Here is a 72,089-nt window from a genome sequence, read left to right on the forward strand (position 1 = left end):
AGGCCGCATGTATCTTAAGCAACTGTTGCTGAGGGAAATCTATGCAGCACTAAACTTGACCCATTTTATCGCCACAATAAAAGCTCACGGTCGTGACCTTGTGGGAAGGCGGAGAACGTCTGGAAATCGCCCAGCTGTTGATACAAACGCTTTCATTCCGTCAATGCATAAAAACTCAAACCATCTCTAGAACTATTTATATATATATATATATACACAGTATATGTTTGGCTGAATTTCTTGCTGCAGCGGCAATGTAGAGAGAAGGACTGTAGAGATCTGAAGGATGGAGAAGAGAGAGAGAGAGAGAGAGGGATGAAGAGCCTCTTCACCGCCACATGTGGATATTAATGTGGTCAGTGTTTCCCGAGATGGAGAGCTCGCCTCTCTCTCTCTCTCTCCCTCTCACAGATGACATGACACCTGGCACTCCTCCTCGCCCATACGTACCCCTGTCATGCCTCACAATCAAACATATGGGCCCCCCGCACATATGTGTGACCCCTCTGGCCTCTCGCTCTCTCTCGCTTCCTCTGTGTGTGTATGTGTGTGTGTGTGTCGCCATGCTCCCAGTCGCCCCGCTCACACGGCCTAATGCACGAGCGGTCACACATTCCCCTCTTGTGTTTTTACCAGTGACCCCTTTCCAAAGCTCCCCTGCTGTTTATGACACGTGCTGCCCCCTGCACACACACACACACACACACACACACAGACACACACACACACACACACACACAGGAAGAGAGAGAGTGACAAGCAGACTGAGGTCACATGGGAAATGTGCATAAGTTTATGAGCCGGTGAGGTGGGCTGGAGTTATACGATGAAAGGGAATCGTAAAGCAACACACACACACACACCCACATACACACACACACACGTATATATAGTTTGAATTCTGCAGCCTGCATAAAAGTTCCTCTCAAATGGCAGTGAAGGAAATTAAACGGCCAAAACTGCAACGATTTCATTCTTGTGTATAACCAGCAGAATTACAATGTGTATCGCTCTCTCTCTCTCTCTCTCTCTATCTATCACTCTTCCTGTCTCTGCCACTGCCACTCTCTTGCTGTGTCTCTTTCCCCTCTCTCTTTCTGTCCGTCTCCCACATCCCTGCATTTGCCTGTCTGTCTGTCTCCCCCTCACTGTCTCTCTCTCCATCTCTGTGTGTTGCTCTCTTGTTCTCTCTCTCTCCCCCTCCTCCCTCCCTCCCTCCCTCCCTCCCTCCCTCCCTCTGCTGATTACAGAAAGTGATGCATGGCATTAGCCACAGGAAACTTGGAGTGGTGCTGAGAATAGTTCACTGAATATCTTCAGCTTCATATCGGGCCCTGAAGTTACACACACACACACACACACACACACACACACACACACACACACATACTGTGCATCTATTTTCGTCTCTCCTCTTCCCTCCACTCGCTTCTTTTTCTTTATTTAGCATTGTTCTTTTCGTAAACGCTACCTGCAACCACACATGCAAACAACCAACAAAGTTCAAGTTGAGGTGACGTGAATCTACTGTTACTCTCTCATCCCCTGCTCTCAAACACACACACACACACACACACACACACACACACACACTCACTCTTTAATCCTCTCTGTCCTGATCTCCTCCTCTCACATCTTTAGCTCAAATCTCCCCCTGGCCTCTCCTCCTCTTTGTCACCGCTGATCCCTCGCTCCCCTGCTTCCTCCATCACTGCTGACACATGACGCACGATTACGATAAGTACTTCCTGACGTTCCTGCATCCTACCATCCTTCCCTTCTTCCTTGTGCCCATCGACGTTTCTTTACTAGTACAATACAAAAACAACAATTGTTTAACTCCATATTTCACTTTAACATCGTGTCACCCTGAACTATTTTCTTACACATTTCCTTCGTGTAACATTTGCAGTCTTAATTGATTCTATTTGTTTATTTCCTCTTTTTAATATATTTCCTGTTGTTCCTGCTGTGTTTTCACTTTTGTGTCTTACATCCCTCTTCTCATATGTTCTCTTTATTTTACCGTTTTTACTTTTTTAAACTGTTACGCAACATTGAGGTCTAGAAGGGCAAATTTGTATTTTTATTTTTATTGTTGTTGTTGTTGTCTTAACCCATGTTGCAAACCTCAAAGATACACTGAAACAAACTCCTCTTTATGTTAAAAATATAATAATTAATAGTAAAATCTTTCTGTTGTCTCATTTTTCTATTCTAATTGCTCTAACCCTATGGGGGGAATCGAGCAATGAGGCCTTGACGGCAACCAGAACCAGATTGAAGAGGCGCGTTCTATTATTCAGCAGCGTGTTGGCTCTGCGCCGCGTGGAAACAGAACCCCGTTGAGCGGAGCCCATCCATTACGAGTTTGTTATCGCCGTCTTCTGTTCAGCCAAAGTGATGACATCCTGGTTTAAATCATTAATAGATTTCTGCCGGTGTCTTTCTCTGAATATCTTGTGATGTTGTCAAGGAAATCACTAGTAGCTGCTGGATACAGTGAACCTAGAGAGGCGCTCAATACTTCAGACCCGCCGCTTGTCAATGTGTGCGTTCAAAGAAGCTGCAGAATTTGATTTTACATTCTTTTCTCCTTTTTCTATTTGACAATATAGTTTCTTTGGACGTTTTCCACCACAAAAGCAAATACTCAGTGTCACCTATTGATACTGCATTTGCACTGTAAGAGTGAATCGTCCGGGCAACACACTTCAAAACACCCGTTACATCTAAATTCAATCAAATACAGCCAAAGTCATTATGACCCAGAGGTTCCGATGAGCTGCAGACTTAGGTTAGAGATTGTATAATAAGTATCTATCTGCTGATTCATGGCTCTGGTTTGCTATAAATCGCCTTATCGGACATCTATACCCACTTTCATCTCCCCTCAATGTTCGCCATCACCCGAGGGGTTTGGATCTAATTCCAAATGGCAGCTCGCGTCGCTTTACAATGCCAAAAAGAAAGGGCATCCTAATAAAGCTGGGAATATCGGAGTGTCCTTTGAAGGAGGCGATTTACGGCACCGGGGAGCAAAGCTTCTCTTAACTGTGGGCATGTCCTGTTTACCTCACGGAGGACTTGTTTAATGCATTTAAATCCTGGAGAATGATAATGATGATGGAAGCTTCATCCTGGCACTTCATCTTCACTTGAACCGGCGCCACTGCTGGCAGCGTAAATTAAGCAGGAGAGAGCGGAGAGAGGAACATATTTATTAGATAAGTAGCTTATTCATAATGTATTTTCCAAGATTTTGAGATAGTCGTGATTTGGCAATTTGGCAAGTGGCAAAAAAAAAGTGAGCGAGGTGTTCTTAATCACATTCAAGTAAAGCAGATTTGCTCCTAATGCAGTTTGAGGAGGAAAAACAAGACAGATGTGGAGAGAGGGGGGGATATGAGGAGGAGGAGGGGAAAGAGGAGCTGATCAGGAGGGAAACAGGGAGAGGAAGGGGGAAGCAGCGGGGGAGATGTTTGCATGCGACAAAAGATGGCGGGGGAACTGGTGGGAGAGAGAGAGAATGATGATGAATGACGCATGAGAGGAAGAGGAGTGAGTGAGGAGCAGATGCCGTACGTTTACTTTAGCGTCAGAGGAATGTTGAGGAACTCTGACTTGCTACTTTTGACTTCTACAACTACATGGATGCAAATACTTTTACAAAGGGAAAACTTGACGGGAAATGGGAAATTAGGTTATTCTTATCCTACTCGGCAGTTTTAGACATTTTTATATATTCCTTCCATCCATCCAGTTATTACTTTTCCTTATAATACTGAAGTCCATTTTACTGGTGTTCGTTCAACATAGGCTACGTCACAGAATGAAGTGAAACTGAAAATGTGCGCTGTTATTCCCATTTATATCCATCATTATAGATCATTTATGGATCCCTCCTACAAACCACCCCTCCTGTCCCCTTAAGTGAATGTGAGAGGAGGGAGAGAGAGAGAGAGAGAGAGAGAGAGAGAGAGAGAGAGAGAGAGAGAGAGAGAGAGAGATTTTTAGCTTTCTTCCCTCCCTGTGACCTTTAAAAATGGGCAGCGTGGCTGATAACTGCAGTCATCTTTCTCTGGCCCGGCTTATATTTTTTGATCAAAAAATGAAAAGACATCTCGCAAATCTGTCGCCGTTCCTTGTGGAATCTGAACACGAAACCTCCTCCTCCAGAAAAACACAAATCCCACTGCATCTGAAATGATTAAATAATCGAACCGCTCACAACAAGATTCATGTCTGTAAAAAAAAATATAAAACACTGATGCACACAGACACTTACACGCACACACACACACACACACACACACAGGCACACCCTTGCCGCACTGCTCTCTTTGCCCTCTGTGCAGTCTCCTCCTCATTGTGTTCCAGCATTGGAGTCTGTATTGTCACTCAATGCCTTTCAAGTCAGAAGGGAAAGACTGGGTATGGAGGTATTTCCTTTTGTCAGAGGCACAGCCGGGCGGAGCTCGCGGGGGCTTAGCTGGGAAACTGCAGCAATCAGCGACTCCACAACCCAGTGAGCATGTCTCTGGGTGCTGAATTATCATAGCTGGCTGGCTTTGACACGTCTGGGAATGAAGAGAGAGGGAGAGAGAGAGAAGGGGAGGAGAAGGAGGAAGGAGAGAGAGAGGAGGAAAGAGAGAGAGCCCCTTTCTTCTCCCAATGCGTGATTCAGGCGACAGGTATTGGTGCAGAAAATGGCAGCCCCCACAGGGCTCCACCTCAGGGTCTGTTGCAGATACACCTGGCACAGGTGTGTTGTGTGTGTGTGTGCGCCGTCACAATATATCACACATCCGTGTTTCTGCTCGCACGTGTGTTTGTACACACTCGCAGTTTGCTGTGTGTGTGTGTTGTGTGATATGACAGTAATACCCTGTGACAGAATGATCACACCCATCTCCCCACAGCTCGGAGGAGTCGCTCTGCTCCTCCCCTTCCTCCCCCTCTGCCTCCTCCGCCCCCAAAGGAGCTCCGACGCTTCCACATATGTCAAAGCCCTGTTTTCCCCGTGGGGCAGCAACACTCCACTCCAACATCTCCCCTCCCCTGTTTCTTCTCTCTCCTGGAGGGCCTTTCCCCAGCTAGTTGAGGATGATGAGCGGCGTAGGAGAATCGCGTTTGAGTCGGCGAAAACCACGACCGCAGCGCAACCACAGCGGCACTCTGTCCATCTGTAGCTGACGCTGCTTTGCCGCGTGACGAGAATGACATAAGACATAATTACATCTGTGTTTGTCACTGTTCAATGAGCTGAGATGAGTCTTTGGGCCCATAATGCTACAGGCTCGTCTCATTAGATTGGCTTGACCTTTTTTATGTATGCACGTTCAAAACTTTGATTATGATTAAGGTAATAAACTGAGTGTTTTCCGCATAAACCATAACACATTTAGAGGCAAAGATGTGAGAAGCAAGTAAATGTCATATTATGCAATGTCTCACGTACGTGGAAAAAGTTAAAGTAGTTAATTGCACGGGTTGAACTTTTTCCTTTATTGCAGTACGTGCAAATCATCAGATTATTGAGAAATATAAGAATAACACTACGACCCTAGCAAAGGTAATTGTAATGATTTTTGGACTGAAAATCCATTGGTCTTTAGGTTTGAATTATCTTCAGCCTCTAGGGTTCAGGACATTTATCTTTGCAAAAATGATGCAAAAGGAGTTGTTTTTTAAAAAATGTGTGTAGGCAAACGTTCCGCATACTAAAACATCTGCGAGTTGTTGTTAAAACTTGGGAAACAGGAAATGAGAGGCGCCATAAGACGAACTCCTGCAGGGCGACTCACATCCTCCAGTGATCATACTGCACATATCAATCTGAACAAGCAATTAAACGTCGCATTCAAGCTTGAAACCTGCTTTTTTTCCCCCCCCTCTCAGTTGTAAATTATGAGACGTGCCAGTGGGCTGATGATTTCTCTCATTTCGAGTCATTTTATCTTACTTGCAAGAGACCCAAAGAGACACACCGTTAACTTGCTAAAGATTCGATTGGTGATGTTAATCTCCTCTGTCCTCTTGTCCTACTCGTCCTCCTCGTCCCCCTCCTTCTCCATCAAGTCAGAATTGCGTGCGGTCGGTTGCCGCTCGGGTCATAAAGCATCTGACCCGCAGGAGTCCATTTCCAGTCAATTACTCCTCCTAAATCACAGCCTCCAATAAAGAGCGGGCCGATACTCCGAGCAGACGGACAGCGTCTGGAAGGCGCTGGCGCCGGCTCGGTGTCACGTCATAAATCTTCCCGTCTCTTTCGGGGTCTGTGAGAGGCGTCCTAATAAAGGTGGACGCTGCAAAAAGTTCCCTCGTCCTTGACTTCTGGATTGATAAGGTTTGAGAGGTGTCTCCTCGCATTTCGCAAGGAGTCACACATGAGAGAGGGAGACAGTGAGAGAGAGAGGGAGAAAGAGAGAGGGACAGAGAGAGAGAGAGGGAGAGATTCTACTTGTGTCTCTAATGTAATTGCCTGGACCACTTCATCATAAACGAAGCACTCGTGTGCAGCGTTGGCTTATCTACCTCGACCACCACTCACACTATCTCACCGAGCGGCTTAAGGACGAGCTTTAGGCCACATCAATAAACGCCAGCACAGATCAACCTGTCAGCAGGAGGAGCAGGAGAAGGAGGAGGAGGAGGCTCTGCTTCACGGCTTGAGCCAGACAGTAAATAAATCACAAAATGGGGCTTTCATAAGTTTTGAGTTTGTCACTGTGGAAAACAGCTTAAAGCCGATGGAGATGAAAGAAAAAGATGGAGGAAATCTGTTGTGCACACTCGAGCCACAAAGTCAATGTTTCAATGAATCAGTGGCGAGAGTCCAGCTAAAGTTATAACTGCTTATCATCAACTCTGGTAGATGAAGATGAATTGTCTTGAAAGAAGCTTTGATACTGTGAGCTGGTAGCTTCACTACTTCATGTGTCTAGCTGCTCCTCCACACTGTATAGAAGAAGGAAGTAGCACAAAGTGGAAAGACCAACACCTCAATGCCTATGAGCATCTGACGAAGAGAAAGGCTTGCTGTTCTGTTTGGAGAAGAGAAGCGAAGGCTGGGTACATCTATATTTACGCAGGTATTTGTGTGCCTGTGTGTCGATCTGTTCGTTCGAGAACAAAAGTGAAAGAATCATCCTTCTCTCCGATCATGAGAGGTGATCGATTTCCCTTTTGGCACCTGTTCCTGATTGCGGTGTGCATGCTGGGCCACGATCGATTTCTCCAATATCCTGTGCACCCCCCTCTGGCATTTATGTGGTACATGCCAAGTTAAAGTTGATCCATACACGAGTCGACCAACACCCCCCGACGCAACCCTTCTCCTCTTGTGATCTCCGTGTCCTTATTGATCCCTGATCTCGGTTTGCAAGGCCACGTAATTGCTCCTATCCATATTTCAGTGCACTGATGGAGAGAGCAGAGGCTGAAGAGAGACGAGGAAAAATCTGTTTGCCTCTGAAACGATGAAGCAGCAGATCATCAACAGCCAAAATACAGAGTGGAATCTGTGAGCAAAGCACAAACAAGAACATTTGTCTTGGCGGGCACTTTCCTCTCATCTACTCCACCTCCCTTTCAAAAACACAGTCTCATCTCCAAGCTCTTTTTTTCCTCCCCGGAGAAGGTAAGATTTTGAGGGATTAGAAAAAAAAGGGTGTGATTGTGCCGGACTGAGAAAAGGGAATGGTGTCAAAAACCAAAAGCAGAGAGGGATCTGACACAGGAGACGGATCATTCAGAGGCTCAGAACAGCAAACTGAATAGAGCTTTTAGGACAGATGAGATTGATCAATGAACTTGGAAGAACATAGAAGTAACACATGCAGTACTCGCACTCATCCACATTGCGTAACCAAGACCTGAAGACCGCAAAGCTTTCTACTGCGCCATGGAAGCATCTTACCGATTAGACTTCTCTGTCACTCTAAATATTAAACAGATGGTCACTTATGTCGCAAAAGAGATCCAAAAGTTGAGGGGAGAAACTACGACTCCGGGGCAGGCAACACTGACATGCAAACTATGTTGGAAACAGCAGCACACGATTGGCCACAAACGCACTACTATGACCTCCGTCTTTACCTTATTGTTACTGTTTATGAAGGTAAATACTCGATTTGACTAACAAGCAAATGCTAAAATCATTAAAAACCACATCAGGTACCAGAACGGAGATTTATGTAACCTGATTCATTCATTCTCATCTTATCACGGCTGATTGCTGTTACACCAATCGACCAGCTGATGTTGGCATCCAAAGATAGTAGGAAAGAACTCAACTCAAAAAACCTTATTTGTGTAATATAATCTTCTGTCCTCAGCCACTGCGTGTTAATTTAATGTGTACAAGCTGAGAAATGTTTAAGTTAGCAAAACCATCAAAGTGAGTGAAGCGGTATGCAGCAATGAGAAAGAATTAAAAGGAAAACATGACAAATTGCTGCCAGGGGTGTTTTATGCACCTGGAGGGTAATGCTGCGGAACATAATAGGAAACACAGAATGAGACTAGCTCGGTCCAGAATTCAGCTCTCAGTTCATTTAATCCTATTTGGAATGGGCTCAAATTTCTCTGTTGGGGAATGGAGGAAGTATGAGGGAGGGAGAAATGATTGTGGAAAAATAAAATGAATCAAACAAGGAAAACGTGGCGTCTACAGTGATGGATTACAGCTTCATACGGACTAATTCTGCCAAGGGTATGTTTAAGCTTGAAACAAAAAGGAGCCGCAAATGAAAAGTGCAGTGAAATGTGAGAAAGGGGAAGAAAAACTGAGATTCTGGAAGACTACTTTTAATATCTGTCAAAAATATATGTTCTTCACTTCTGGGAAACAACTGATGAATCTCTCTCTCTCTCTTTCTCTGTTTATATGTATGAATATGAGATAACAAGAACAGGGTTTGTTTTGTTCAGTTTACATGTAAAACTATCTCGTTATTTCTGGGAAAGCAGTTCCTACCAAATGATGTCACGCGTCCTCTGTTGGCCTTCTTGTTCTTCTTCTTCTTCTCCTTCATCTCACGTCTTGTACTTTTAAGATGGTCTCGCACTCGCACTTTGAATGTGACGGATAAAAGCCGCTTATCGTTTCTGCATCACTTCGTCTCTTTCTTTCGGGATTTTTCACTCGTCGTTGTCACGCTGAGCCACTTTATTTGCCATACGCACCGCATGTACTCATCCGGCCCTTTTGTCGGGGAAGAAGATGCAATTAGATGCCAGGCGCCTGACCGACAGCCTGGCTGATAATGCATTGTTACCGCCGTGGAAATAAAAACCCTTCTGTGCCTCATTACAAGCTGACCTCAGACAAACAGCATTTGTGTTTGGCACGTTTTCTGTTATTTAATCGTAAATGAAAATAAGGCAGCCTGGAAGTGTCTATTAAGAACGCTCTGCTCCGCGCTCTCTCTCTCTTTTCTTCCTGGAAGCTAATTGTGATTGGTTGATTAAAACAATTACGGAGATAACACAACCCAATCAACTACGGACGTTAGCGCCATGCAGATACGCGGGGCCACCTGGAATATCTGCCGGATGATTTAGAGTTGGTAGAAAAAACTCCTGCGGAGAAGATAAGGCTCGGAACACAGAAACAAAGCTCTGATCAATACCACCGTCTCTTTGAGTTGTGAGTGGAGGCGCTAAATGAAGAGATTCTGCCGTAACACAAGCGTGCCGCTCGCCTTTCAGAGAGCGTTGAGGGAAAATCGAGCACGTGCTACATTAATTACTGCAGCCGGAGATAAAGAGGCGCAGGAAATCTAATTTTATCTTTAGGTGCTAGAATAAATACACTTACCTCCCATACATCAGAGAGAAGAAAGAGTTTGGCCCATTTTGCCTTGATAATTCTCCATTTACACTCACACTCGGTTCCCTCCACTCACAACTGTCACAAGGAACTAGTGGAGTGCAGGGGCGACGACTCAGCAAATTAGGAGCCGTCTTACTTGCATGGGTCAAAAGGTCCAGATAAGGCAACATGAATAACTCCCTAAGGGCTCCTAGAGCATGAAAATCTGATAAAAGTTTATTTAATTTTTTTGTGAAAACCTGGCAACGAAAACAAAGCTACTGGCAGAGCAGAAAGAGTTCACTGCAGTACTGATCAATAATCGAAGTATTGAGTGTGTGTAATCATGCGGCGAGAGTTCCAACGCGGCCCTTCACACACACACACACACACACACACACACACACACACAACCACAGACACACACCGGAGCATGAGAAGAGGGAGGCAGAGGAGCTGCGCAGATGTTTGCTGAACTGGAAGCCTGTTTTTGGCAGCAGGTGCGAGTCCATCACAGAGGAACACAGATGGGAAGTAAACACATCAGCGTGCAGTTTAACACATCTTCTCCCCTCCTCCTCTCATTCGTCAGCGCCACTTCTTCCTCGGGGAAAACCAGAGGATGAAGCGATTTCTGATAACAAACAAACAAACACACACACACGCACACATGCACTCATGCACAGATGCGGCCTGCTCCGGGGCTCAACTTGCCTTGTGGAGTGAAAAGGTAGTTGATACGTGTTCAGATTGGCAGGATAATCTCCTTATCACATTCAGGCAAACGCACGTCGTCTTCCTGCCAGACGCCGCCAAGGCAAAGTGGTCGGCTCCTTTCTGCAGCAGCGACGGGAGAATGTAGATACTCTAATTTAGTCAAAAAAGCAAAACCAGAAAGTATAACTACTCCATTACCAGTAAGGTCTTTGTGTTAAGTTATAGATAATATAATAATATTTTGGTGTGTCTGCTTCAGGTGGAGGTAAGTTGTGACCCTTTAAAAACCCTCGTCCCCTCTTAGACCGTCACATTTGAATAATCAGGAGCTTTTCGAAATGCAAATATAGTGTAGTTATTTACCAAAAATATAGAAAAGGTACCAGGCTCCTACACTACAATACACAGTCCCTCTGAGGGGACCTGAACCCTAGGTTGGGAACCACTGATTTAGTGATTTAGTGAAGGAAATAAACTCTCCTCCTATACACTGCTGCTGCTCCTGAGAACATGAATTTCCTCTCTCCTGTGATAAATGAAGCAGTCTTGAGGCAGGAAGTGAAAGACCAAAACAGATGAGTCAATAACTTTACGGTGTTCAATCAGTGAGTTCTTCAACAATCTCTGTCTCTTTGTAATCCTCCTCTTCTTTAGATCAATAAGTTCTTACTCTCGTCAGATCAGATATACATTTTTGTATTTCAAGTGTTCTTAAAACTTTTCTGAGTAAATGTACTTTCCACCTCAATCACTGCCTCAAAAGCTACCAGCTCCTTCACTCTGAGGAGAATCTCTCTTAACGTTTCCCTCCGTTCCCCACCTGCAGGCTCCACTCAGCGGTCGCCTGTAAGCATTTCTCTCTCTGCCGTATTATTCCCTTCACAACAGGTAAATGTATTGTGAGGGAACAGTGGCTGAAGTGGGAGAGGGGGTGGGGTTGGGGGGTATTCTGGCAGGAGGGTGGAACCCATTTGGAGCACTTAGTGAGTCCCCAACAACAAAATTGAGATGAGGAAAATGGCCAGCAGGCACCGATCATAATGGACTTCCAAGCTCCTGCTTAAAATTGAAGTAAAATGTAACATAGAAGTAACAATCCAGAGTGTGTGTGGGTGTGTGTGTCTGCTTGGCTCTCCGTCAACCAGCTGTCTCCATTCATTTGCCGTTTGCTTTTTGTACCACAGCTGTGACAAATTCCCCGACGTTTGCGCCGCGATGATGACTTCTAACGCGTTTAAACTCTCAGTTAACTGACAAAAAATATCATACATCCATGTGAAATATGTTAATGTTCTCTGAAGATCGGCTTCAATTGACTCGTGCTGTCAGGAGGGGGAAAAAAACGTTGAATATTCTCTGCAGGGTTTGGCAGGAAACGCGGATGGAATTCAGAAATTCTTAGGATTACTTGTGAAGTTCTACACAGCCACACAAAAACCATCGTATAGGAGCATTTTAGGAAATTTACTCTGTTCCTTCCAATCCAATTTGTTCAAGAAAATGATCTTGAGAGACATCCAAAGTGCAATAAAAAAAAAGCATGGCTGGCTGACAAAAAATTAAGCCTTTGGAGAGCGACCCAGCTGCAGCGTTTCACACGGAGGGACTGGCAGCTACGATGACTCACCATCATTTCCAGCGTCGTATAACTGTGGAAAATGATAAGCTGTTGGGCTGAGATGATGAAGTCGATGCTGGCCAGTGAAGTGAAGGATGACAAAAACGTCCACACAGCCCGCGGTAGCTTTTAAGATGGATAATGACCGGAATCGCTCACCCTCTATTCCCCCCACTGCACTTTGGTGGACAGAATGAAACCATTCTTTTTTTTTTTTTTTTGGGGGGGCGGATGGAGTTTAATCCTGTCTGCCAGATGTCTTTCTGCCTGTCTTTCCCTCTCTCTGTATGTCCGTCTGTCACTAAGTCTGTCTCGTCAGTCTGCTTATCAGCCAGGAGGAAGTCCAGCATCACTGACATTACATCTCAAATGTCCGAACAGCGCTGGACAGGCTGCAGTTACTGTCAAGCCTGCAGAGCTGGTGACAGGCAGTGAGAGGGAGGGAGGGAGGGAGCGAGCGAGCGAGCGAGAGAGAGAAAGAAAGAGAGAGAGAGACCTCAACCCAGGATAGGGCATCGATCTCTGTATCCATGTGGTGGAACGTCTCAGAGTGATTTTCAATGGGCCAGTGTCATCTAGCAGTTTCCGTAGCTAATTGCAACACAACCATGCAAACCCAGTGACAATACACCTTTTCAAGTTTCAAGTCCACCCGACGGGCAAAACAAAGAGGGACACCGCGTAAACACTCCATTGGTAGACCTTGTACTGAAGCTGTATGAGAGCAGATGTGCAAGGCGGATCATTTAGATGTGTGTGAGGTAACGGCTGCTCTCCTTCTGGGCCACTGCCACACACTGCAGTAAAATAAATCGATCAATCCATCCACATCCAATCACTTATCCAGGCAGCATGCTAAGCTATGTGTCCCAGATGTCCCTGGCCTGATTAGACGCCGGTGCAAGAGCTCACGACCATCGGTGAAAGTTGGAAACTAGATGGACCGCTACATTCACCACGACTGTTGTCAATGCAATGTCGAAGCCACACCAATCCTCCGATTGATCTTCAAAACCCAGAGCAATCACAACCTATAGCTCTGCGATAAATACCTTCTTTGTTAGCTTTGATTGATTGTGAATTACAGATATGGATTCAATTTCATGGACATGGAATATTGATTCCATGTTCAATGCTCTTCTGTATAGTATTGGGAATATGTGTAGTACTTTTTTATTTATGGATTTATATTCATTATTAGCTATTTTGATCATTTTCAGTCTCCTAACAGTGTGTGTGTGTGTTTTTGTGTGTTTACAGCAAAAGAAGGATCACTGCCTCACTCATAGAACACCATTAGAAGTGATCAGAAGACGAATGAAACGCACTGGGTCTCCTGCCACTAAGAGGGAAAAGAAGCTCAACACACTGATTTATTAAGATTCATTAAAGGAAAGGGTGGAAACAAACAAACACATTTGTGCCTGAAAGAATCTCGAGCGCCTTCCATCATGCCTCTCCTCCTCCCTCGGGAAAATCTGCACGCCTATTGAGATTGTGGCGTTTCCCTTTAATTTGGTTTCCCATTTGTTACTAATTAATCTAAATTTCCCCGCTAACCTGATGATCAAAACCAAACAGATTGTGGAGATCAGATGGCTCACGTTTATCATCACTATCAGGCTGCAACATGATCTGACTGCAGAGTGTAAACAACGCCTCATAAAGCACAAACTGAAAGTCGAAAAAAGAGATCCTCTGGAACGCAAAACCGAAGCAGCGGTCAAAACTGATTGGCAGCGAATATCTACAAACTCATTTTGGAGACCTTCCGCGTATTACGGCTAATTCTTTTCCGAGATCTAACCCGAAATATCAAAGTGTTTCTGGAGCGCCTGCCAATTATCCGCTGCTTTTACTCCACTCAAATTCGAAGTGCGTCAGAATTGGACCCGTACGTATTGATATTTCCACAGATCTACCCGCTGACATTTCATTAAGATCGAAGCAAGTGCCTTAAACCCTGCAGCCTAATTGCTTTTCCTCCTGACTATTGCTTTTCTGTTCGGCATGTCACTTTTGTGCCATGGCAGCTCCTGTATGTGAATGTACAGGCGCGTCCCAGAACGCTCGTAACAATCCTGCTGAATGAAACGCAACAGTGAAGCTGATCCGGTCAGCCTGAAACATCCAAACCCTAGTCAACTGTCACGCCTATTATGCTCCTCGCAACAACAGACCGCATGACTGGCGGAATGACTTTTGCAATTAACTGGGGTGGACGTTGGGTTGGACACTGAGCCGCTCAAACAGGTTGTCGTAGACGGCGTTAGAAAGCAAAGTGGCACTGACTTAATTTTTTTCTGATAAAACCAGGGGGTAATTGCTGGGTTCTGAACGGTGTGCCTATAAATCTTTTACACACAAAGCTTTAGTGAATTACTTTGGACAGCTGCCCCTTTTTCCTGCTCACTTAACGTTACACAAAGGACATGAGAGACATTCTGCCAAATGGCTTCCATTTGTTCAGCATGACTCTCCTGCAAAGCAAAACTCAGTTTTACATTTACATTTCCTCCTGAGGCAAAAACAAGGAAACAGGGGGGAACACGCAAGCGGCACGCAGAAAGAATTTGAGCCAATGACCTTCCCACTATCAAGCAACGATGGCGCTGTGATTCACAATGTACTTTTGTACTTCAAGTCGCTGCTCGACACCTGGAGGAGTGTCACGTGACACGTAGGGGCAAGCCATCCCCTCTAGACATTTGCATACTGATCAACCAGCAGGAATCACAAATGGAGTGACAGGGACCAGATTCCATTTCAGACATTGGAGAAGTGATTTATCCTGTAAATTTAGTTCCAGTGAAAGGATCATGGAACACACAGAAGACAGACAGACAGGATAGACTCCTGGGCAGCTGTGTCGTCTCTTTGCTGGTCTCCCCCTGCAATACTTTTTAAATGCTCCAATTTAGGATGAAACGTTGCATACGGCACACACACATAAAAACCCCAGTGGTTTGGGATGCAGACAAATAGCCTTGAGATGAGAAAGTTGTAAATTGCTCCCACGGTGGAGGTAGCCGGAAGAGTTGGATGGATTTTTCCTCATACTTTGTTAAGAGAGTGTTTATAACATCGTTGTGAGGTTAAACGCGTATCAGCACTAAAAAATGGGACACTAGCCCCAAGGTAGACTGGGTGCTCGTGATTCAAGGTACAGCCGGCATACAAATGAAAGCAGAGTGTATGTATGAGTGAACGTCTCTCTGCATACCTTCGTATACCGTTTAAAGATCCCACAACGCAACAGGGTACGATACCATGCTGTGTTCATAAAGGGTTCAATTTGAATTCTAACATGTTATGATGTTGCTTTCAAGCTATTAAGCATTTCATGTGTTCTAATCTTTACTCCAGGAATGTAAATGTAAGAAAAATGTGGAAGGCAAATAAAAAGGTTTGAATGAAGGTAAGGTCTCTAAGTGTCATCAAACATAGGACTAAATGTCTCATGTTGTATGTGTGTCTGTGTGTGTTTTAAATACACACACCGCCCCCCTCCCAGCTCCTTCACAGGCACAGGCAATCAGAGAACTCTTAACATTCACTTATCAAAGAAGCAAATCTAGCTTTCACCTTTTCACAAAATCTGGCAACGCAATAGGTCGTTACTAATGCGACCCGTCAGTGTGATTCTTCCCCTCTCTCGGTTTCTTTTCCTTCCTCCCCTTTTTTGCTCCTTTTGACGTTTTCTCACAACAACATCGCAGCATCTTTGCAAGAACAGCACGACTCGGCCACTTTCCCAGAGACGCTGAAGTCAAAATGGAACATTTTACCCCCGGCTGCTGCCCTGCACTTAAGGAGATCCACAGACAGCAAGCTACTGACACGGAATGAACCGTCTGAGGACACAGTAGAGAAGTGAGGACCAGATAAAAAAACCTAATACAATTCCAGCCCATTTATATCCAGCATTTAAAGCTGATACACATCTGATTGATATAAGTGTGTGTGTTTGTTGTGTGTTTGCTTCACTCTCTCATTCTCTCTCTCTAACACCCTGTGGTGGCGGGGCAGTTCTTCTCCACAAGCCTGTTTTTCATTCTTGTTGACCTTCTGACGCATCCCAATTGACACGGCTCCCCTGTGTGGGTGTGTGTGTTTGGCTATGTTTACGCCCGTGTGCACTCGCGCTCGTGTCTGTTAGTGCGCGTCACGTTTACGCGCGCCGGGATCCGTGGTGATGGATTAGGGCTGGAACTAATGTGTTCGTCCACCTGTGAAATGAGAACCAGGAGAGGGAGGACAGGGAGAGGAGGACCCCATCACACTCACATCAGGCTTCCTATAGATGCAACCTGACACTTTATGATGGTTTGATGGCGCACACGCACGCGCGCAGGCACAGGCACACACACGCGCCTCAAACACACTCTACGACACCCCACATTCTCTCGTCTCTCTTTGCTTTCTCTTAGATACCGCCATAAAAAACAGACTCGACAGCGACGCAATTCTGCAGGCTGCTTGGAGTGCGAGACACGTCTGGCCAGCTCGCCGGTCAGGAATGAGGCGGACACACACACAAACTCACACACAGAGCCAGGCAAAGGAAAACACTGAAAGTCGCGATAACTTTGGAGAGTAAAGTACAATGAGACACTTTGATATCACAACAATATCGCTTACAGTGACACGAGGTTGGTTTCTTATTAATTTTTCTTCTTTGAGTTTTATCTTCCCAGTGAAGCATTGTTAGGATTGTTTGGTTTTGTGATGCCACTGTGTTTTGGGGACGAAGGGCGAGAGAAAAAAAATAAAGATTTACTGTGTGTTTGAGCCACAAAGCATCTCATAAAGTTTCACACAAGACCAGGTGTACATATTAGCTGTTTGCTTCTATAGATGAGCAGCGAAGGAGCACATGTGTCACGTCCTCCATGTTTGCCTTTAAACACGTATTCTAGACTATTTTTCTAAGAAACATATTCCTCCCCCACAACTTGCTTTGCTGTCTCGTATGTTGATCATTTATGCGTCTCACGTCGGGGGGTTGGATCCTCTGAAGCACGCGGCTGTAGATCACATATATCATAAAATGCCACCACGGCCCAACAAGGCTCTTCTGTACCATCCATCACAGGTAAATACATAACCTGAACTTGAACTAGCTAATATGAAAAAACACTTCGGGATGTAAATCATATCAAGTATGGATGCACATATGTCGCTTATCACAGGGGATTCTTATACCTGAAAATATGGGCCCCGTCAGGTTAATAGTCAGGCTTTACAACGAATGTGAATTAGATTAAAGCATGTGTGGTTCTGTTGTGTATGAGGATGGGTTGGACAAAGTGCCATAAACGCCTTATAGCCAGGGCGCCATATTGGATTGTCCCTCATAAAGTGGCCCCTGCATGCACACCACACTACCATAACAATCTATCTCCATGACTGAACACTTGTGTTTACTAGGAACTCACCAATTAGGCGTGCAAGCTTTTCATTTACCAATCACTATTTTCTAAGACTTCTCTGTTAAAGCAGAGCGGGAGGGATGAAACAGGTTGCATCCACTCCATCTGTTCGCTGTCAATGTACCTGAGCGTGCCGACTCCACAACAACGAATATGTACGCACCACCCCCCCCCCAGATGTCCAAGAGCTACTTAAGGGCGATAATTTCCCTCTGATTACTCTAACGCGCTACAGCGCCGCCGTCCTGTCTGCGATTTCCCCGTCACTTGTCAGGACCACACACACACACATCCTCCATATGCTCGCTGACTGTCTCGCGGAGAATGGATGCGGAGAGATGAAAAGGGAAATGAGCATGTGGGAATAGAGCAAGAAAATCATCTTCACTTTGTAATCTGTGCATATTTGATCGAATTCTCCCCAGACGCCGTCGATATTATTCACATGGCGTTGTCGCGTTTTCCGAATTACAGAATTGGGGGAGAGAAACAAAGTGCGGAAAACGACATCGGCGGGAAAGTTTTTGAAACAACTGGAGTCTGCAATGAGAATTAATAAATGATATTTGTTCATACATTAGTGAGGATGGGCGCCGATGAAGAGGAGGGGGAGGGCTGAGCTCGGCACCGCTGACAGATCTGCCACATTAATATTTAACCAGTGTAAACAGATCAACTACATCCCCCCTCACAGGATGCAGATACTTTGTTACGTGTGTCAGTTCTTGCAAGTACACGTTCAACAATGAGGGTTTTTTTAGTAACGGATTAAAGACTTTGAGAGGAAATCTATGACAGCAGAAGATTACGGCAGCTTTATGGTTTTCAGGTACGGCTGCAGTCCTTCTTTTTTTTTTTTACAACACCAAACAATTAAAAAAGCAGATGGTGCGTTTGAGAAGCAGACGGCTGCACTTCATACTTTGATTTTATCGCTGTACTCCTGTTAGAACGTAGATCTTCTGTGATATTGGTAAATGAAAGCCACAGAACACTCATACACACACACACACACACACACACACACACACACACACACACACACACACACACACACACACACACACTCTCTCTGAATTCTTAAACACACAGCTTCAGGCAGCAATCCTACCCTCAGAAAGTATCCCAGCATGCATCACTCTCCCCATCAGTTTTCTTAGCCTTATTGGAAACATTGGAATTGTTCAAAGAGTAGCTTCATAAGTAGCTTGTACCTTCAAAAGCTACTGTTTCAAAGTAGCTTCCCTAACACTACACATAAGCGTTAGCGTTCAGATTCAGAATGTTGTCGTTCTATTATCAAAACGGCACATTCTGCAGCGATTTAAGTCACATTTTCATTTCCCGTCCCTCTCTGTCCCCGCAAACCACCGCGTCGCCTCAAGGTCACAATGCGCTTAACACACACATCAAGCAGATGCGGTGTGACAGGTGTGTTTGTGTGCCTGTTACATCTCGTCATTGACCACACGGGAACACGTAAATGGGTGTCTCTCTCATTGGCGAGGTGTTAGGAAAATAAACGGCATTTCTGCTGGAGGGGGACAAATGAATAGATGTGTGCTGAGCTGGATATTAGCATAAGTGTATCATTTAGCCCGGGTGTCCAGATGCCAGGAACATTTTGGAATAGGCTGATGACTCCTCTCTATTCCTGTGGGCAAATGGTTTCATTGTACGACACACAGTTCCTGTCCACGCTGTCCATTTGCTTTGAATGTGACGCACTGCTTCAGGGCTAGTGTGTGTTCAAGGAGTGTGTCATTTTCTTTACACATGTCCCTGACTCAGAGTTGGCAAAGACTGTCTTTGTCTGTGTGTGTGTGTGTGTGTGTGTGTGTGTGTGTGTGTGTGTGTGTGTGTGTGAGAACGTGGCTTATCGGTGTGTTTTTTGAGAACACGCCTCAAGTTGGACGAATGAAAGGCCCGACAATGCCAGTTTTCTGTTGTTGTGACACATGAGTGGCGGAGTGCAATCGGCAAACAGGTCAATAAGTATTAAGGCTGGAGAGAAAGCAGTGAAAGTGCAGGTACAAAGCCCCTTTAAAAGTGGCTCGGGGGTGGAGAGGAGGCTGAACACTGAAGCTAAGACTCCACTTTGTTTTAAGATGTTCAAAAATAACTGTTCACCACAGAGTCGTTCACTCGGCTTTTCTCTTTTCTCAATTTCTCCACTTGTTAAATGCAACTCTGGGAGCCATCGTGTCTTATCATTGTGCTTGTTTCTTCGCGACACACACACAGAAACCTTGTCACACTCTTTTCTTTCCCCACTCACAATTGTTTGTATATCAAGCCGACGTCTCATATGTACAATGACTTTTACGGGGGGAGATATGCAGCTACGTTTTTCTTAAAGGGCTACACTTTGTGCCACGGTCCCTTACTGCAATAGATAGATTACAAAGCTGGAGCTAATGACACCAGTTCAGTGAGCATTCTCGTTAAATATACAAATAAAAACGCTGCCCGCGACAATAACGGCTGAGTTTTAGAAAGCGGCTCAAACTATAATACATGTTTGATTGCAGCTTTTAATGAGCACTGCTATTTGCCCCAGGAACAGGGCTAAAACGCACTTTCTCTTTGGATTTGATTGATCCTAGACAGTAGCAGGAAATGGGAAAAGTAGATTTCAAGCACCTCAACACTGTGTATAGCTGCTTCCCTTTCTGGTATCATTGTGTTTGTTCACTCCGCATCTCTGCAGCCTTCAAAGCTTTCTTCCTTCACTCCGTCTTTCTTCGACCTTGTGTATTAAATATTGATACGGTTTTCATGTTGCCCCCCCCTTCATTAATTCCAATATGAACACCGCTGTAGGCCTGACAAATCATTTACACTTCATCCTCGCAGCTCAAGCTCCAGTGTTGTTCTTGCCGTCTCTCTTCATAAAGCTTCTGTATCTGCGTCTCTCCCTCCAATCTGCCAGTCGCTCTTCATCTTCTCCTCTCTTGTTCTGCTTTTGTTTCCTTGTTTCCTGGCCTTTATAAACTTCACAGCAGCCCTCAGTTCTCTCTTTTGTGCCACGTATTGACATCACCCCCATCCATCCATACCATTATACTTGCAGTTACAGCAGTAAAAAGGAGAGGAAAAGACTTTAAAAAAAAAAAAAGGGCTTCTAGAATTATTATAAAATTACTTTTGGACGAGTGGTTGACAGTTTGGAAAATCCCCATTACTGGTGTCTTACTCAGCTAAAGCCTTATCTCCGCTCGTCCTTTCTTTCCCCCTCAGGCTTTGGCTCCCACAATATCAGAGAAAGCTCTGAAAGCTCGCCGACAAACCCCAAAAACCAGAATACCGCCAGCTCACAGCGAAAATCAAAAACCATTTCGGGATCAGCAGACGGAGCATTCGCAGCGTTTACCGAACATTTCCAGAAGGTGACACAACGTCTCCACGGACTGGAACCAAGTTTTCCAGGCAGCTGTTAGAGGAATATATGTATAATTACCCCTTTTTTTTTTATTTTTACTTTGCATTACCACATAGTAATGTGCGCATCGCCCGCTGTGACGGAATGGCAGCAATTATAAATCTCTTGTCTATTATTGTAAGTGGCAATAGGCTGCTGGGGAGGGGGGGTGGCATCCGCACTGCACTGCTCTGTAGACATCCCATAATATCAATTTTAGGTCAGGGTGAAGCGTGTTGCCGTTATGCAATTGAAGGTGCAGATTATGCGTTTAACCTGTCACAGCCCCTGCATTTAAATATATAGAACCGCTTGTTATTAGTTTAGTTATTAGTTATATTAGACGCTGCCTTTCAAGTTGCTAAAAATGATTCAAAATTATCTACGATTGACGTTTTTATAGTTCTCAGCCTCTCCCTTTATTATCTTCAACGCTTTTATACTGCACATAAAATCTGCAGAGTGCCACTGGACAAATTATTGGAATTTTCCGCAGTGAAATTATTGATGATGCTATTATACAAGTATTGGTAAAAAGGGAGTTATTAAATGATCATTAAATGGTCTTATTGCCAATTCCTTTCTTTTTTTGTCTTTGAATTAATAATTATTTAATATATTTTGGATGGATTGCCAGAAAGCTTTGCAATCACGTTTGTATCAATCATGTATCTTCTAATAATACTCAATCTAAGAGTTAGTTTCTCATCCACACCAATTATAGTTCGATATAAAGACATGTTAGGAGGAAAATGTCAGCCGCAATCAGCTTTAATGCCATCATTGGTGAGAATCCAACCTTTATTCATTAGGTTAGAGACGATTCTAACTGACAACAACATCAAATGATCAATTGATTATTGCTTATCAATGGAAAGGACGAAGACGACTCCGGTGAATCAGTCCTGACCTCATGAGAACCAGAGCCGCCGCCTTTTAGGAGTGCAGTAGTTTATTCATGAACTCGCCCTCGCATGTACTGCATCGCAAGCAAACACACACACACACACACACATTAACACACATATCCTACATTACGGTTTAATGGTAAGATGTTGAAAACATGGACGCAGGAGCTAAGGGGTCTATTATCATGAAAAGAAAAGAGGCATTATGGCCGGTGCTGCTGCTGACAGGGCGCTGGAATAATCCCTGCTAGTTAGGACAACAGTCAGATACTAAATACATCAAAGCCACTTCCCCGACTCACAGAGCAAAGGCAAACTAATGAACAAGGCGCCTTTGCATATTAACCATTATAATTGAAGTCAGGCCGAGACCATTTATTTTTATGAAGCGCCATAAAGCAGTGCGGTGCCGCGCCTGTGACCCGCCAAACAACAAAACGCAGCAGTGGAACCGACAACTGCACTGGCACAAGCATTAAGGTCCGCCTACACTTTTCTTTATTATACTTTGGACCCTTTCAATCCTAACAAGGCCGAGAACATTCATTCTCTCAGCTTGTTTAAGTGCAAAAGCATAAAAATAGTGCGAGAGGGGGGGGGGGGCTGCCTTATATATAGAACTGAGCAACAGAGAAAGAGAAAAAAAAAGGGGAGACTTAGAGAGGACGATAGCCAACGACAGGATAAAGGATGGATGTGAGTTAAGCTCCTTATCAAGCCCAGCGGTCTGTACTGCGAAGAGTAAGTGCCATTCTTCATCTCTCATATCTGCCCACTTGCGTCAATATAATTTGCAGGCGGTTCAATCCCACCTTGAGGGGTGGAGGGGTGGTGTGGGTTCTATTTGCAGAGAGGGAAAGGTTATTGAGAGATTCCCGCACTGACCTTCCATTCTGGCGACACGGGGGATCCCGCACCCGCAAGAGTGCCCGAGAGTTAAGCCGGGTCATATTGAGAGGCGACTGAAATGTGAGGTCTGGTGGCTAAATGTCAATATTGATAGGCCGGTTTGATGGATATATCAATATTGTCATTGGTAATTGGTGTGACCTGATAGACGGCATGTCTGTGTGGGTTTTACCTGTTAGCATTGGCCCGATAATGATGTGTGAGAGAAGAGGGATGGATGTTCATAAGAGATGTTCATTATCAGGCCTTTGCTAACACGTAAGGGAAAGGTTATTGAGAGAGAGCATGAAGTAGATTTGATCTTGTTCCCTTATTGGCTGACATTTAAGCCTCATCTTGTTGTTGATAGACAGATAAAACAGCACTACTACAAGGGATGAGAGACATGCAACTTTACCCCTCACATTACATTTGTAAGGGAAAGGAAAGGAAAGGAAAGAGAGCATGTAGGTGGTTTGTTCCTCCACTTTTCCTCCTCAGAAAAGAGGAGAAACAGAAAATCAAAGCAAACATCGGTTCAGAAAAGTAAAGATCAAACTTAACTAAAAGTAATGATGAATTCTGACACCTGTGTGTTGAACAGAGCGTCGTCTGTTGTCTCTTCTTCTCCTGCGGGTACTTGAAGAAACAAATTAGCTCGTTTACTTCTAACATATGTGAGCAGTTTATGTACGAGCCCGTAGATTTCTGGCAATAACATACATTTTGTGAAACAAGGGGGAAAAAGTACACCACCCACATTTTCACAATAGATATACATACACTATTTGCACACACACACACACACACACACACAAACACACACATATGGAGTTGTTCCTTTATAATGGCGATGTGTCAGCGTATAACAGATGTCTCCTAACAGTCCCATTTATTCCCATCTCCAGCTAGCCTATGCCTGTCCAAACAACAGCACGAAACAAAGGATGGAAAACAACAGAGGGAGACAAACACATCAATCTGGCACCAAAGCACACACACAAACACACACATCACACACACACGCATCAAACATGCTGATAGTTATAGAAAGCATAGGTGTTGCGTGTTGAAGATTTGATTGATTCGCATTGATAGTCATGGAAGATATGCAATAGTAGAGAGGACATGGAGACACAAACCTGTACTCTAGAATGCAAAACACACACACAGACACACAGACACCTGCCCTGTACTTAACTCTTCCCATTTTCAGTCTTTGTTGAGTGCAAGGAAAGAAGCTGGGGAGAATCTGGAGCAGAGATCAATCAGCTGTCAGGGTGTGGCGTCTCTGAGGTGGAGTGGGCCCTCAGAGATGAAGTCAGTCTGATAGGCAGAGAGGATCTTTGATTGAAGCCCGGGCTTAATGGGGCTCGGCGCTGAGAGCTGAGCGGCCCCGCAGCAGCGCCTCGGCTCCACGGAGCACTGCTGCTGTTTTATGCAAGTACGCTCACCTGCGTGTGTTTGGGAAAATGACAAGAGACGAGCATCGCCCCACACACACACACACACTGAAGCACACACACACACTTGACCAAAGCATTCCTCTGGTGCCGCAGCTGTAATGAGCACATTTTCTGCTGAATCTACAGAAACCCTTCCCTTTCATTCACGTTCCCTCAGTTTCTCCTTACACTCGCTATCGTCACACTGATCTGCTCCATGCCGACAAAATGCGGTGTACAAATATTGTAGCACAACCGTACCCAATTGTTCTATCGCCGCAGCAAGTGTTGCACAAACATCCTCGCTGTTGTCTTAGCAAACTGTTGCCTGCTGCAACCGAACAGCCTCAGCATAAACAGACAACGCTGGCTGTCAAACAAGACAAATTCACATTCTGAACTATTTCAACAAGCCGGCACTCCATCGCCAATGAGCTCGTGCGAAAAAAAGAAAACCCTGTGCGGTGCCAACGTGGCAGCCATTGATTAAAGGCCCTTGTTAGCATTGGGGCCCCTCATATGTTTCTGTCGTGTCATTGATAACAGCTTTGTATTCTCACTTCGCTGAAGGGAGCTGCTAATTAAAAAGCAGCCACAGCCAGACTGGAGGAACAAAGGCGACGGTCTCACTGTCACAGATTTGCACGAGTGTTAATTGTTGTTCCCTCGTCTCATCTTCAAGTTTGCACAGTAAAGATCACATAAGGGCTCTGAGGACCACTGCTGGGCTGCTGAAGACTATAGAACTTCAGACTACAGGAGAGCTACAGAAGTGCTTCCTCTACACGTCCTCAGTGTGTCGGGAGGATTTCTCATCTCATGATTCGCTTTATAAATGTGTGTGTGAATTAATTGTTGTGATTTATATTCTCAACATTTGATTGCATTTTCAAAAATGAATGATACTAATTAAAACCTCCAATTTCTTTCATATTGTGACAGTAGTTTGGTGATCTTTGGTTTCTTCGTACTTTCACTCTTTTCCAAGTCAATGAATAGTTTGATCATTTAATTGCTAAACTATTGTGAAACGATTAAATGTACATTTATTACTTTTGTGTTTTTTTTAACGCCTACCAAATTATATTAAATATGTCTTAATTATTATCAAGTTGCCACTTTTCAGTGTCATCAGTTGGTTGAAGTCGTCTCCAAATCACTGACGATCAACAACCTGAGGCAGATATTGTTTTTATTTTATTGGCAGTAAACGCTTTCCTTATGGCCCCGTTAAATAGTGAGCATTAAGGGACGTTAAAAATAATCTTGCGTTAAAAAGTCACCTGGTTTTAACCCGACAGAGCTGCAGAGGGATGCGTCGCGCTCGCCCGTCTAATTACAGCGTCTGCAGCAGAGTCCCTCAGTGTGCAGCGGAGGGCAAGCACAGAGGGACGCGTGCAGGTTAGAGAGGTGAGCTGAGCCAACTGGCCCCACCCCCACACACACACACATAAACACACACCTCCCACGGCCAAACAGGGAAGCCACTTATAAGAAGTTCCTGAGCTGTCAGCAGATTTGCGCGCTGCGGGCTCGCATTCTGTCGCAGCGGTCAAACACAATCACGATTTCGACGTTAGAGATTTTCATCTGCACCTGTAGGACACTGAGGACTCTGACAGCACGTGTGTCCCCGATCCAACAATCTCTCTTCGTCTGAGCTTTTCTGCTTTACGACTTCGAACCGCTCCCATTCAGATAGCAGCAGGTAGCATAAATAGATATATCACACACACACAAATGAGAAAGTACAGCACGGACTGCAATGGTAAGTGTGTGTACGACTGAATTGAACCATTAACTCAACCGTCCCAGTTGTCCCCGTCCATAGACCCTTAACCAGTCTCCATTTCTCCAAGTCCAAACACAGGAGTAGGTCAGACGTTCACCCCGTCCACCTTCTCTCTTCCGCCTCGCTGATACTACGACAGGCTTTGAGTTATGAGCGAAACATCTCCCGAGTGGCCCACAGTCGGAGCTGCTTAATCATGCACTCAGTGGGAATTACCCGGCACTGGGACTGATTTAGTGGCCCATAGCAGCGGGTGTTAGAGTTCAGCACCACATCATTACTTTTTTACATCTTACATTGATTTGTTTAGTGGAGAAACAGGCCTTGGGTTGTGCGAGGGGATAAAATAAACACGAGGAGGGAGCGGAATCAATTGCACTTCACGTGGACGTTGCACTTTGAGGTGAGTCAGACAGAACGAGCTACAGACTGACAAAGTGGAAAAGCAACGTCCACCAGGACCGGCTGTCACAGGAACAATATCTGGCTTAATATCACCTTCCTCTCCCGCTTCTCAACTTGTAAAGGCGCTGGGCAATGTTCTACGTGGGCGTCGCGTGGGAATAGGAGACGTCCTGCCATTTTTCTGATTCCAGGAATTTCAGCAAGTGATGGAAACTCTTCTCTTAGCCGGACAGGTGAGGACCTTTCAATGCCCCCGGCTCTGAATGTTGTGGAGGTCGAAAGTATTTGACAAGAATTCTGAGATTCTGAGAAAAAGTTCTCAGAGACGAAATACAACAATCAAACCTTTAATGGGGACTGATTTAAATGCTGCGTCGCACCACTAAAGTCATAACTATGCTCATTCCATCATCATTAGCGCACTGATTGTTCCTGAATTTCCACTAGAAGAATGAAAGTGATCTGATAACCGAAAGGAACTCATGTCAGAGGGAGCCAGACAGTAGATAGGAATCAATAATTAGTACAATAAACTCACTTCTGGAATGTAAAACACAATGTCAAAGCACAGAGAAGGAGAATCTCTGAGACTATTGGCTAGATTTCATTTCATCAGGAGTTTATTTCCCTTCTGCTTCAGTATTCCAGAGACTTGTCCGAAAGAAAGGTGTGTCCAATCATCCTAGAACAGCATGAAAAATGGACTGTGAGGAAATCGTGATGTTTGTGGTTGAGAATGGGAGGGTGTGTGTGTGTGTGTGTGTGTGTGTGTGTGTGTGTGTGTGTGTGTGACAGGAATACGCAGTGCTGCATGCAGGTTTGGTTCCCTGGATGACGGCAATCAATAAAGCATTAAAACGATCACAGGAAGGGGGGAACAAGATGTCGCAGCCATCTGGAACTGGTTATGGTATTAATCCATTTGGGAACGCCGGCTTTGCCAATATATCAACTACAAACACAACAGATACAACCCGACAAGATGGGCGTCTCGAGCCCCCCTCTGCCGAGGAAACAACACAAATGATATTGTTGCCGTTGTCTTCCTTTGGAGAGATCTATTCACTGCGAGCCAGCACAGGGCGGGGGGGAGATGTAGAGTAATGAAGTCTGAACGGGCCTGACGTACAATTATCTGAAGGTATAGATGCTTTTATAAGCCTGCAGGTGTGATGAGTGGACCGCATTAGGATCAGATCATCGTCCTGGCAGCCCTGCATGTTTACCATCGCGCTCAAGGTGCCTCCCAGATATGAAACAGCCCCGGATCAATAACTCCACCATGCACGTCCGCGGCGCTGTTCGATACTCTACCAAAGGCTACACGATGTACACAACCTGCATATTCTCGTAGGAGGACAGAATATATATGATAAACATCTCAGACCGGGTGGATTGTTGATAGGAGGACAACAAAGATGCATAACGCTTTAATACCAGAAATAAATAAATGTGTCGCAATATTTGACATATTTGGTACATACACACTATACATACTATAAAAGATGTCTGTATGTGCCATGTGTGACAGGAAATGTGTCACGGAAACGTTCCAATTTCAAATAGGGAGATGTATAGCCTGTCCCATGCATATAGAGTGTGTGTATAGACTGTGACGGCTTAAACTATGAAACAGGTTTACAGGGCCGCGACGGGAGCTCAGCGGGAGAGACGAAGACCAAAGACATACATCTTCTTTGTTGATGACCTTGTGTCAGCTTGTTGGCGTTCACTATCAAAATAGAAGCGCAGCAAAAAAGGTCAGGTTTACTTTATTCGTAGCGCAGAGATGCAAAGTTTCCCGCAGATTGAAGCTAGAGGCTCCTTTTAACCTTGAACGCAGCTCGTTAATCCTGTTAACTTCGGCGTCTGGAGGAACCATTGTGATGAGGGGAGACTGAGTGAAAGGATAATGACTTCCTCTTCTCTCCGGTAAAGTATGAAGTATTGTATGATGTAATAACAGGGTGGTCTCCATTTCTCTGAAACTGCCTTAGCATTTTCTCTCTGGTCTCTCCGCCTCCTTCTGTCTGCTCTCTGGCATTAATATTGCCGGCTGCGCTGCGAGGATGTGCTGGCCTGTAAATAAGCGAGCAGCCACTCCCGCCTGGATGGGGAGCACTCCATTATGGAGCCAAGTGCATTCTGTTTTTTCCACGCTGGATTCACAAATATAATAAAGCTCAGTGCAGCGGTTTAGGATACAGCTGCAGTCTGTAGCAAAACGGCGGAGATTGAAGATGTATGTGTCCGAGAATTGGGGGAGACAGACATCCCTCCTTACCAAATTACCCTCATCCTATACGCTCTGGGCCAACACTCTCTGTCTGAATATATACAGCTATACACACCGATGAACACATGAGACAAACACGCACATACATACAAATAGACTCACGCACGAGCACACACACGTACAGACACACCATCCACAAAAAAATCATTAAATGTCCTGTAGCGGATTTTATCAGCGGGCAATTTCGTGCTCTCTGATGTTATGTGGAACAAAAACGGCGGAAGATAAAAGCCAATATTGAACATATACAGTATGTGGATGGGGAAATCACGTAAAAATAATGTGGAGAGAAAGCTGGCTGGCTGGAGACCAAGAGACAGGAAGCAGGAGCACAAAAGACGCTGAAACGCTTTTAACGCAGTCATGGACAAAAGATCACCTGCTGCTTCACAGAGTATGATAATAAATCTATTATTTTATGATAAAACAAAACAAACAGCTATTTCAATAATCGAAGGTCTGTGAGTGTTTAAAGTTATTGGATAAAGGTCACCCACCCACCAAATAATATATGACTCAGGATTTACAGGAAACTACAGAATGCAGAGAAACTAACTAACGAGGAGGGAAGATGCGTGAGAAATACGGTTGGATTTGAACTCAACATTGGCGGTGATTAAGTGTGATTAAACTTTGTCTTCAACAACAAACGCAGCAAACTTTTACACCTGGTGGCACAAACAGGTGCAGTTGTTCTCCTGCAAAGATAAATCACTTCTCCCATGTACATTCCAAACAAACTACTGTCCAAAAAACCCGACGCATTAACATTAGCACACGGTTTCCACCTTCTCCGTCATTTGGTAGAGGGGCGGAACCTCACTTGAGCCCCCTTGGAAAATAATGAGAAGCTCTGTTCCACTTGTTTGCACCCAAAAACAGACGTGGGGTTTTAATAAATTGGGCCTTTGGAGTAATGAAAAGAGCCTTGGAATATTTTGAAATGAATCCTATCAAAATAAAATGTAAAAGCAGCCTTCCCAGTGTTCGCATCGGCCTATTAAGATTAGTTTACGCATACATTTCAAACTTCCCTAAGACGACTAGGAAGTTGCAATTTTGAAGTGTTGCAGTGTGTGTGTGTCTGTGTGTGTGTCAGTGGAAACAGCAGAGGAGGAGGTACTTGTAGCACGTACTTTAGTTCAACCTTACCACCTGTACTCATGCTTCACAACCCAACATCTACAGCTGTTTGTATGAGCGTGACGATGGAATCCACACCCACGCATCTGCACCCGCACAGGTTACATGCAGCGCTAGCCAACAGGTCAGGTTTACCTTCTTCCCCCTCTCATTTCTACACAATGTGTTGCACAGCTTTTTTCTCTTTTTGTAACTCTCCGTGTAATGACATATGTTCTAAACTTTATGTTGTATTTTCCATAAAGAGCTAAAGCATACAGGCAGCAGAGGAAGTGTTGCGGATAGCGGAGGCATATTCGGTTCTCCGTGTACTTCACTTGGTCATCTGCCTATAAGGACACATATGAGCAGCTTCAGAGTTAAGAGAGAGACCGGAGCATCCCGACGTTCACCAAAGCTAGACAGAAGTATTGAAACAGCTGACAATGTCTCTCCTTTCTACTTCTACTTCTGCTTGCATACGTCCCGTCTAGCGCATGAGCAGACTGGGCTTTCATGGACTCGGACCCTATCATACACTCGTGTTTCCCCATGTAAACAAACAATAGCCTTTAATCTATAATGTGTCCACCAAGCCTCATTCTTCTTAAACCGCCGTTCCATCGCTTTGTGTCGCTTCTCTTTTATCATATCTGGCCCACCTACAGCCCCTCTAATGTATAGCTTAGACATTAGTCTACGCTGCTTGAAGATATTAATGTTGAGTGCAGCACTGTCAGAACCTGGACTACATACATCTGTCTGGAGAAGGAAGAAAAATAACAGCGGGATGACAGCAATGACAAACTTAGTCATACCTTTTTTCTAGTGTGGGGCAGAAAAGTAAGGCAATTCTGCCCAGAGCCACTGAGCAACATCATTAAGGGAATTCATTTCCCCACAAGGGAAAACCGCTTCAAGCTGCGAGAGAACACAACAACAGCCTCATAGAGTCGGAGTGTTAATCCACTACCACATTTGACACACTGTTCGCCTCCCCGCCTCTGTGATCCCGCCTGGCACGGTGAAAGGTGATAGATATCCTACGCGAGGGTAAACACTGCCCGTCACTCTGTCGGGCGTTCGGCTCGACGCTGCGAAAAGGGTTTCAGTCACGCGAGGAGAGGGAAAGACAAATGGTCGCCGCAAAGATGGGTTGTTCGCGTGATGGATGGTTACAGTTGCGAAAGCGATGGATTCCCCCCGCGAGGCGAGGCTGACGCTGACACCGGCGCCTCCTCTGTCTCATTTACATCGCTTGCTCCCTATGCGAGCAACACCTGCACCTGGATGTGTAAACCGCTGCGCTCATTTGTCCATCTAGAGCGGCACGCTCTTCCTTACGTCAGTGATTTTGTGGGAAATGTGGTTTTATAAGCACACACATAACTGCCTATCATAGCACATGCACACACGAACACAGGGGCGGCCCAAAGGAGAATAGCTGCAATGACATACAATATAAAACAATACAGGATGGCTGATCGGTCTGAGGGGGGGGTGTGTGTGTGTGCTCTGGACGCTCATTCTCATGCAGCGAGACGAAGAAGTATCGCCTTATTCATTTCCCTGTGGTGGTACTTCATTCATATTGTTCCTCTTCCGATGCCGCGCCCCCCCCTGCAGTAGCTCTGCGCCCCCCATAGGGGACGCGCCCCCAACTTTGCGAGCCACTGGGTTAGGTCATAAGAGATGGATCTATATTTTACGTGTTCAGATGTGAAGTCAGGTAAGAACAGGTACGCTTTCCAAATGGTGATGACTTTGGTGCCGTTTGTTACCTGCAGCCGCACCCATTAAACAAAACAAATAGGCAAAGCATCAACCTGATGATGCTCGAGAGAAACAGAAAGTGAGTCAGTGAGCAGAGCTGAAGTCAACTGGACTGAAGCAGAAGAGAAGCCAGAGGATCAGAAGTTTGTCCACAGCACAGCAGCGCCTCAGCCAAATTCTGGTGAGTCCGGACACAATCTTGAGTGTTTCAGCAGCATGAAGCCCAAAGCTGAGCTGCTCTCATATGGCTCACTTCACTCCTTCATTCTAAAAAGCTTCCCCTTGTGTTTACACATTGCTGCTTGCAGACACACCAGCCGCCCGACGGACTGGCCTTTTTCCTCACTGCGTTTACACCGTCATAGCAGTAATAGTCACGTAGTCACGTCAACTTCAGAGTCAAACCGTCAGAATAGAAGCAAAGCCAAACCAACACTAACACGTCACGCTAACACGCTCACATAATAACTTTTACATTTGATACGCAGCAGAAACTAGAACCAAGTCCACCAACACAGAGCTGAAACTGAAGTCCAGGATTTGACCTTTAGATTGAGGTCACAGCCGTGGTTTCCCCTCTGATGCCCCCACAGTCAGAACTATGTGACTACAGCTACGTTGTGTCTCCATGTTTCATTCCTTGAATGTAATCAGATGTTGATCACTGAGGAGCTTCAAAGCTGCTGGTGTGGTTACAGACTCTTAGTTCTGTTAAACTCTCAGTGATCGTATCAACCAGAGTTGTTGTCCCTCATTGTCTCCTTTCTTCTCAGCAGACATGTCTGCTGCCAGCCGTCTGCAGTGTGAAGATCAGTTCCTGTGCTCCATCTGCCTGGACATCTTCACTGATCCAGTCACCACATCATGTGGACACAACTTCTGCAGAACCTGCATCAATCGACACTGGAACAGTAGCGTCCAGTGTGTGTGTCCTCTGTGTAACGAGGTGTTCTGCAGAAGACCTAAGCTAAAGGTCAACATGCTCCTTTCTGAGATGGCTGCTGAGTTCAGACAGTCCACTAAAAAAAAAGCCAGCAGAAGATCAGCGGAACCAGCTGCCAAACCAGGAGAAGTTCAGTGTGATGTCTGCACTGGAACCAAAGTGAAAGCAACCAAGTCCTGCATGAAGTGTAAGGCCTCCTACTGTAAGACTCATCTGGAGCCTCATCTGACAGGATCACGCCTGAGATCCCACCAGCTGATCCATCTTGTGCACAACCTGGAGGACAGGATGTGTAAGAAGCACAATAAACCTCTGGAGCTCTTCTGCAAGATCGACCAGACCTGTGTGTGCCTCATCTGTCCTGTTTTAGACCACAGGAACCATGAGTTTGTTCCTATGAAAGAAGAATTTGAAGGAAAGAAGGCCGAGCTGGAGAAGACAGAAGCTGAAATTCAGCAGAAGATCCAGCAGAGACGAATGAAGATCAAGGAGATTAACCAGTCAGCAAAGTTTAGCAGGGAAGCAGCACACAGAAAGAAAGCAGAAGGATTTCAGATCTTCACCGCTCTGAAGCAGCGTGTGGAGGACATCCAGGCCAACTTCATGGAGGCCGTGGAGAAGAAGCAGAAGAGCACACAGAAACAGGCTGAAGACTTCATCAAAGAGCTGCAACAGGAACTCTCTAAGCTGACGGTGATAGCTGCTGAGGTGGAGAAGCTCTTACTCTTTGAAGATCACCTTCACCTCCTCCAAAGCTTCTCATCCATCAATGCTCCTCCCACCAAGGACTGGACAAAGGTCAGAGTCCATCAAAGTTCACATGAGGGGAGCCTGGAGAAAGCTGTGGCTCAGGTGGAGGAGACAATCAGTAAGGAGGTGAAGAAGCTGCTGGAGAAGGTGGAGCTGAAGAGGGTCCAGCAGTTTGCAGTGGACGTGACACTGGATCCTAAAACAGCTCATCCTGCGTTGATCCTGTCTGATGATGAGAAACAAGTTCACTGTGGTGATGTGAGGAAGAATCCCCCAGACAAACCACAGAGATTTGATCCGTGTGTTTGTGTTTTAGGAAAGCAGAGTTTCTCATCAGGAAGATTTTACTTTGAGGTTCAGGTCAAAGGAAAGACTGAGTGGGATTTAGGTGTGACCAGAGAGACGAGCACCAGGAAGGGAAGCATCAGAGTGAGTCGTCAGCATGGTTACTGGACTGTTGTGTTGAGGAATGAAAATGAGTACAAAGCTCTTGCTGGATCTTCTGTCCGTCTGAGTCTAAAGTCAAAGCCAGAGAAGGTGGGAGTGTTTGTGAACTATGAGGAGGGTCTGGTCTCCTTCTATGACGTGGATTCTGCAGCTCTGATCTTCTCCGTCACTGGCTGCTCCTTCACTCACAAGCTCCTCCCATACTTCAGTCCCTGTCTAAATCATGGTGGTACAAACTCCGCCCCTCTGATCATCTCAGCTGTCAGTCACACTGAGTAACTTGCTGGAGTTTATGTGTAATGATTCTCTGTCATTTAAGGTACAGATGATCTGATCTGCAGTCTTTACTTTGACTTCTTCTTTTTCACATTCATTTGTTTTTTGACTGATGACATCATAATTATTATCCTTGATGTTTGTTGTTGCTTCTTTCTGCTGTAACACAACAATCTACCCACACTGATCTGATCTAATAACTGTTTATCAATAAAAAAATGCATACATGCTGCCAAGAGATTTGAGATGGTCTAATCCAATGGTTCCCAAACATTTTCTTACGCGCCCCCCTTGTATGATCGGTCTCACGTGGGCGAGATACAATATAAAACAATACGGGACAGCTGATCGGTCTGGGGGGGCGCTCTGGACGCTCATTCTCCTGCAGCGAGACAAAGAAGTATCACCTCATTCATTTACTTGAGGCGAGACTTATACATATCGCTCCTCTTCCGATCCCGCGCCGCGCCCCTCCCCCCCAAGGTAGCTTGGCGCCTCCCCTAGGGGGCGCGCCCCCACTTTGGGAACCACTGTATTAAGCAACACATAAGCAACATAATAACTAATATTGGTTCACCTAAGATGTCTTGTTCTTGGCTGATAAATATGGTTGAATATCAGCACGCCAAAGAGCTGAAACATTTCAGGGTATATCCTCCCGTGTCCACACACACAATTACAAAATTACAAAATGAGACGGCGAGCATGACCACACACTGCAGACATTGATTGGGCGAGGAGAAGGTTTGGCTGGGATGAGAGCGGAGGGTTTGAGCCCAGCAGGCAGAGAGCGGCGAGGGGAGGCAGTTGTAAATCAATGGCATCGAGCTCTATGGCATTATCCGACTCAGCCAGCAATCTTTTAGGTACACGGCTGTCCAAGAGCGCCTGGACTACACAATGACACACACTCTCTCTCTCTCTAACACACAGAATGGGCTTTTAGTGTAGAGGAAAATAAGACTTGGCGCCTGAGATCAGGAAGCAGCATTGATATGAGGTAACCCTAAACATTTGGTGGTGGGTGTTTATTCTATGGCCTTGTTGTGATTTGATTAGTAATGTAGGCCTGTTTCAGTATTTTAGGGGAGGAATTATGTTCATCTTAAGTATGTATGACCCCAGCTTGAATACATATTTCTGCCTGCCAGCTCTGACTCTGATCACACTTATTGGAAGATCGACTCTGGGCTTGTAAGCCTGAACTCTTTAGTCCAGAATCTCTTCACTGGATGATCTCTTCACCAAAGTGTTGAACAAATGAGAAAAGAATCTCAAAAGTCCAGATCCTGAGTAATATAACCAAATTCCTATGGCTTCTTCAACCTTTCCAGTAATTGTACCAACAAACAATAAGACAAGGTTACTAAAGTCTGTGTGAAATGGAAACAACGAAGACACCATTCATCACCATTTTACACTGTTACTCTCAGGCCAGGTCCCTCGATTGTACCAACATCCAATGTTTATTCAAGTTTATTCTATGTATTCAATAACAGCCGCTGACATATGCTTTAATAAAGGTGCAGAAAAGCAACAATCGGTCACAAAGGAGACAGAGTTTGGAGTGCTGTGTTAGATTTAGCTTTTAATAAGGACGTCATTTTGGAGAGCGGATTCTGCGGCAACAAGCCAATATAATTCCAGGTTGATATCTCTGAGATACCACATTGCTTTGTCAGCTGTAAACTGTGAAAGGAGCCGTTAAAGCTGAGAAGTGTCGCAGCATGTGCAGGGCTGCCGTGACAACCAGCCAATAATAAGCACGCTGCAAATCTGTGTTACAAGGCTGCGTTTTAAAATGTTCCCTTTTGAAAGCCAATACTTTTAACGAGAGAGGAAAAGGGACAATGTTTGACTAAATTAAGAGGTTTACAGAATTGCAGTGTGTGTGTGTGTGTGATCTCTTAGCTACCCTGTGTAGTCAACAATTCTACAGTAGGGCTTGGACAACACTTGGAATGGAAATGTTAACAGCACAGGCTTTATGGTTTATTTTGTGTTATATTAATCCAGATTTAGTCATTAGATTAATTGACTAATCAAAAAAATGGTTGGTAGATTAATCGATACAAAATAGTCATTAGGTAGAGCCCTACACCAACGCTGTCTCAAAAACCATTTGTAAACTTCATTCCCGTTGAAGTACTTAGCTTCTAATTATTCACTGCCTCACGGATCCTTTACTTTAGCGCTGAAAGTTATTTTAACACCAGGAATCACATTACAGTGACTATCGGTGCGAAGCCCAATTTACACGGTCGCACCTGCAAAAAGGAGCTCCACAGGAACATAAATACAGAGACGAAGATGAAGACACCCACTCACATTCCAAGCAAACACAAGGCCTATACTGTAGTACTGTACTGTCAGATTCTCTCTCACACACACACACACACACACAGTTTTACTCCACCAGATTTCAGAGTTTAAAATCGTTCATGTCATGGCAGTAGTTGCTAGTACACAAATCTAATTCCTTAATACAACACTTGTGAAGGAAGAACATTGTGTGTAAACATCTTGTGGTAGGTGTAATTTCAATAACAAATTTAAATTTAAAAGATTACACAGCATCTGAGCACTTTTGTCTCTGGATGTAAATACATTTCTACATTCCAGTTTTGCTACTTTTACTTCAATGCTTTTACTTCCACTTTTGGCCACTGGGGGCACTTTGGGAGAATGTGTCTGCTGGTCTGTCTATAAATATCCGTTTCTGTTGTGGGTTTAAGAAAGGATTCCAGTGCTTCTTCCATCACTTCAGAGTTTACACACAGACACGCACATCGAACCCAGGTTCAGTTCGGTTCAATTTGGTGTGTGATCTTGTCGAGAGGAGCCGAAATAGACCGCCAAGCTCTGGACTAATCACACTTGAGGCTCGGCCCCGGCCTTGTTCTAACGGACACTAAACGCTGGCGCCGTATCTGGGCTGACATTTTCCCCCGGCTGAGCGCGGGAGTGACGTTCGGGCCCCCTGATTACGCGCTGACCTTTAGCTCCAACGTGGAGATAAGTGACGCAAAGAAAATCGCTAAATAAACACCTGCTCGGATTCAAGCCACCGAGTGAAATGAAGTGGAAAGCAAGGATGTGCATCATCAGATTTGAGTCTGGAGGAGTCGAGGGGGCGACCGTCAACTATGTCAAGTCCTCTCTCTTTCTCTCTCACACACACAGTTCTACTCGTTTCTTACCACACACCCACACCCCAACCCCCACTCATTGCTTTCCACATCTGCACCTCAAATTGCTGCGATCCTCCTGCTGTTGAATAATCACGTTTGGCTGCCTGAGCCCTCGTTAACACTTTGTACCACAAATAAAGCCAACAACCCAGATTATCTGCCCTAATTGCCATGACGACTCGGCTTTCAGCTTCAGGACTGCGCATCTATTATGACAAATAAACCGCCCCGCTGGTCTCAACTTGTCAATCAACACCGACACACACAAAGCGACAATGTGACTGGAGGGAAAAAAAACACATGTGAAAGGAAATCTTGGTTTTAATTGTATTTGGCACCGAAATCCTTCGGGCTTTGATTTACTCCACAAACACGTTACGTTCACTTCCATTTCCACCCCCCCAAGTTCAAATGACAAAGCCTGAAAACTAGTTGACAGGAGTGCAAAGCCTCAGCTGCTTGGAAGTTTGTCCAATCAGCCAAAGAGGACGTGTAGAAAACGTGGATCAAGTTTAAGGTTAAAGGTCAAAATGAGTTTGACGTTACTTCTAACATGGAGAAACTAGAATGTATGAGCACTGAATAGCTGATAGTTAGGATGATAATTGTCAAAGTGAATGCTCATATATCCGCATGTGATATCTGTAGGAACAGTGTCAATGGTGTGAGCAAGGTGTCGGTTTGATTCCCTCGTGTTTCCTGGACCTGGACGTCTCACACTTCACTCATTTGCCTCCCCCGCTTTTATCTTGATGGGTGCCAAGAGCAGAGATAAAATGACACCCATTGCTGTGGCGAGTGTATATGCCAATTTCAGTGTGTGTGTGTGTGTGTGTGTGCTTGTATCAATGTGACCAAAGGGAGTCATGCAATAAGGTGTGACACATGGCCAGAGTAAATTGGATTGGAGACGTTAGAGAGAGACAATGGCTCGCTCGCCGAGGGGTCTTTCCTCCCCCTCATCTCTCTACACACACACACACACACACACACACACACACACACACACACACACACACACACACACACACACACACACACACACACACACACACACACACGGGAGAGTGGACAGAATAGCAGAGTGTCCTTGGAGAGGAGCAGGGACATCAAAGCAGCCCGTTCTTTAGGGAAATGTCAAACAGGAGCTGTGTCGCCGCCGTAAAGGACCGACTCGTCTGTCAAGTCAGCGTAATGCGTTTCAGCCAACGAGTCGCCCACAAAGACAGCGAGAGAGAGAGAGGGAGAGAGACAGAGTGAATGCCTTGCTCTTTATTCGCCGTCTTGTATTGAGGATGGAGCAGGATTTTCCCCCTTTCACTCGCCAGGCTTTGGCATCACAATCATCCTAATTCACCGAGCAGCCAGTGAAATAATATCCTGGCTTTACGTCTCTGCGGGGGGGAGGGATTTGTCTCTCTGGTCCCTTCCTTCCCCGTGTAGGTGGCAGCAACCTGTGGCTGAATTCTGTCCTTTATTGAAAGTGCAAAGAAAAGAAACGCAACACACCGCTGACTCGTGTTTCCCCAAATTAATTACAGCGTCTGGCGAAACAAAAGGGAAACACTCGCAGTTCCCAACAGTATATCGAGCGTGTGTGAAACGCAGAAGACAATGATTCCCATTGATGGGGTGCCAGTGAACTCGGTGCAGGAATACAAACACACACGCACACACCAGAAAGTACACACAGCACACCAGCCTGTGTAAGAATGCAGCATTTCCAACACACCGTTACAACAGAACGACACAGAGAAGTTAGCTTAATTTCCATCTTTTATTTGAATACTTAAATACGTCTTCCACGCAAGCATAACCCGGCGTGGAAGAGGAAGTCGAGTTAATTACTGTATACTTGGGATTTATGAGAGCTGGAGCCGCGTCTCATTTCACGGGACGCATCATTTGAAGACCGCTCGACGTTACGGCCGCTTCACTGCACCGTCCCCATTTAGGGAAGGATCAGCATTTACAACAAATCATCACGTTCTCTCAGAAGCAGTTATGATCAAATCAAAATGATATATTCAGACTTTAAACCAATTCAAATCCAAGTAACTTCGTAGGAGATTATGTATTTGCCTTGGTTTGTGTGTGCGTGTGTGTGTGTGTGCAGGATTACTTGAAAGTCTAGCAATGAGTTTTGAGAAATGATGAAAAGAGGTTAAACATTTTTAAGCCATAGAACTTGACTTTGAAGCCATAGACCACCATTCAGGCTGCTTGTCTTGCATTGCCACCATTTTACCACTAGAGGGTAGCAAAGACAGAAGGACGGTCAAACCAAGGAGTCAGATTATAAAAGTGAAATGTACACAGACCTGCATGTTTTGGGTGAATGAATACCATTTACTATGCAAAACAGAAGATTTGGAAGCAAGTCAGAAGAAAACAAATAGTCTGAGATGGGAAATTTGTGTATTTGGGAGATTTTTCCATTATGCTTAGACGGAGGATTCTGGAGCCTGCACAAGGCTCAAACAACAAACAAGTACAAGTACAAAAAGCGAGATGAATATCTGTGAGTGCATACGTGACCCACTTCGCCTGCAGATTTGACGGCTCGGCTGACGGGCAGTTGACAAGCGTGGGCAATCTTATTCGTCATGGCTACACACAGATCCAAAACATCAACAAAAGGAGAGAAAAGCAGGAAGTGGAATGGCACTGCGGCGCTGTGGGGATTAAAACGTCGCCCTGGTTGGCACGGGCCCGGAGCAGACAGCGAGCAGTATAATACACAGTAAATGATAAGCGTTTTAAAGCCCAGCAGTGCGTCAGCATTACAGCATTACTTCACCTTGCTCAGCAAGATAACTAAGTGATGAAATATGGAGAGGGGAGCTCGCACACTTCCACAGGAAAGATGTAGCAAGTTTGGGAGAGGTCTCTTATTAGAACGGATGCCTGGAGTTATTCTAGGAGAGAACGACACGGCTACGGTGTCAACGAGGGCTGAAGGAGAATTAAGACACACACATACACATAGGATTTAGATGTGACAGCCTCCAGTTTCCTGCACTGATTTGTTTCTCCAATGCTAACATTTTAAATCGCCCGTAGCACTGTTCTCTACCGTCATAAAAACACTGAATTAAAGCACTTCTTCACATCACAGCGTTCTTTCTTTCACTTCTTAGACAATTAACTTTGACCACGTACTCGTTCAGTGCAGAGGACTGAGCATCGATGAGGGAAGAATCATCAGTAAATTATCGCCGCTGGCACGCGTGAAGCAGCAACGACTGAACTTTTGTCCTAAACGCGTTGATGTGTTGCTTGTTTCTGCTGGTTTTCCTTCGTCTAAAGGAAGCGTTTTCGTCTTTGTGTTGCTGAATGAATAAATTCAATAAATGCTGTTTTTCTAAGCGAGTCCCTCGGGTGATGATCTGCCCGACTGAACAATCCTCACGCCGCAAATGAATTGATGCCCGAAGCTTTGATGGGCCGTACCAGCGCCTCACACACACACACACCCACGTGTGCACGCCCGTACACGTGCTCGCACACACTCATCAAATGAGACAGTGGGGCAATTACAAATCCTCGTATTGGTTGGCTGACTTTAATATTTGATCAAGGTTGCGGCGTACAAATTCAAAGTCACCCGCGCATAAAATCTAACTCTGGAAGGACAATGAGATATAAATTACACAGCTATCAAAGTTTCCAAGACCGAGCCGTTTCCCTTAATACCTTATTTGTCTTCATTCCATACGTCCATTGATCGATTCGTTGACTTCGCAAACTGTCTGACATCATCCGTCACCTGGGCAACCTTAGAGTCGTCGATACATTTCTCCGTAGATTTGTCATTTTAATTGGGTAAACGTGAGCTCCGGACTCAGATATGCAGGTCATTAAAGGAGCCATTGTTACAGCAGAAGGTCAGGCTGATTGGTTTGCGATCGTATTTGTCCAACACCGGCCTTTAATCAAACGTCAGCCGTGTCCTCCGCACACTTATGATGAAGACTCTCTCTGCCCCCTTCCTTCACTTAAAGGCCTGATTTATGAGTATCGCCCGCACTTTTCAAAGATTGAGTGGCTCATTCCCACTTAATTAGGACTTTCTCTGAAGATTCAGATGATAATAATCAGCACCAGTTTAGGAACAAAGAAAGAAAACAAAGCCGTCAGCCGCCAGCTCGTATCGTCCCATAAAGCTGGCGAGTTAAAACACACAGCGATCGCTCCAGAAGCAGCAGTGGGGCTGATGTACAAAGACGACAGCAGCAGATGCTGAAAATGTGGCTTGAGGGTGGTGATTTATATTTCACGTCTGTTTGAATGAGACGTCTCACACAGAGGCGCTTTCCTTTTTTTCTTTTTTGGATGGCATCAGTCGTTCAGACGCCATTGTCTTTGAGCTCTAATTCTATTCCACTTTCTCCCAAAACCATCCGCTTCTCCGTCACGAGGCGGCTGAGAACATTTGCATCCGTTTGAGGAGAAACAAAGGAAAAAGGGAACAATTGGAAACGCTACAAAGACAGACAAATGGACGGACAGAGACTACACGGATGCAGACTAGATTGACGGATAAAGACTAGAGGGACGTATATAAACTATACATATCTATAGTATCTATACACATATATAAACTACATGGACAGATAAAGACAAAAAGGACAGGTAGAGACTAAAGGAACAGATAAAGACAAGATGGACAGAATAAATGAATACATACTACACAGAGAGACTAGACGAGCACAGACTAGATGAGACAGACAAGTGCAGACTAGGGACAGAGAGATAGAATGTGAAGAGGGCCACCGGCAGGTAAAGAGAGGAGGAGAGACTGGCATAAAGCGGTAAAGCAGAGAGGGTGTTTCGCAGTGTGCAGCAGACTTCTCCACCTCCTCCCATTTCTTCCTCATCCTCCGTCTGTGCTCCTGCCTCCTCTGGGGATCCCTGACCAGATTGTGTCCCTTGTTAGGAATCTACCGCGTGTGCAAATCTCCCTCCAGCTGTGTGTGTGTGTGTGTGTGTGTGTGTACAGGCTGCTTTAGCTGGACCCCCATTACCCCGGACATGTGGGGAGCTGTTGCGTTGTTACCTTTTAATAGATGGGTGGGGCGGGAGGTGCAGACCCCCCCCCCTTCTCCTCTCTCCTCCCTCCCAACTGTTTCTTGGCAGCCCAAAATATCCACAACAGAAGGCAGCTGGGTAAAAAAACGACGTCACACACCGTGACTCATGGCCTCTTAGGCTTTGTTGTTTTCGGAGAACAAAACATATACACATGGGTCTCTCTCTCTCTCCGTCTCTCTCTCTCTCTCTGATTATGTAAAATGTGTGAGTCTAGGTCCGCGGGGAACATCAGTCCAAGTTTCCGCCGAGTCAGGCTGCTTAGTCAGATCGGTGGGAGGGACACAGCGTCTCCTGGCCTGTGTTGTGATTAGACGTCACGCTGCTGTTCTAACACGCAGCATTACCTCATGTGGCCCTTCAAAGATCATTCCTGAGGGAACAGACACACTCCCGTCGTGACTTATTCGCGATAACGCTTGAATTTGGAGGTCTCCCAAGTCTTTCTTGGATGGTTGCCACGGTGCCTCAGAGCGAAACGTGATCGTATTTGATCGTTTATTATGTTTGGGAAACGTTGCTCCACACCCACAGTTTGATGAACATACGTGAGCGGGCAGCCAGCCAGCATCCATGCAGAGAGGACTTGGATGTGCTCAGTTTTATAATAGTGTTGACCCTTTTTGTCCGTTATGGAGTTGTTAAAGTCTTATATTAGTGTCAGTAGGGGGTCAATAAACACTGCACACACACACACACACACACACACACACACACACACACACACACACACACACACACACACACACACACACACACACACACACACGCAAACTGCCTGTGGTGTCGTTAATAATCCCTCACCAAGTATGAGAAAACATAATTCAGCGTTTACCTTCTGGACAAAGAGTTTCATATACTTTGCGTAATATTAATTAATTGAGGCCTTTTCTCTTTTCTCGTTGAAGAGGTCTGCCATCAATCACCATTAGCGAGCCACTTGGCTCTGCTCGGATCAATTAATTAAATTCAAACAGTCGAAGTGAAAATCTCATTTTGTTGCCATCAATTACCGCTCGCCGACACCGGAAAGGTTTTCCTCCTCTGACGCGCCGCGGATTCAAAACGCTCCGGGCTCAAATACGCGACGGGAACTTAAAGAAATCAAACACTGGGGGAATGTGTAATTATCATTCTGACTGCTGCGCCCACACATCTCTAAATACCTCCCAGGTCCTCAGACGCTAAGTTCAGCAGATGGGAGACTAAAGCCTGCAGCAGGTGGCTTATTTCATACACACATACGCACGCACACACACTCCTGCATTCACAATCACACTCTCCCTCGTATTTATTACAGCGGATGACCAAATATTGAACTGCAGCAAACGGGTTCATTGGGTTTATTTTGTGTAAATATATACATTATAGTTAGTTACAAAAACAGCTGCTGGGATCTATTAAACATCCTGCTTTTCCGGAACACAGCTTCCACATTTCTAACGTCTTGTTGAAAGGCTCGTTGCGTCTGTTCACGGGCGAGCAGTCAACATGTGTTAGTCATATCATTGAACATTTTAATATGATTACAAAAAGTTATAAATTCTGACGTTCCGCTGCGTTATCAAGCGCAGTAATCCGATTTCCATTTCAAATAAATACTTAATGAGTCCGTGGAGCACATCTGTTCATCATACTTTATGAACTGACGGCGGTGACGGCGGAGCCCGGTCGGTCGGCGATAAACACGTAACAAGTTTAACGCCACGCACGACACGACGTGCAAATGGGAAAGTTTTACAATCCTGTTAAAAGTAAGAGATGTCGTCCGGAACACGTCCGGGTCGTTTCAGACACGCAGGGGCGATGACGGCATTAATATGAACAACACAATAAAGCAAAGTCGTTTTGATTTTTAACTCTTTACAGGTCAAGATGTGATAACAAACCTGCAGCAACCAATAAGAGTAAAGGAGGTGGAATTGGAAGAAAAGTGAGGCCTCAAACTTCTTCATAAGAGCCGAGGCCAGGAGGAGTTTCCAAGTTTTTCCCCAAACTAACTTAAAAGAATGTATTGATTGGTCGGGGCCTGATCTCTCCGCAGGCACTATGATCCACGAGTGTGTGTGGAGCCTTTGATGGAGTGAGGCTGATCACCTTTATTTTTCAAACCAGACTTTGGAATAAAAAAAAAAAAGCGAAAAAAAAGACCTCTGCCCCACAGCCGAAGAAAGGAAGCTGGCTGCACGGCGCCTATATAAGGAGATGAAGAGGCGTGTGAGAGCAGGAGCTGCAGCCACGGGGCCTTCATCAGCTATACGCTTTAAAAGCCATCAATTAAATCGCAATAGCAATTAGAAAACTCCAAGATATGCTAATTCTTCACGCTACTGCCATGAATCTGTCACGTGAAGTATAATTAGCAGATTTTTCATACAGGTTTCATAATTTTACATGCAGTGTTTTGGAATTAAGATGAGAAATGCCTTTCGAGTTCGAGCCATCCACCCATCTATCCTTCTTTCCTTCCTTCCATCCATCTTCTCCCCCCCCCTCCTGTGGGCCTGGAAGCTATCCCAGAATGCAATGGGTCAGACTTGCAAGGACACGCCTCAGAAACATCATTTGTCCGTCACGGTTGCATCTTCGGGCGTCTTTATCCGCCGTCAGTCTGTAAACCGACTCCACACCTGTTTGACCGCTCATCATCAGGAGAACCACGCAACTTTCGACTGTTATATTACTGCAAAGTGCTGGGAATAAATATGGAACATTTACGGTGATGATAGATAGCAAAAACTGAGAGGAAAAACAAAACTAAAAAGTATTGGTATCATATATTAACGTTAGATGACTCAGCTTCCTTTTGATTTATTGGATAGTTTTATTTGAGCTTTGTTACTCTCTTCATTCTGGTTGTTTCTCTGTGGCAGGAAAGTATTACATCCCACCACCAACACAAGAGAGGGGCAGGAAGTCATGGATTTCCCTTCACATATCTAAACATTCTGTACTTAAGAGCCTCTTGACATTAAGACTCCTTAAGCGCAGCTTTATCTGTGGTTAAAGCACAGTACACTCTGCTGAATGGCAGCTTTACACAGCTGCACTTGGCCTTTCACACACGCGCTGTCACCCCGAGTATAAATGTCAAGCCCGCATTAAAGCTGGTGAAGCCGCGAATGGACATGACCGGCCGTCCCACAGACAGACGCTCCTCACACACTCACACACGCACACTCATTGTCAGGCGATAACAATACGCACTTGCAGGATCTCGCCCGATAATAGCAGGCTGCATTCCAACACTGCTCACTGCTGAAGTATTCATTATCGCATCAGTCCGTCAGTGGATTCTTGCTTCATGTTAAACTGGATTTACAAATTCACAATTCGTCCTGCGTCTGATTCACTTTCCTGATTTCTTATATGTTCCTAAATGTGACACTGCCCCCCGGTGGACCAATAGTCGCCCACGTGAGTACCCGAAGAAAACGGCTACATTCAACCCCACCGGCGCATGTTCGCTTGACGTCTATGCAGAGAGGCACAACACACACGTGCACACACACACACTTGTCTTCACGCGTCATGAGCCAGCCGTGTGTCACAATGTCTTGACCGCAGGAGGCTGCAAAGACATCTGTCTACATACACATGCACGTATAACAAAAACTCAACAAAGCCCTATTACACACACACACACACACACACACATATCCCCCATGGCAGACACCATCGCTCACTTTGACTCGGCCTGTCATAAGTCAGCTGCTGAGGCTGGGGGGAGGGGAGGAGAGAGCGAGAGAGAGAGGGGCAGGTAAAAGGTGGAGGGAAGAGGGGGGTGGTGGAGCATGATAACCCAATTTGTTAGTGGCGGATAAATAGAGGTCTGGGAGGTAAATCACCACGGGGAGAGCAAATGGAATAAGGATAGAGGGAAGAGGAGGAAGGTGAGGGAGGGGTGGGGGAGGAGCGAGCAGGAATAAACAACCTGGGCTAATGTAAATAATGCCAACCGCGCTCGATGGTGAGAGGCCATATTTCAATATTGAGCGTATAAAAAGGCTACAGAGAGAAATTATAACTGCCGACTGCACAAAAAAGTCATAAATCACCGCGGCGTGGAGGAAGTGACCTATTTTAAGGACATAGACAAACTTGTTGGGCCACTTATTGGGTTGGATCTCTCTTAGTCAGCAGGGTCTTGTGTGTGTGTGTGTGTGTGTGTGGGACTTGAGTTGTTAGGCTCATTGTTCTCTTATTCTAACGCTTGTCATTACTAACTTAAAAACGTGTTGAAAAGAGCCTTAGAAAGCGTTAACTGCAAAAACCAATTTGAAATATTGGTTTTAATTTACACTTATTAAGGCGGCAACAATGAAAACGATGAGTCGCGTCGTCTCCACTTTGTCGCCGTCCCCAATTAGACTTCAAAAAGTCATCGCTCAGCACTTTGCACTTTTTGTAACTCGCCCGTCGGAGTCGCCTGCCAAAGAAAATCTTTATTGAGAGAGCTTTGTTGTTGTTACATTTGCATCAGAATAACGACCCGTGCGGGCCGCGGCGCCTGAATCAAACGGCCGACTAATTACCTGGACGTGATCAGCCTGCGCAGAGGAGAAATAATAAATCCAGCCCTTCTCTCTCTCTCTCTCCTTCTCTCTCTCTTTCTACACAGGCCAAACATGTGTCACTAGATCAAGAAGATACTCGCAGTGAACAACTCAGCTTCCCCCTCAAAAGGAAATTTCAAAACGAAGCCTTTTATATACAGTAAAGCCTTTTCCACCGACTACATTTCACATATTTCCCTCCCAGAATCCAACATCAATGTGTCACAATAGAGCATTTTCAGTCAACAGAGGCATTTCCAATCAATCAATCTCAAACAATCATTTGACAGATCACGTAAGTATGTAAAGCCTCTTTCCAGCCCTTATATCTTCATCTTTATAAACAAATAAAACCTTATTTGACAGCAGGAAGCTCAAACCACAAACTGCCCACGTCTGATTGCCGATTTCACCCGTCTCACCTGTTCCGATGTCTGCTTGATTACGCGTCAGTTAACCTTCCCTTGCAATGGTGCAAATTATAATTAGCACTTCCTAGTTTAGTCTACCACGTGTGTGTGTGTGTATTTGTCACTGGGTTTTTTCCTTTACTCTATTTAAGCCTTCACTTGGATCCTTAGTAAAGCAATTTCTCAAACACAATAAGCAAAAAAAGCTAAAGCCTCAATTGCAGCATATTTGCAGTGTTTTTTATGAATGTGTGCGTGTGTGCGTGCCACAGTCTCTATATCTTGGTGTGTTTGTGTCCTTCTGCTTCTATTCAGACAGACATTGGGAAACGGGGGACGTGGCAGGAGGTCAGCGAGCTCCCTGCGGCTTTTACCAGCCAGCATGGAGGTTCAGTGTGTATGCCTGTGTGTGTGGTTGTGTAGTGTGTCTGTTTAGGATGTGTGTGTGTGTGTGTGTTGGGGGTTTGAGAGTTCAGGAAGGGGACACAGGAGGCAGAAGGACGTGAGCGCTGAGAATATGAGGTGGCTCGTGTCAGCGGTGGGAGAAAGTGTGAGGTAGAATGTTGATAGTTGGTCAGTCCACTCGACTCTCAGGAGCTTACAGGTCACAGAGGAGAAACACACACACACACACACACACAGGTAGTATGTATATGCAGATCAATTGCTATATTTACTGCATTTAAAGGAAAATAATGCATGTAAACTGTACACAAGATCAGAATTCGTACCATTGCACTGTTCTCCAAGGGTTCTCTATCGGGCTCCATGCCAGATTAAATAAATTTGTGATCATAATCTGGTTGTGTTGGTCCGAGTAAGCAATCTTAAATATACGCCTACTTCCAAATTGCATTATCCTGTGTTAGACAGTATATAACACTTGAAAAAACTGATTTACTGCAATAATCAAGGTAGAATTCAAGTTTTAATGTGCATGTAAATGTCCTGACTGACATCCGACCATCTGTGAATTAAGTCTTCCCAAATTGTATAATATTTCTAAATTCATTAAATATGGTTTATAAAAGGTAACAAACAAGCAGGCCTGGTTTAAAATACAGTTATTCCAAGGGAAAATAATATCCTGAGGTCTTTGAATGAAATTAATAATTTTCACAATATTCACTCATTCATTTTCGGGATAAAATTATTTATCTCCCTCGCTAAAAATATTTCCACTTTGTGTAATATATCATTGAATACAGACTCGCTGTTCTGAGCTCTCAATATATCCAAGAAGAAACTCTCCAAAAGGTTATGATTCATATCAACGCCATCACAGCTCATGCTCCCAAAGCAATAATGGGTTTCAACGGAAAAAATAGAGGAAAATATGTCTGTGTGTGTGTGTGTGTGTGTGTGTGTGTGTGTGTGTGTGTGTGTGTGTGAGTGTGAGTGTGAGAAGGAGAAAGATTGATGGATGAAATGCTGGCACACCTGCGAGCCGTTCTGAATAGCACTGGTCAAGCCACACTGGGTAATCACTCACGAGCGGAGCACATCGCTGAGATCAGAGCCTTAGGGTAAGAAGGAAAAGCACGTATGTAGCAGCGGAGTGGAACAACAGCGCGGCACGTTCATCTCCTCAAGCTTTCGGCTCTGAATCTCCTTTCACACGCCTGCCTGGCAGTGAAAATATCGCATAAATGGATGAAAACCATTAGGTGTCAGCAGGAGGATTGTAAACACACATTGTAGCTCTGAGCAGGCGAGAGGAGGTTTGATGCAAGATAAAGATATAATCTGTGTCACCGGGGTTCAACCTTATTGGCTATTCCTCACTCGCTCTCAGATATTATCGAAATCAAATCATCCAATCTCTTTATAGATTGTTCCTGTTCCTGTCCTGGGACCTGTGTTTCTTCTTTGCCCCGGCCGATAGCATCTCGCTCAATATTTCATGACTACAAAGAGTTTACGAGGATGAATTTCTCCTCAGAAATCCCGGGGGGTTGTTCCCTATCTACGTGCCGTCTTCCATCCCGGCTGACTTCCGAGCGACAAGACGGCCTGAAGCCGGCGGCTCCCCGGCCACACGGTGCAGAGCGCTCGGGGGAGAAGCCTTGTACCTCAGAAGCTGGAAGTGTTTAACTACATTCACACGTGGGTATCAAGGTCAAGGAGAACCCCTGCTGAGATTTGTTCAAGCCATTTCTACACAGGTGCTAGTGTTTTCAGAGGCTGTGTTGTGTGTGTGTGTGGGGGGGGTGTAGGTGTGTGTGATGACCAAATTCTCTGCAGGGATACCATGGGTCATTTGCTGTGACCTCTCTTGTATGTACACGCAAACAAAAGCCTGCAAACACAGCCATGAGCCTTGTAGCCACAAACGTCACATTTTACAGCAGCGACGAAACTGCAGGAGGCAGAGAACAGCTGTCAGAATAAAGTAGTGAGAAGAAGATGACGGCGGTCAAAGCAACAAGAATGTCTCGCGGCGCAATGCATGATGCCTCCAGAATCTAGCTGAGCTGAGCTAACACCTTTAAAGCAATAGAGCCATATTCTTTGCAGCGATCCTTTGAAGCTGCCGATTGCTCATTAACAACAGGTGTGGCTAATTAAGCAGTGACAAAGAGCTGAGTCAGTCTGAAGGGAGAAGATGCCTGAATACAAGAAGTGGAACCACTGGCTCTCACGCAAAAATATGTAGGTCCTATCTGACAACGGGTTGGACCTTTAGAACCAGGACAACTTTCTAAACGCAGTTATGTATTATGGTCCAAAAAGCCCAAAAAATAAAGAAGAACCAGCCAGTCCTCAGCTGAAAATTTGACATTGAGCTAGAAGAAGAAAATACATCATTAAACACTAACCGACTGTGGAAATGCTGCCAGTTTCTGTCATGCAGGGCAGGTTTACGTAAATACATAAACACATTTAATACATAAAAAGAAACAAATGCAAAGCTAATGAAGATGAGCGCCTGCAAATATAAGCAGATATTTAAAATATCCAACAACTCAGACTGGTTTTACATCAATAAAACAGCTGCGAAAAAGGGCAAACATGACAAGTTTCAGCGCTTCTAAACTGTTTTGCACAAACTATTGTGACTTTCATGACTAAATAAGGCGGAAATTAATTACAAAATGACTCAAAATTAGTGTCTTGACAGTGTAAACAGAACCTCTGGCCTTTACCATGCTGCTGCTCTAACAAATATAGTGACACAAGCGTGGCTACACACAAAGTGCTCAGTAATCTACAGAATTTTACCTAATCAATTGCATTTAATGAAATTACAACTGGGAGTCCGAGGCAAAACAGTGCCCGCCATTACCGGTTCATTTCTGAGGGCTGAAGAAACAATTATGTCTCTGTGTCCGCTGACGTGTCTCACCAGTCAAATGCAATATATAACATATGAGGCTCTGATCACGTACGTGCACAGCGTACAAAGGGAGTCGTGATTCCTGTGATTGGTGTGTGTGGGAATTGTGGCTCCCCGGGGGGCTATAGCATGTTTCAGCCCCAGAGGACTTTAGCCCCTTCCACTGCCTTAGACTAGAGGTGTTCCTATTTTCCGAGTGTCGGATTGGGATTTAAACTTTGCGTTATTTCAGGTATGTAAGGAATTCCCCTTGATGATAGAATTTCTTTCCCCCTGATTAACTAAATAAGCCTGAAGGAAAACATGTTTAAGCAGCTTTATTTGGGCAAATTACAGGAGAGGCATACAATTGTACCTGAAAGCTAATCACATTCCTTATTTAGAAATAACAAGCATTAAAAGAAGGACAATTATACAATAACCACACACCGCACAAACAAGTCAGCAAACAACAACCTTGATTTTGCGAGATAATGATGTGTTTTCCCTTCGCAGGTGCCAGGAATTCTATATTTACCCCACACTTTCCTCAAAACTGCCTATTTCGTCTTTGCAGCTGTGCGCTTGCATTTCAATTGACGAAGCAACAGCGATGCGGAGGAGAAACACTTGTACAAACACGGCGAGACAAAAGAAAAAGGGACGGCCACAGTGGGTGCTCGAAACTCAGCCGACCTCGAGGGCCGACGTTAGGAGTGAGACTCGCTCGCATCCCCTCAGAAGGCAGTGTGGAATTAAATGGAATCGCAATGACTTGGAGAGAGCGTTAGTCGTATCCCAGAGTGCCCCGCTCTCCAAAGGCGCGGCCCCGGTATGGATACTGGAGATGAATAAGTGTTGGCAGCCGGCATCCTTGAAGAAGATGAAAGGAAGCGGGGAGACAAAATGGTGGCTGAGAGAGAGAGGAGCGTGTGTCCCTGTTTCACACCTGTGATGGCGTTTTGTTTTGGCTCAGGCCTGGTAGACGCCATTAGATTGACTCTCTCGTCGCATTTAACACGACACAACGTCTGACAAATACATCAAAATTGGTGGTGAAAATATATACTTATATATATATATATAGAGAGAGAGGCACCTACAAGTGGGTAGAAAGGAGGACGAGTGTAATAAATGAGGTATGAAGATGGAAGGTTGATGGCACGGAGAAGTGAGGCAGCAGGAGGAGCGAAGGAGGACTTTGATGGTTGGAGCGACATCTGTTTCCCTGGCGAGCGTCTTTGAAGAACAAGGGGAGGCCCGGAAATACATTCATTAATTGTAAAGCTGCGTGTGTGTGTGTGTGTGTGTATGTGTGTGGGCAAAAGAAGAAAAATGGAGATGAGAGAGAAGCAGATTGCATTCATCGGAGAGAGATGAAGCCAAGTCAACTCACACGAAGGTAAAGGTGAAATCAGTTTAATGCTGCTGCTTACTTCGCCCGCGCTGAATTATGTCGGATCAAAGGACGTAAGTTTGTTTTGCATTTTTCAAAATCTTAATTAAAAAAGAGGGAGTAAAAAATCGATAATGAGCCTTTGTGATTTCATCCCAGTGTCCCTGAATGCCACACGGAATAGCATTCTGTGTGAAGTTTGAATTACTTTATCAATATTTATGTCCTGCCCCGACTTCTCCTATATAGAAAATGCAGAAATTACTCTTGGAGGGCCAATAAAAGTTTTATCTCGCACACTTATACCCAAAAGACTCTCACACAAGTCAACACGATTAACGCAGGCGAATGTGGGTACGAAGGTGTGAGCGGAGGCAAAAAAACAAAAACAGCCCTTAGACTTCAGCAAGAACTTGCAAACAAACTGTGACCTTGACAATAATGAGATGAATTCAGCTCCGTCTTTGTGACAGTTCCACATTTCGATAGGTATGGAAAATGCCACCGCCCGATCCTTTATTCTGGTCTCTTTTTTGTCTTCCCCAGACGGTTGTCAATGTTTCATCACCAGCCGGCACTGTTTCGTTCTGTGGCCTTGGTTTAACCTTTTCTGTCCAGCTGTGATTAATAAACGGTGGAAATGGAGGAAATAACAGCACAGGCGGCCGCAAGAGAGAAAGAGAGAGAGCGAGATTGTGGGAGAAGGCAGGCGAAAGTCAGACAGTCGGCGAGGCGAAAGGAGCGTTCCAAACTTTATTGGTATTATAAGACGAGAGGTGAGGAGGGGCGAGGCTGTAAATGTTAAGAGTCTCTTCTTCGCTTTGTACTTCTTCTCAAAACTTTCTTAAAGTGCCTGGATTTATCATTAAGGACCTTTCACGACGTCAGAACGCCTCAGCGCCGCTCGACATTTATTGGAGGCCGCAGTAAGGAGGCACCGAGGCTCCTGGGCACGTCTCCACGGGGGGGCCGTCACCTCGGAAGCAGCATGAGCGTTAACTTTAGTATCTTCCCCGGTTCCCCCCGATTTCACGTCCTCTTCAGTTCCAGCGGCATGTCTCTGGCACCGCCCCTCTCATTCCACAGGCCCCGCGCGTTTCTAAGCACAGGCATTACCATACCTTTGATCGCGCCGGCCTACCTTCTCGACTTCATTAACGATGCACGCATCTCCCTCGCTTTTTTCTTAATATCTTTGTCCTAGTCAGCAGTTGGGAATGTTCACTTAACAAATGCCTTAGATGGAGTTATAACGGTAAGAGGAGACGGCTTTGAAATGCTAATTTGCGTGCACAGGAGGCCCCGGCGAGCTACCACAACAGTCTCTTGGATCCGGATGACAAACCCCCGGTTCTCATTCCATCTGACATCAGAGGCAGAGGCGGGCAGATGAAGAACAAACACGTCTAAAAAGAGAGGCTGAGATAAGCGACACAGACGGACGCCCCCTGCCCTTATTGTTGACAAACAGCTGCATCACCTCTGCATCAGCTCTTTTATCTGCGCCTTTGGTTCCTCTTCATTCCGGCTCAGGCTTTGAGCCGCCGGTGTTATTTACTCGTCATTCCAGGCAGGGGAAATTGCGCCTGTCATTAGCATGATATCGCCTCCGTCAGATTAGATGACAGGCAATGAGGGGGGCGGCGGTGGCCTGATTGGAGGAAGAACGAACGCGATCAAGGATGAGAGCTCGGGTGTAAGGCTTGAGGAGATGAGAGGGCGAAAGGGCAAAGAGGTGGAGATAGAGGTTAAGAGAGGAACAAAGGTATGAAGATACAAGTATCTGACCGGCTAGAATGGACTGAACAAAACATTTGTGAAAAAGTGTAAATTTAGACATCGTAAAAATGGTAATACCTTACAATAAGGTACACAAAACTGTGTATTAATGAATAATTCACAAGTACTTGCCTGAATATTGTAGCTATGGACTATAATACAGAATAATGTGTACTTGAACTAATGAGTACACAGTAAAGACGATAGTTGGCTATCGATTATATGCCATTTGGTGCTTGATACAGGGATGTTCAGGAATGCTTCTCTACATGGTCAGTGTGTAGGTTCAGCAGGGATACGTTTCCATGCGCATTAACACTTTAATTATACTGCGTTTGTGGCCCTAGTTTGATCTTTTCATCAACATCGTGTGGACGATAACACCGCCATCGGCAAAAATCTCTCTCCTGTAACCTCTCATTATTTAGTATATATTCCATTCTAACTCAGGAATTACTTGATTAACTATTAATAACTGGCTCTTACTTCCCGATTTGTTCCTCGCTTGTTCCAAAAGACCAGGTGAGCTCCTGGGACGGTGTTGCCTGCCACGGTCCAAACGTAACGTGTGGCCTCCTTCCTCATTCATTTTCCCGTAATTAGCGTGAGCTCGTTAATTAAGCCACAAGGCGCTCAATTATATTTCTCCTTTTAGCACTGACCTACACCTGAGGGAGAACATGTTGAGCCGTCTAAGAAACAATGGCCCCCGCTGATCTTTGAGTAATTATCAATTACTATGCTAATTCATCACTCGCCGTCAATCCACATTCTCAAAAGCCTTGCGCAGCCTGACAAAAACCATGCCGGCGCTATTGACAAATAGCGTGTCAAGAGTAAAAAATAAGAGTCATTATGGTTTTGACCTACTGGGGAAGGACTTTGCTCCATCAGAGAGTAAGCTGCTGAGATGTGTCACCTTGTGAAACAGCGGCCGGTGTTTTGGAGTTAAATTGGAGCCTGAAGTGTGCCGGAGCGCCGGATCTGGAGTGGTGATATTGTTCGTATTTTTTTAAAGGGGAATGTGTGAACTTCAAAGTGTTAGTCGAGGATCTTTCCTGAAAAAAGGTTGCGACATTGTATTGCAATTAAAGAGGTGTGATACGGAGATGTTGTTTTTGCTCGGTCACTGCATCGAATCCAGACAGCGAGAGGCCGAGCGGAGGGGATTTAAGACGAGGAGTGAAAGTCTGAGAGTGTGGAGGAGGTAATTCAAGTTGCTCATAATTAAGGTAAAGTCTAACTTCTGCATCCTGTTTTCCAGGGAGAGGGCAACGCTTTTATGAGCCTTCCTGTAGTTGACGGCGCCATCAGATTAATTGGCCCCTGAACACAAAGCTTTAAATCACAAAGTCGTCGAGTCACACACATACACACACACGCAAACACTGCCATGTAGTGTATATGTATATGCCTTTACACCTGCACACTGTAGGTCAAGCCTCTACCTACTCTGCATTAAATCACAAAGTTTGGCCGGAACACCCGCTGATCTTCCCCCATGACACTGAAGCTCCAGGTCACCTTGTGTTTCATCATCAGAGGGTGAAGATAAATGCTGACCACCTAAAAACACACACAACCTTATTTCATTTCGTTTAAAAGAGAGCATTCAGGGTATTTTTGGGAGTCAAAATTCCATATTTAGCTCTAATCAGAAATCGTTTTATCGCATCTGCTTAACTGCCACAATCCACACATCTCCCATTTCAAGTCATCCGGCTTCTTGACGACTGCGACGGATGCTGGCAAACACATTTTGTTATTGTGAGATCAGTCGCCCGAAGCGTCTAAGACAACAGGAGGCTCCTCAGAGTCCTCGACTCTCGTCTCTTCATATGCTAGATGCATACAATGTGACTGGGCCTCGTAGTGCAGCACAACAGCAAGGAGAAGACGTGCTTTCATCTGATGCACTCCGCCATCTGCTCCCCAATCTCTCTTCTTCTGCGCCACGCTCTCAGCATTCCGTATGCATCGATAACAGTGCCGTGCATGAAAGATCAGGCCGCATCCTCCAGTAATTGATTGTTTGCAGTTTGATGATACAAACGTGTGAAGACTTGTGCTTGTCAACTGCACTGTAGAATAAATGCAGCCATAGATTTCCAATTAAAGGTGGCCGGTGGAGCTATAAGTTAGCTCTAAAGGTAGCTGTCAGGCAGCGGAATAAACCCGGTCTATAACCGCCATGATAAGGTGCCAAAAGCACAACCACACACACACACACATCACACACACCATTTCCCTGCCAGCAGCATCGACGTGACGAACTCTGTGTGGAGTTCAGACATATGGAGCCATCGGTTTCTGTTGGAAAAGTCATGATGCAGTTTATAGTACAGGTCCATTTGTGAATCCCTATGGGCTTGCCTGCAGGAGAGCAGTGTGACCGGGGGAGATCAGTCAGCTTGACATAAACGTTCATTTATTCACAAACTGTCTTTCTCCCTCAATGTGGATATATCTGCATATCTAAGCAGTGAGCGGGAATTTCCATTGTGAGATAGGAGTTGTGATTTCTCTCTGACATGTTTTGCAGCTCCAAGAAGAAAGGCTCAGTGGTTCATGAAGTTTACGCAGTGACCTATTGCACATGATAAACCAGAATGGGGTACAGTCTCATCATGTTTATTTTCACACTAGCCATAAAGGTCAAATGACATCATCATATTACGTCGGACATTTCCCCAAATTGCTTTTACCAGTCTTGTTGTTGTACCTCTCCTTCCTGCAACCATTAGACTATCTTAAGTCCCCATTCAACTCTCCCTACCAAATATAGAGAGCCTGAACTCCCTCGCATCAGGATGTCCTGCTAATGTCATGGTGCTCCGCTCTCTGTTCTACATAATGTCATGTCAACCTGACCTTAAACAACTGAAACCATGGCCCTTATACCAGAAATGTCTTTCACTGTGCTGCATCCCTTATACCCAGAACTAATTTCATAATAAAATGATGGAAAATTCAATCAGAAAGTAGATTATTGGGTTCGACATTCAACTGAATTGAACATAATTCGTTGACGGGTGTGTGTGATGCATCCACACTGAAAAATGTGAAAGATAAAAAGTAGTAATCAGACTATTTGACATTCATCCAGATTTGGGCATTTGTGGGCATTTGCTCAAGATTGAGAGAAAGGAGGAAGGAGAGAGGAGCCGGACTCAGTGAGCACAGAGAGTGAATCAGGTCACTTATAGAAGAGAACAATAACCATCAAGAAACATGAAAGAAGAGTCACACATACAGTAGGGGGGAAAGAAAGAGATATACAGAGAGAGAGAAAAAGAGGGAATGAGAGAGAGTGAGAGTCCACAGGGAGCACGAGTGTCCCTTAACACTCCATTCCCTGGTGTTGCATGTCACCTCTATTTCTGGATAACAAGCTCTCCTCCAGCTTCATTTCATCTGCTCCCCTAAAAAGCTTACCTTGGCAGAGGGATCCACACACACACACACACACAGAGAACAGGGCTACATATAGATGTATTCCTTCTGCATGCTGCGGCAGTGTGAAGATGCACAGATTTCCCTCCCACATCCAAACACACTGACGAGACAACACTGAGAAACATCACAGTTGTGGAGAGACCAGAGTGCTACGCTTCCCAGACAGTGAGGAAGGATGAGCACAAACTTACTGACTGATTTCCAAATCTGAACTGAAAACGTGGTAAACATTCCCAATCAAGTCCAACACAACCTCCTTTAGTTGTAGGAGGGAACACTGAGCGCCACTGAGTATGCAGACGATGCAGCGTTAAGTGCAAAAGGCCAACAGCCAATTGGAAGAGGTCATAAATTGTTTGCTCTTGAAAGACATTGTATTATTTACCGGTTTTGAGAAGCTGGAATCCGTTGGTGTGTGTTGTGCGGGTATAAGTGTGTTTGCTCTACGCACAACTGAAGAACAAAACACTGGAATTTATAAGCGGACATTTTAAAACTCTTGTCTGGTGAACACAGACGAGCAGTCTTTGTCTCAGTCCCAGGGTTTCATTTGCACACCACACCATTGTCTCTGGAAGTGTCTCGCGTTAACACTGAGAGCAACGGCGGTTATTTAAAATTACCATAAAGTTCATGCATAGTAAAACACGCAATCAACATCGACTCTTGTGAGGTCTCACTCAATCAGCGAGGACACGATTTCAGGGGGAAAAACACTTGGAGATTAAAACGCTTTCCACCCCTCACAAACAAAGTTTCACTCGGCTCTCCAGCGCAGCTCCTTCATCAAGCTTACATTTTATAGAGACTGCTGTTGTCATGGAAACGATAAATTTGACATATTAACCCATTCCATCACGCCGTCTCCCCTTTCCCCTCTATCTATCTCTCTTACACACACACCCACACACATACACACTTGCTAAAAACTAATCACCACTTTCTACGCCGATCCCTCCTCATAGATCTCTGACTGCTCTCTGGGGGCTCTCCACAGCATATTAATCAACTTAATTGAAATAGTTGATTACATCACTTCACGCCTCATCCAAGTTTAGGGGACTGTGTGTGCAGTGAGCATTGAAGATGTGGTAAGAGAGCACCGAGATGTTGTGGTTGTGTGTGCACTGAAAGGCATTAATGCAATAAAAAGGGCATGAGACGCGATAACAACTGTCTGCCATGGTGCCATTACTCACATTAGTGAATAATGGGAAAGTGCACGGTCATTAACACTCTGAAACACACTCGTAGCATTGTTGAAGAACATCAACATCAAGTCTTTAAAGACTGTGTGAAATGTGCGAGACACAAAGTCAAGGTCGAATATTCAACAGTGCAATGAAGGAGGACGTAAAGGTGAGCGGACGTAAATTACAAGATGTTTAAATTATGTGTTTTTTGGGGCATTATTCATGAGGTATATTAAAGTCCTGCCACCTCCATTAGCCTCTATCTTCACGGTGCCAGGCGGAAACATTTGCTCTTATTCTTAGTGGGCAAATAAAGCAGTGAAAGGCTGAAGCTGGCGGTAAGGGATCTGGAGGTGAGTAGTATTTGCAGCCATTGTTACTTGGTTGCTAGTCACACTCATTTGGCAGTATATTACAGCAGCTGTTAATTCTGATAACAGTTTGCTTTTCCTACCACGTATAGAGGAGCAGCCATTTGTCCAAACTTAACGGCGTTGATTGTAGATAAAAGACAGATAAGCTAAATCAGTGCCCCATCTGAGTTTTTTAGCATTTTTAAGCTTGTTTCTGTGGCGAATGTGCTCCGGGGTGTCTCAGTGCTATGGTTGAAAGAAGAGAAAAGGTAATTGCACTTGTCAGGGTGAACACCCCCTTATTTCTACACTTCCCATCTTCTCTTCCCCTCTCCAATTCATCTTCCTCATATCGATTTCTGGCTTTATACCATTTTCCAGAGGACCACAACCACTCATCCATAACCTTTCGGCCTGTAATGTCTCAATGCCTTACAAGTAGCAAGGTAACTGTATTCTCATTTTATGCTTACATGTCGCCACAAAGGTCACACTAAGAGTTCTTTATAGTTGCTGTGGCATATCGAAAAAATAAACAACAGCAGTTCCAACACATCAAGAAATGTGTCTAAATCCATGGTACAAGACCAAATATGTTCTTCCTCCTATGTTATACAGGAGATTAAAGGTTGAATGTTAAGCAACGCCAACCACTGCTCCACCACATGTTGCACGTTATCAATGGTCAGCCTAAAAACGTCACAGATGTCACGAGGAGGTTGATGAAAACCCCCCTACGTGTCGGTCCTGGCCAGACTCTACACCTGTACCATGAAGCACGTCAGCCATTAACGACTGGAGGGTCTAGCAATGGTGATGAAAAGCCACCGGCGCGCGGTTCTTGGTGATTGAGGACATGCTTCACGAACAGTATCTGCAGGCAAGAGAAAAGATCCCCAGAGACCCTAACTGCCACAGCCATACGCTCCCTGCCCCCCTTCCTCGCCAACAGTTTGAAGAACAGCTTCTTTCCCACAGCTGTTATCCCGCTCAATGCACACACACAGTTACTGATAGCTCCGTCTCCCCACGCTACGGACCCCACTCCTCTTTCGCCATATGCCGTGCTTGCCTCAGCCTCGCTCATTATTGCTACTACAGATCATACTGCGGCTCCTCGTGGAGTAGCAACCCATCAACCCATTGTTTGATAGGCTGTGGTCTGTGGTTACAGCACTCCGGCATCTTTACAAAGATCTTTTACATTGGCATTACATCATGTACTGTACATAACACAAACATTACTTTTGTTTACACTGGAGGACACTTCTGTCCATACGTCTACATTGTTACTTTGTACTATCAGTAGCAGATCCGTGTATTTCATTGGACACCAACTTGGTGCACTGTTATCTGGTACATGCGTCTCCAGTCTTGCCTACATGCTGCTGTAAAGATGATGGCTTTTCACATGGACTACCACGAGACAAACATGTGACTTTTCCTGCTTTTAAAGGGTTGTTTTCATACTTTAACTGAGCTGTTGTAGTTGTGAATGTGTTGCTTGAATTCAATAGCTTGTTCTATTTAGGCCAGACCCTGAAGGTCAAACAGTTGTAATTCATGGTCAGAAATACAACAGAAATATATAGTCGTTTCTTCAAATATGTGACAATTCTGAAGTAGGTTTCTATGAAGTGAGAGTAATAGAAGGTTCACCTTTTCTTCCTACATCACAAACTTTACAAAAGCCCAAGGTCAGAGCTTTATTATGTGCCTTTAGGGGAAAATGCCATCATTGGGTAGAAATGTCATGAAAGGAGCAAAAATAAGAGTGCTGTGAAGAGGCAGGGTTGTTTATGGAGCAATTGTAGACGACACAGGAGATAAGAAATTATTCAGAGAGGAGACGTAATAAGAGGTGCAATTTCTAGGAGATGATATTTCAGCTTGGATAGGAAGATGAAATGCGAGAGATAACTCAGGCTCTTATGTTATGACTGGAGTGGGACAGCTTGAGCCTTTGTTGAACGCCGTTGGTGTGTGATGTTGGTCAACAAAAATTGGATTTTGCCACTGAATTTATCAGTATTTACTATGTCCACACAATATTCTTCAAATCTCACCATGAGGTACTAATTTAATTTCGCCGCAACCTTCATTCTCAGCGATGCAAAACATTGGATTTCCATGAACTTGGCAGAGGACGTTCATGGCTCATGGAAGATGAATTATACTGATTTTGATATGATCTTGACCTTTCTCCTAACACTGCCCTCGGGTTAGATTGGGACCTGTAGTGTGGCTATAGATTTGAAGTCTTGATTATCAATATCGGAGTGTATTTTCATGACGAAGGGGAACCACTTGGGAAACACTAATCCATTGACAACATGTATTCAGTAATAGCAGCGACCTGGTAAGACTCAGTGGGAACCAATGACCACGATTTAGAGAAACTGACCGAGAGTCAAACGTGTAGCTTAACACGCTTCGCAAGACAAAAATGATTTATACTTGACCATAATTATAAAACAATCAGGTTTAATTACTTACTTATTATTATCAAGGCTGCACTCCCTAATAATCTTCAACATGAAAGCTTCAGCAGAGGAATTGTGCTATGCTGTCCACCGACCTACTTGTCACGATCCATCAAGATAATTGCTATTGCTGGAAAAATCATAAGTAATTACAGGGATTGATTTTTTCCTAGAATCTTAACATGTGATTATTTTTTCAGATAGGTTATTGATGGGTTAGGAAACGAACGTGCTGCATGTTGCATACAGAAGCACAGTCAGTGTGAAAGATGATTTGCTACACCATCAAAATAGCACCATTTCTTCACGGGTGCCATAATTAGTGCGTAATGAAACAGAATACATTTCATGATTACAAAGGGCTTATTGCCTTGGTGTTTCTTCATTGTCATTGGCTGTACTGTGTTGATTATTGTGGTTTTATGATTTGTTTTTGTACTTTGGTGTGGTTCACGGATAACTCAGAGGAAAGGGTCACGTTTGGTTCTCAGCCTGGTTTTCATAACAGATATCTAATAATTTCAGAAGATTGGTCCAATTTTATCAGTTTATGAGAAGGTTAGTAACTCCTCAATGTTACTTTGGTCTTCAGATAGTATTTTGGTAAGGAGCAGGATTAGCTCCGAGGTCTCAAAACAAACCACCGTTAAATGGCTGTGGTCAAAGTTTCAATTTATAATGTTAAATTTCTGATGGACAATACGTTTTCTTGTGGGTATACAAGTGTGTGTGTGTGTCATGTTTTACCATCTGTAAGATTCTCACAGTCAACAACCACACACACACAAGTGCAGGCAGATGCATGAATAGCTTTTTCCCAGGTCGTAATTGGATGACAAACGAGCACCATTTCCCAAAGTCACATCGCAGACTCCGTGTCAGAGTTTCCCGAGATCCATCCATCTTGGGAAGGGGCAGGGGGGGAGGTGGGGTTTGAGGCAGAACTGGTTTAAGATGATGTTTATGCAGTCTATACACCGCATATTATTCACGCTGGATAAACAGGGCGATCGCGTAACTCCGCCGACCGTTCGTCCTTGCGGCCCGGCGTCGTTTCAAATGCAGCGTACCGACCAACACTATTGAGAGGCACTGCAGGCAGCGTGCTACGTTTTGGAGGCGCAGCAGGGGAGATGATCTCATTCATGCTGCAGCAGAAGAATGTATTGTAAATCCATCTTTATCTGGACTTCACATCAAACACTGAACCATTTAGCTGAATAGTTACAGTGTGTATGCAATTACAGAGAAAACTATTCCCCAATTTCATGACCGCACATGCAAACAAAAATCTTTGTGTCCTCCTTACAATAGTTTCCCTGTGAAAACAAGATGATTTGGAGATAAGGGCTGTGTTTTAGCAGGTGTGGAGAATAGCTGCAGTCTAATTAGGGCAGGAGAGATTTATGCAGAGACGGTGGAGGAATCCAGCCACCTGTTTGTTTCCTCGTCATCTTCTACTCCAGTCTTTTCCCTGGAGCCCATCTGCAATCACTGCCAAGGTGAACACATTCAACTTTGCTAAAAAAAAAAATCAGGAAGATGACATAACGTCAAGCCGTATCTTTTCACGCCGCCGTCTCATTTCATCACATCAGCACAAAATCAACCGTCGTCTTAACCTGTCTGGCAGCGGCACAGCGACAGATGCCGGCAGAAGAGTTGGGGAAAAAGATGAGAAACCGAATCAAAAGCGCGACTGCAGTGGGCGAATTATTATGCTGACATATATAGCAGATGATCGCAATGATATGAAAGAGAAGAAGACTGTCGAAAATGATGGATTTAACCGACTTCTGCAGCTGATGTATTTCCATTAGCCTTCCAGATTAACAAATAATAACTTTGTATTGACTACTACCATTATGAAAGAATCCAAACACCAGTCATGGAAATTAATCAAGACGCGGCTTTAAAACATTATCTCTAAGTAGCTTTGCCGTAGCCCGCAGGGGTTATACGGTATAATTGCTCCAGTATCATTGTTACGAATGGAAATGTCACCAGTGCTGACACGCTCGCAGGTGAAATGCAGCGGCTTAAGATTGGAAGGGATGGGGCCCATAATGCAGAGGACCAAAATTAAACTGTCACTCACTTAACACCAGACGACTCGTAGTTACACATTTTATGAATAACAATGACAGATTGCAGCAAGAGGGGAAGGTGGGGGGGTGCGGGGGGGGTTTGACGGCCCGGTGAGTAAGGAGGGCCGAGTTTGAAGACGTGGCAGAAGCCGTCGATTCTGCGTGTTACCGTTAAGTTTAACTGCAGTAAACTTGTGTTGTTTCAGATTTTAACAGCAACACCCAGACAAGTAAAATGGTCTAATTAGAAGTCCTTTCCTAACCTACAAACTTATTCAAAGAAATGTCTGGAAATCTTCTTCTGCTTCTGTCCAGATGGTGATTCCGTAATCTCAGTGCGATTATTTCTATAAATGAGGGAAACGGCACAAACTTGGTATGGAGTTTGTAAATCGGAATTTTGCTTGTGCTGCGTTTTTGTAATATCGACGCAACTACAAACAGGGATATAAACAGGATAACACACAGATTCACTCCTCTGCATGGAGCGAGAGGCCAAATCTTACAGTCACAAGTCGTGTTGGACGCAAATCAAAGGGGGTTTCTCCCTCCACAGCGTTCTATCTTCTGTTAGTGTATGCCAACAACTGCAGCACATATTACAGATGATAATACAGGAAATACACACATGCAGAATTCATGTTGCATCGCAAGTGCATCTAATTACTAATACACACATACATTCTAAACAGCTCAGGAGCTTAGTTCGAGGTGGAGCGGGAGATAGAAATGTGTGTGTCTGGGTGTGTGTGTGTGTGTGTGTGTGTGTACAAAAGGTCAAAGAAAAGGGATGTGTGCAGCACAGGTCCATCTATCTACGTGTGTGTTATGTTTATTTGAAATCAACGCCACCACAGGCTAACTCAAAGAGCAAGGAGACGATGCGCCCGAGGCGAAGCTGTGGGAGGAGGCAGCCAGAGGAGGAGGAGAGTGATTCTTATTCTCTCCTTATCTTCACTTGAACTCTGCGATCCTCCCTTTCAGATGCAAATGCGGCACCATTCAAAGGGAGGTCAACTTGTTCATTTGGTGTTTCACGCTCTTCGCCCCGGTGAATAAAGACGGCGGTTCAAACGTTCATCCCTCTCAACTTGTTCCACAAATGATGATGGACACATCAGGTGGAGGGAGAGAGAGAAGAAAATAAAAGACAACACGTGTCGTACCAGATGACTTCGGTATAAAAGAATCATTGGGCAAATAAATTCCGTGCTGTGAGGTCAAACAGCGCTCGGCAAATTGCTCCCAGCGGCGCATTCACACGCCACAATGAGGCAGATTTGAAAGCGTAATTCCAACATCTCCGTCGGAACTGCACCTGGATAAATGTGACGATATCAACGGCAACGTTTTAAACCCCCAAAGGAGCTGAAGCAAGCCGATGAAACCTAAACCTGAAACCTCCTTTAAAAGGGAAAACCTCTATTTCTTTGGTTATCGCGACAACTCGGAATCATTTATTAAATACGTGACGGAACTTAAACCACCACTTAAATAGTAAATAAATGTTTCATGTATTAAATGCATAATGAGTAAAGCTCGGTCACAACAAGAGTTACTTCCTCTGTCTGGTGTTTACTTCGATGTATTTATGCGTGTTTACATGTTTGGTAATTTTTTTAGTAAATGTGTGAGAAATTAAAGTCATCATTTCAAAACATTTATTATCTACATTCAATATTTAATGTTCCATCCTTGAGTTATTGCATCATCCACTATGTTAGGTCACCAATTGGTAACAATGTCATTGTTGATGTCCACTGATTTAATTGGCCCCAAAATCTGCATATTTGGGTTGTGCATTTTCCGTTCAAAATGTCTTTCAGCTCATAATACCCCTAGAACATTGGAATCATCAACGTTGGCAGGGAAATGCTAAGTGTTTAATTTCTGAAGAAAGACAGTACGTTTATGCAAAGTGCCGTCATTTTCTGGGCAAATGGAGCAAAGGCACCGAGCTGCCAGTCTGACTGCATAAGAAGCTGGGATTTAAATGTTTTAGGCGCTTTTCACTCTTCGTCATCATCATCTCCTCAAAAACAAATCATTTGCGGTCGGTTCATTCTGTCACCACGACGACGCATCACAACGTCGCCCATTTTACTCTTTGATCACACACGCTCATGACTAATTAAGCCATGATTTACTGTAAATAGGCCTAATTAGCACACTGATTAGCATTTTTTTTTCTTTAGGAACGCCTTATGAAAACAAGGTCCGGTCACTATTTTGCAACTGAAACTGGTTGATTAATGAACACGTGTCGTTGATTAAGACCTCATGTTCAAACCAAATGATTTGCCGTCCCTTATTATTTGCTCCGCATTACATTTGAAGCGCCGCCGTCATCGTCTGTTTCATCAGCGTTCACGGCTGCCAGGAGCATTTATCATCCGGCTGTTGGGGTCGGTATAAACATACAAGCACAAGAGGGAAGCTGGTAACAGATTGGAGCGAGCTTAATACAATGAGTCAAGACAAAAGCACTGCGCAGGGATTATTGACAGCACCAACATCGGAGGGTTTATTATTTACTGTATATGATGCTGTAAATTAGAGAAACATCAAGGTACTGCAGTATGATCAAATCAGTAAATTAGACTCCTGACAAGCCTCCGAACAAGCACCGGGATGTATTTATGGAATTCTACTTTGAAGCAGGAGATTTGTTTACACACATCCATACTTATCCATACAGTATCAAGAATTTACACACACACACACACACACACACACACACACACACACACACACACACACACACACAGAAGTACACACACACGTCTCTTTCTCAGGTGATGGTTCAATATTTACTTCCTTATCTCCATTTAGTCGCTGACACTTTTATCTTCCTCCGTCACTTTATCCCCACCCCTCCTTTCAAGCTGTTGGCTCTTAACCTTGTGCTCTTCTCCTTACGTGACTTTGTCCTTCTCCTACTCGGGAAGTTTGCTCTGCTCTATCCCTTTCTTTTGACTTCTTTACATATTTGCTCCACTCATCCTTTATGTGCCCACATCACATGATCTGACAAAGGAAATCCAGTCCAAGCACATTTCCATTTCCATTACCAGGCCATTACAGATTTCCTTGAAAGCATTGTGGCATTAAGCACTGAACCCAGCGTTATAGACAGTACTTCACACAGTACTTGCAGTAAATCCCCCCCACACTGCAGAACAGTGTCTCACATGTATGTACACACTGAATAGGAGAATCGCGACTTTAAAATGCACTTGAATAAAAGCCAAGAGTCTCAGACTGTTTGAAAACGAAGTGAAGTGAATAACTAGCCAGTGAAAGCACAAGGGACAATGGCGGCAGGACTTAAGGGTTAAGAAAGCCAAACTAAACGCACACAATTTTCCTGTCACATCGTTTGCTCACGCCATTAATGTTTTATTATCACACAGTTTAAACTAATTTGCTTTCTGGTCATTGCTTGCACAAATGCCGACCAAAACACTGGCCTTTGTGAATCTCCAAACTCTGCAGCAGGTGAGCTGACCCACAATTACAGTCATTAGTCTGCTTGTTGCAAAAAGCTGCGGTTTGTATTTTAACATCAGACAAGCAGCTGTGTTAATAAAGGTAACAAAGATTGAAAAAAAAAAAGAAAGAAATGTTTTGTAAATTGGTCTCAACGCAGGAGAACTAAAATGTATTTGGACAGCCTACAAAGACCAACAGAGCTCTAAACTTAAAGTTAAAAGTTAGTCAGGACTCAGCTGTGAACTTTAATCATTGGAAGTAGATCAGAAGAACATTCATCTTCAAAGTCTTTGCCGTGGCCGAGCAGTGACACGGCGGGAGGCGTAATGAAGATGGCGTGACACCGGTCATCTCTCTTCACTATCACATGTGTCGCTTGGTGGTAATGAGATTTTTTGGGGGGGCGCCGATCCCCTCCTCTCCGTGTCATTCTGGGGTCCTCAGCATGTGGTGACATTCAGCCGGCCTGCTAAGGAGGCAAGGCGCAGCGGAGGGAAAAGCTTTGTCACAGCTTCTATAACATCGAGGAGGAGGAGGAGGAGGGGGTTACAACCGGAAATCACTAAAGAAGCGGAAATTGAGGTAGAGCGTCAGGAGAGTGACAGATCGGCACATATGACGCATTTGGCTACTGTGAGGCCTAACTTTGAAGGGAAGAAAGTACATTTGGAATATTGCTTCCGATGCTGCGTTAGAGTTGAATGCATCTTAATCAACAAGACGGATTCAAATGTTTGGGAAACGCCGCTCACGTATCGGCCTAAACCACATCAAATCCCCGTGGAGATGAAACGGACAATGATGGGTTTCTCATATGGGAAAATCAACTCAACATAAAATATCAGCAACGACTCGATGTCGCAATTTCCAGAGACATTTGGAGAAGAAGAATTTACCGTTACATGATTCATACCTAGTGAAATATGATACCCATGCTGTTAGACGTGAGAAGTGTCAAGCTCTCAGAATTATCACAACGTCCAGCAGCAAAGCATCACAAACACACTGCTTTACTTTGTTATGTCTGTTTTCTATATTTCAGTCTGTAGAGGAATAAAATCAGATTACTGCAGTTGGAAAGAATTAATAAATGGAGCCGTGGATCATTAGTGGATTTAACCACGCAATTAAGGCAGAAAAATAACAGTTAATTCACTCTCCTCCTGCATTGTCTTCATTTATTGACCTGAACGAAGCACCTCCACAAATTAGTTCCTACAACGTATTTGGAACAACAACACTATTTTGCCTCCATACGTTCCTTTTGTACAGATTTAAAGCTTCAAAACGCCAATTCCTTTAATGTGTTGCTTCTCAATCAGTTTGTTTGTTTCATGTCATCATTTTTGGGATAATGATGAGCACCGTCATATTTTCCTAAATATCCCATAAATCCTCCAGACAAACAGTGATGGCTCTCTATGCCCTTGCTGTCAGATCTGCTTTGAGTTGGCGCCGTGCCATCGCGTTATTACCCATGATGCCCTGTGGCAGGTAGTCTCCTCAGTGTCTGAACAGCGCTGCCCACCCAAGGTAGAAAAACCAACACTGTCATCCGGGGAAATTACGGCCACTCAGAAACGTTCCGGTTCTGGAATAAATTCTTACGCTGCCAGATTCAATATCCTGAGACGGGGTTGCTAACGGGCTCGGTCAGGCGTTTCCGGACATGTAACGCCGCCGCTTTGTGCAAATCCGCCTATTTGTATATAAATTCCTAATAAATTATTTGGATGAGGGTCCGTCCGAGTTTTCTGTCATTTCGTTACGCTGGAGTTGGCACGAGAAGCAGGGGTCTCGTCCGTTCATCACAGCTTATTACAGAATCCACGCCCTCCTCTGCCGCGGCTTGTATATTAGCATGGACGCTGTCGGTTACATTCCTTTGAGCGTACAGGGGGACGATGTCATGATTAACCAAGGGATCAGCAAGGAACACACACACTCACACACATCCCTACTCACACAGGTCCGATTGAGAGTGTTGCTGTGGTGCGAGGCTTTGATAGCTGCTGTAACACTGCCAGACAGTGCAATTTGTCCCTGGTACCACCCAAACAAGCGCACACACACACACACAATCCAATTCTGTGTACACGCCTCAACTCAAAAGTAACAGCTACGACACACAATTACGAACAGAGAAGAAGAGTAAATCGCTTTCTCAGCGCCGGTGTATTTTGTATCACAGGGAATCCAAATTAATTTCACCTCTGCGGGTGATGAACAATGGTTCTCAAACTGTAGTCGGCCGTGACACCCGCAGCAAATTAAAAGTTCTCAATGGCGGTGGTGGCGTGTGCGATTGGTTCCCCCGATAGCATCTCCTTGGTTTTCCCTCCTTTCATTTTCACGTCCTCTTTGAGCGGCGCCATCAGTAATTTGTCTGCATTGGCGGCCGTGTGACTGATTGTAATAAAGCTCCTGTTGAATGGCACAATCAGCCCCGTGGCCTCCTGTGATTTTCCTGAGGGATCGCTCGCTCCGTCTTCACCAAACAGGAGAGGAGAAAGATTCTTATCGGACCGTCGCGCACGCGGAAGAAATTCATTACGTCCCATTGAATCCTGGCTTATTTGCTTACTAAGTTACTCCTTATATGTCACTAACGCAGGAGCAGATAAGCAAAGGTCAGCTCCGGGATTGTTTCGATGTACAGAGAACACACAGAGGAGGCTGTTAAAATGAAAGGAGAAGAACATGCAGGAATCCAGGGGGTTGGTGCTTCTTCTGTGGTTTTTTAAAGGACATTTCAGCAAAGACTCCTCTCAAGTTGTGAGACATTAGCGTGGTTTAAGATCATTTTGAGGCGGATTTTGTGGCGAGTCGATACGGAGGTAATTGGCAAAACTGCAATTTAGAACCGACATCAGAAAATTAGCGGATACAAGGGACATGAAGTCGATGCGCCGAGTGTTTAGTGAGGAGCGACCCCGGAGCTTTATCTGAATGTAAAGAGGGGGAAAAGCAGTTACAGCTGCAATAGAGGAGAAAGCAACGACACAATGCGAGAACGTATCAGGAAAGCATTGGAGCAAAGGGACAAGGACGGAATAAGGAACAAGGACCTGTAGTGACTCAGCTCAGCATTACTGCAGGTAAAAGTTCATTTTGTCTGCAGATCAAACTAACGGTCCTTAGGGGAAAGAGTCAAATTTGAAGAGATGCCAACGACTTCCAACAGATCATGAAAAGCCGCGACTCCACACCTACTCCTGATCTTATTATCGCCTGAAGAGAAAAGCAAACCTCTTTCGCATAACAACATGAAATGGAAAACGCTGCCAATTCACATCTGAACTTGAAATATTTGGTGCAAAGCTGGAGGGGAAACATGGCCATTGTTCAAAATCTGCAGTTTGCTGTGACAATGACTAACAGGAGCTCCTGCTGTTTGCATAAGAAAACACTTCTCCCTGGACGTCAGCCACCAAGACAGCAAGCCTTGAAATTGGAACTGGTAAAGCATCATCTAATAGCGCCATAGAGCGGGTCTGAAGTGACGAGTGAAAGCTTTGGCCCCGTGCCCGACGGGATTCTTACACGCCACCCTTTGAAGGTTAGGAGGTCTGCGGCGTTTAGAGGCGCGCTCGGGGAGAAGCTCCTTACGCAGCTCCTCACGCAGCTTGAAAGCTTTTCTTGTCACCGGTGTTATCTGCCCCTGTGGTGTGGCGATTGGACCCGGCGAGGTAGTGAGCGAGTAAATTGAAAAACAGTGTATCTGCGCTGTTTACCCTCTGGAGTAAAAGTGTTTCTGTTTTGTTCCCTCTGTTCTTGGAGGTGTGTTCCTGTTCACGTTCGCTTCGTTACTTCGGAATTTTTCCTTTTAAAGCAACGAGAATCAACAGTGGATCTGACACGGCCCTCCGCTGGTCCCTGTGGATCCGGGTCAAGCGCACAGGCTCTCACACTTCCAGACACGCAACAATCACAGAAGTTAAAGTGGAAACATAGCTCCGGCTTATGGGAGATAAAATGTTTCTCCCACTGTGTGAGTTTGGATGTTTGAGCCAGTGAACGACGCTACAGAAGAATCACCAAAGAAGACGATATCCTTTGTTACAGTCTGGTAATTGTCATACTTTAGCTCATAATTAGGAGAACGTGAAAACATAATCAAATCCTGACAAGTCTACAGTATGTTGTGGCATCAGTTTCACACTTTCCTTGTGTTTCCTTGAGTGTGTGTGTGTGTTTCCTTCCAATGTTTACAAGGCAGCGATGATTTAGCCAAACCGTGTGGATTAAAGGTACTTTGGGAGAACGTGGGCCAGCAATCCTGTCTTATTGCTGTAATTAATCCCTATAACTTTGCGCCTTACACGGCTCCCTTAATCGTCCGTTCCCTTCCTGCAGCACTCGAGGTGGCCAAATGAAGTGTTTGGTAATTCAAAGGCAGATTTAGTGGCAAGAGGATCCCCATCACATTTGCTCTGCTTAGCCACCAAGACGTCTTAAATAATGCAGTCCGTTAGCATGAGGTGCCCCCGTGATTCTGTATGAATTTTTAAACTTCAATAAGCGTTTCTTATCCACTGGCCGTACGTAATGGCGGCCCATTACTGTTTTATGCTGAGATATTTTGTAAGGCGTTAAAAAGTCTGTTGCCTTGTGTGGCGAGAGTGTTTTTTTAAACTGCAGCTGAAACCGAAACATTAACATTAACCCAGGAGAAGCAATCAGCTCTAAACTCATTTACATCTTTGGAATTCTTGCAGGAGAAGACAGAGCAACGGGAACCGACGCTCTGTTTTAAATGATTAAGAGCCGAGACATTCCTACACTCGAACATTGCCGCACACAATGAATTCAGCGGTTTGGTTGCCGGGATGGTGAGAACCTTTCAGAGTGTTCCTGCCAGACGGAGCAATTTCAAAGCGGGGACGACATATTTAAAACATGTACTCAAATGGCACAGAAGGCGCTCGTGAGGTTGAGCATGAGGAAGAACATGACGAGGAATCTCATTCCTTACAGTGGTGGAAGGAGTATAGGGTGTGTGTGTGTGTGTGTGTGTGTGTGTGTGTGTGTGTGTGTGTGTGTGAGTGAGAGAGAGCGAGAGAGAGGCAGACAAAAGGAAAGCGAGATGGAGACCTTGTCCAGGTTTATTTATTACTCAGACGCATTATATTCTGAGTCAATTGGGCAGAAGAGGAGAGGGAGGACAAGGTTGAACGGAGACGCTTTCAAAAGACACTTAATGCTGCCGGAGCTATTTTAATTCCCCTCCATAAAC

At 44.8% G+C, this 72,089-nt stretch overlaps 1 protein-coding gene across 2 annotated transcripts; it reads left to right on the top strand.

Moving 5' to 3' along the window:
* Positions 1-31,732: 31,732 nt before the first annotated feature.
* On the top strand, positions 31,733-34,272 carry LOC143000545 (E3 ubiquitin-protein ligase TRIM39-like). Of its 2 annotated transcripts, none has more exons than XM_076149912.1 (2): positions 31,733-31,815; positions 32,408-34,272. In XM_076149912.1, the coding sequence occupies exon 2, from the start codon at positions 32,413-32,415 to the stop codon at positions 34,051-34,053; it is 1,641 nt and encodes a 546-aa protein (XP_076006027.1). In that variant the 5' UTR covers positions 31,733-31,815; positions 32,408-32,412; the 3' UTR covers positions 34,054-34,272. The 2 variants fall into 2 exon arrangements, with proteins under 2 accessions (XP_076006027.1, XP_076006026.1); XM_076149911.1 differs by having other exon boundaries at positions 32,411-34,272.
* The last annotated feature ends 37,817 nt before the right edge of the window (positions 34,273-72,089 follow it).

This window comes from Genypterus blacodes, unplaced genomic scaffold (assembly GCF_046128005.1).
Source record: "Genypterus blacodes isolate CSIRO-AG114 ecotype Tasmania unplaced genomic scaffold, CSIRO-AGI_Gbla_v1 ptg000048l_1, whole genome shotgun sequence".
Classification (NCBI taxonomy): domain Eukaryota; kingdom Metazoa; phylum Chordata; class Actinopteri; order Ophidiiformes; family Ophidiidae; genus Genypterus; species Genypterus blacodes.

Excerpts from the sequence above, each read along its gene's own strand:
- LOC143000545 (XM_076149912.1), top strand. The coding sequence starts at position 32,413 with ATGTCTGCTGCCAGCCGTCTGCAGTGTGAAGATCAGTTCCTGTGCTCC.